Below are 71,507 nucleotides of genomic sequence, written 5' to 3'. Positions count from 1 at the left end.
GGGGCTTAGTAAATATCACAGTAATAATTAACTTTATTAACTTAATAAAATCTCTGAATATCATTTACTTGATTGTTTGAGTTGAACATACCAAAATAATTGACTATAGTTAACTAACAGTTAACAATTTACAGTTATATCTGTTTTTTTCACTAAAAAGATTTAGTATTTGACTAACCAATTATTTATTTTAAATAAACTTAATATATAATTAATGTTCTATCAAAATATTTGAGAATGAAGAATTAAACAGATCTGTTTCTAGAACCACAAAAAAGACTTAATTCAAGTCAATATTATTAAAATGTTAACACACACTTAAGAAATTGAGTAGCCTAAGTTTACTCCGCTTCCGGCTCATGGGACCTTATTTCGGAAAAAATATGTATGGTAGTCAATGGCGAGAGACAACTTATCTTTTTATTCCGTCCGAACTGTGCCCTGAACTATGATGTTTGTCAATTTAAAAGATATTTATGAAAGTCAAGAAAGTCGCAGTTTGTCATAAAACAGAAAAGTAACATTTAGTTTGATGTGAAAATCTCTCGTCTCGCACTATACGTCACCGTTGCTCGTATGTGTATGTTTTAAATTGACAAACATCATATGTGTAATTCAGGGCACAATTCAAACGAGATCAAAATATTTGTTGTCTCAGTCTCGCCATTGACTAGCCTACCATACAATATTTTTCAGAAATAAGGTCACATGGTGGTCAACCGGAAGGGGAGGGACTTAGGCTCACCCCTCCCCCACCCTCTGATGTGACGACAACTCAACGGTTGAGTGTCGGCAGGTTGTTTGAACAAGTCTCCAGAAGAACTAGTCCTCTTTTCTCCTCTGCGTTGCAGAATTTCTCATTTCCTCTGTGAAATTCAGGTTTGTGTATGTTTTATTTTTGCTATAAAATCATTATTGTGCTTTAAATAATTTTATTTAATGCAAAACAATAACATTCAGAGGTGTAATGTGACACCTAAACGAGATCGTCTTTTCGCGTGATTGAAAACGCCTTGCATGATAAAACACACGACTTTATTCCTAATGATAATGATTATAATTAATTTGGATGATAAAATGTCCTCAGAACTGTGCACTGTTTGTTTATTGGCAGGTTGTGGAGTCAGTCGTGTCGCAGCATCTTTCGGATATGAGTGAAACGACGGCGTTCTGAAGTCCGAAGTTCACCCGCAGAGGCAGTGCATCTCCGGCACGAGAACCAGCGCTGATACGGTGGATAATGAATAACAGACCAGTGATTACTCTTGAATTATGCTACCTGAAAGTTGAAATGTTTCATTTTTACTTCTAAAATGTTTGTTAAATGTAGGCAATATTGTATAGGCCTACATGTTAAAACAGTGTAAAATATGCTGTATTGCTGTAGGCTAACGTAGACTTTCCGGACACTTTGCACAGTAAAAAGTCCCATAAGATATCAATCCGCGGAAAGATAAACCTGATTGGCTCGTCTGTCTATGGGGACATACCTTCCACACGTTCCCAAATTTGATTGACACATTTTTGGACTAATCATTTTGGAGAAATCTTGAAAAACTGCCGGGAGACGCAGTTTCCGGATTACAGTGAGGACTCACGGTGTTCCGGACGGCTGAAATTTTTTACTCACTGTGTTTCGGACAGATAAGGAGGAGTCATTTCTAATATAAAATACATACATTTTAACCACTATAAGTTGGTAAAATAATGATATTAATATTTATATGTTGTATATGTATTATTTATAAGCGTCTATACACTCTTTTAATCGACGATTGCTCATGTGAAGCACATGCGTCGATAACATTATATTCTAACGTTAACGAGGTGTTTTAACGAGGGTGCAGTGATTCATGTCTGACAAAGTGCCTAATTGAACATGTATATCCCTTAAAAAAGTACAAATATTTGCAAATTGTAACTCATAATTATTTTATAAGACCATAAGAATGTTTTTTTGTGTCATTTTCTGGTGGGTGATCATGTTTTAAGAGCCGATGTATTCTCCCCTCTTCATTTTGACCTGCCGGAAAACCCTCCCCCCGACATTTTCTGAACAGTCATTGGTGTACGTTAGAAACTCACGTTGATTTCTTTGAAACGATTGGCTCTGGAAACATTGGTCGGAATCGAAAGAGGATGAGGCAAAGATGACACGGATATATATAGATGCCGTGACCTGAAAGTGTTTATTTATAGAATTTGCGGGAAAAGGTCAAGTGTCCGGAATGTCAGTGTCAACATCAGTGATGTTTGTTGTTCCTGTTCCCGAGTATTGTTGTCCTGTCTAGTTTCTAGTGTTTAAGTTAGTCTGTTAAATAAAGCGTGTGCTGCATTTGGATCCTGCCTCTTCTCTGCTTCAGCCGCACCGGCGTTACAGAGAAGAGGCAGGATCCAAATGCAGCACACGCTTTATTTAACAGACTAACTTATACACTAGAAACTAGACAGGACAACGATACTCAGGAACAACCAACATCAACATCAACGTTTACCGTTAAACATTAAACAAGAACTCACAAGGACAGGGCAGAAACACAGGTCTTACAGTTTTTTCCAACTGCTTACACACGTTTTTAAAACTATGTCTCCTTTTTTCAAAACTCTACACACAATTCCCAAAACGCCACACACAAAATGCAAATTGCCTCACATCTCCTTCAAAATGTAACACTGCATTCAAAATGCCATAAACACGCGTCAGAATGAAACATTTGCATCAAATGGCAAACACTTCTTTCATAATAGTACATTTTTGGATATATCATGCAAACACTGTTGTTCTAAATCTAAAGCTCTTTGGTCTTTCATTCTTATATCTACATTTCAATGTAACGTTCTACAGTGACAGTAATCTGCTGAGAGGGGTAACAAGTACACTGTAAACCTTATGAATTATCTACACTGGAAACACCAATGCAATGTAGAAACAGAAAATATGTATCAGGCCAAACATTACAGTTGTATACAGTAGCATACAACACAACCATAAACATATGTAAACCAAAAGTATATTCTTTAGAATACAGTAAAAACACAATTGTGTTTGTGGCGTCTCTGTTCAAAACAGGTAATCTGACCTTTGACCTATTTATAGGCCTATACTACAGTAAAGCAGTGATTGGTTAGTGATCAGCAAATACTGTAGTGTTTGCACATGTGAGGAGTGTGTGTATGGCCTGGTGAATAAGTGTAGCATTTTGATTGGTTGTGTTTGGAAAAGGAAACCAAGTCACTTCCCATTATATTTTTGTGTATTAGGTCGAGAATTGTGTGTAGTGTTTTGAAAAAAGTATTTTATGCAATTGAAAACTTAGTCAAAGGCTGAGAAATAGCTTATGGTTTTGGAGATTTGGTGTGCAGTTTTGCATTTTGAGTGAGAGGTTTCAAAAATCGTGTGACATGAAAAGATTTTGTGTGTAAGCAGTTGGAAAAAACTGTAAATAATCAGAGACAAACGAGCTAAACAGGATAACAAGGGAGCGTGGGAAATGAGAGACACCTGGGATAACTAATAGACAAGACAGGGAAACACCAAACATGACACTCATAAATATTGTTTTTTAAATGTTTAAATGTTAAATGAATTCTTCTACTCAATTTCATATGTTAATGTACCAGATGCAGTTACTCAGATTTACTCTTTTTTTTTTACTTGCATTTGCATTTACTCAATTCATACAGTCTATTTCATTGATTTCACAGGTTTAAAATTTACTTTGTGTAAAAAATTTTCACCAAAAAAATGGAGTAAATCATAGTTAAACTTTTTAGAGTGTAGCCTATACATGGGATGCTAAGCTTCCTTACCCACAGGTTTTGCAGAGAAGACAATGTTGAAATATCCTGAGGTTAGTTTCTTTTGCAGCAATATTTCTGGGAGAATGTTATCTCTACAGTCTTTCCCATTGCAGCTTTTGCATGTTGGTGTGCTGCGGTCTGTACATACAGATAAAAGATAAGAATGTGAAACTAGTTTCTAAACCCTCGGGGAATTGTAGAATGAGGGTAATTGTATTTTGTCATACCTGCTAGATTGTCGAGAAGAAGCTCACGTCTGATCAGGGGGCTGAAAGGAGCAGTGCTTCCCAGTTCCACCCAGTTACTGTGGCTATAGAAATCCTGCACACAAACAAATCAAATATTACAAATAATACTGTCCAAAGTTCTAATAGTATGTATACACTTTGTGGTTGTCAAACATAGTGGAACATGCACATACAGTTTTGCGGTGGTTAAACTAAACCTGTATTGACTTAAAAAGCTCTGTCATCATGTTTGCAGATGTTACTTGGTTTAACTTTGCTTTCTATGCAATGAAATTCAAATATTTTCATTCAAACAAGTGTCCAAAATTGTTCAAATATGCTTGGTTGAGTAAAAAAAAAGTTTTTTACATTAATTTTACCAGGAAGTCCCTTTGAGATTGATGATAGCCTACAACATATAGCCTACAACTCTGATTTAAACAGAGGTATTTTACAAGAAACAATCGCATGTCTCCTTTACTGCATTCTTTATGGTTATCTTAAATTCATAATTAGATACAAGTATGCTCAAAAATCGAATCGCTAATTGTTTTATGACCAAGGTTAAAAATAGGAAAATGCCGTTTTCCTCCAGATCAGTCAAAACCCAGGGTACATTAAAAAACAAGGAACGCAACGGGTAACTACCAGAGATAAAACAAAGAAGGTTAAAGAGGTAATAAGAGAAGAGAAAGCATCAGCACCTCACTGTAAATGGTGCTAGCAACGACATGGGTTTAATTCCCTGGGAATGCATGAACTGATAACATGAATGTAAGTCACTTTTGATATATATATTTTTGGATGTAACGCAAATATACTGTATATCTGGTATAAAGCCAGCATGACAAAAAAAAAAGAAAGATTACCTGTAGAGTATGACATACAGCCCCCAGTGTGATTCGACCAGAGATAAAGCTCCCCTTCTGCACACTGGCCTTTACTGTAGCCATGCCACTAGTGATGAGGTCCCGGCCCTCACCGAAAGCCTCATTATCTATGTGACGCGCCGCACTCAGAGCAAACACTGCATCTATGGCTGCATTGCTTAGATACATCTCTATTATCGCTGAATAAAAACTCAGTGAAGAGATGGCAGAAGATGAATCAGGAGAAGTTGCGCAGGCTTGTTGGACAGCAGATACAGTCAGTCTGTTGTTTATCTGGAGGTGAGGTGTAGAAAGAGGAGAATAATATTATTATTATTAAAAACATAAATCAAATTACCTCTGTTATTCAGTTGTCTATTCAGGTTTCAAGTCAGTGTAGCATAACTTGAGACTTAGCAACTTAGCAAAACCCAGTAGTTTCAATATTCACATTTGAGGTATGTTGTAAATCAAAATATAAAAAGTCTATTCAAGGAATGTTAATCAGAGACCCTTTTTTACTCATTAATAGTTTGCGTGACTATAAAATGCTAATATCTTCCTGGTTCTAAAAACAATTCAGTTGGTTCACTCTCATGTTCTTTTCTTACAGCCAGTGTAAAGGGTCGTCCCTGGGCAGTGGCTATGTCACGGCACACTTCTGCTGTCTTGCGGAGGATGGCGATCTGAGTGATTTCTCGATGCGTGATGGAGTCATCCTTAAAAAGAGGCTTGAATGCTGCCGCCTGGGGGGGTTGAAACAGGGTCCCCCAGAGAAGAAATATAGCCACCACAACCAGTGAAACCATTACTGTCCACAATAATAGGTGCTGTGGGAAAATTCAGTCTTCTGTCAAATCTTGATGAAACATTTCACTAAACACTATTGCAAATAAAGTTAACTTAGATATATTTACCTGGAAATGTCCTCATAAAATAGTACATATTACTCAATCAGAGAAAAATTGTAAATAAAGTTAAAATAGAGAAATACCTTGAAGTATCGCAGACTTTGTGTCACTGTGTATACTGTAACTTATGCACAACCTCTGTCAGTGTATTTATACACCTTTAAAGGATGAATGTGACCGTCACACATATTATATGACGTAAATAAGGGATTGCATAAATGAGTAAACCTTATCGCAATTGTGTGTGTGTGTTACTAAGAAAATCAGTAGGAAACAATGCTTACTTCCTTGTTAACCATTGTTGATTGTGCCTTTTTCAAATCCAATCTTACCTTGCCTCTGTTACCTTGACAATTATTAATGGCCTAAGTACATGTTACAAAATAATATTGCAAACTTATTAAACTTGAAAATGTAATTTTAAATTATTCTGCCTGATTCATTGTTATGATTAGAATGCTTTAAACTTCCCCATTTCCCCATTACGTCAAAGATCACAATCATACACATAATTGAAGAATTTATCACGCAAGTTTCTCAACGCGCTTAAATCACGCTTCACAACATGTGGACATTTACGTCAAGCGTGAATTCTTGACAGTTTTCTAGCAAATATGGTGACAGATGAATGATTCGGATAAGACATTTTTTAGCATGAGATTCCAGCCAGTCCTGTTCTCTTTATTGTACGCCAAATGAGTCAGATTACTGAGACTCGCACCCTTTGTCTTTAATGGCTCTTGGATCCCCTGTCCCACTCTCTGAACAGGATTAGGATTACGACTGGTAGCACTCTAGAGCGGATTCCTATACCTGGATACTTCATTAGCATGCTTTGTTTAAGGTCATCACCAAAATGCTTTGTCTTCACTTGTAATGACTTCAAATGTGTATAAAACTACAGTGTATAGCTTCCACAGTTAGACTTGATGACTGCAGCAACAGCTCTTGTTCTCAATTAAGAATCGTGCTGAAGATACAACCGAGTCTCCTCGTCTTCACTTCTGAGTTTCTAAGACAGTTCTCCCAAAATGTATTATAACTGATAATCACTCATGTGACAGGAGTTCATGTCTGAGGAAATGTTATTTTTAGCCTTGTGAGATCTTCATATTACAGTTTTTTCCAACTGCTTACACACATTTTCAAAACTATGTCTCCTTTTTTCAAAACTCTACACACAATTCCCAAAACTGCACACACAAAATGCAAATTGCCTCACATCTCCTTCAAAATGTAATACTGCATTCAAAATGCCATAAACACAAGTCAGAATGAAGCATTTGCATCAAATGGCAAACACTTCTTTCATAATAGTAAATTTTTGGATATATCATGCAAACACTGTTGTTGTAAATCTAAAGCTCTTTAGTCTTTCATAGGCTTATATCTACATTTCAATGTAACGTTCTACAGTGAAAGTAATCTGCTGAGAGGGGTAACAAGTACACTGTAAACCTTATGAATTATCTATACTGGAAACACCAATGCAATGTAGAAACAGAAAATATTTTACATTACTGTTGTTTACAGTAGCATACAACAAAACCATAAACATATGTAAACCAAAAAAATATTCTAGAATACAGTAAAGAACACAATTGTTGTGTGTGTGTTTGGGGGTCCCAGGAAACCATTGTTCAAAACAGGTAATCTGACCTGTGACCTACTGTATTCATAGGCCTACTGTATACTACAGTAAAGCAGTGATTGTGTGATCAGCAATTACTGTAGTGTTTGCACATGTGAGGAGTGTGTGTGTGGCCTGGTGAATAAGTGTAGCATTTTGATTAGTTGTGTTTGGAAAAGGAAAGCAAGTCACTTCCCATTATATTTTTGTGTTTTAGGTCGCGAATTGTGTGTAATGTTTTGAAAAAAGTGTTTTATGCAATTGAAAACTGAGTCAAAGGCTGAGAAATAGCTTATGGTTTTGGAGATTTGTTGTGTAGGTTTGCATTTTGAGTGAGAGGTTACAAAAATCGTGTGACATGAAAAGATTTTGTGTGTAAGCAGTTGGTAAAAACTGTAGTAATAAACTTGCTAGTGAGTATTTGATTATGATTATTCTGGTTTGATTGATTTATCTATTTTATCCTTTTGAATAAAATTATTTCTTTGTTAAATTGGACAACACGACAAAAAAAAAATATATATTTTCATTGTACCACCGAACGTGTTCTTTTTCTTGGGTTTCCTTGGGTTCGTAGTCGTTATCATCTGAATCTAATTATACAGAAAGTACCGCTCTGGTCACACATGCTTTGTTTAAGGTCGTCACCCAAGTGCTTTGTCTTCATTTGTAAGGATATATTATAACTGATAATCACTCATGTGACAGGAGTTCAGTGAAGTCCCTGAGCCAAAGGAGAGGCTGAATGAGAGTGAAAGCAAATGCAAAAAGGAAAACCAACACAATGCCATGAGCTTGAACAATACTGCTCCCCTTGATATGAACTTTGTCTTTAATAAACTTCTAAAACAAGATCAAGAGTTGAGTCTACTTTACTGTTGAAACCACAGCTTACCCACAAATCAAGTGTTCAAATAAAACACACCTGTTTACTATAGAAAGTGAGAGTGAAATTCCAATAGTAAACCTTAATTCTTAAATATTTACAAAGACTCTTTTACACCTAACAATTCAAGACAAGTAAAGAAAGCAACATACAATGTTACATGCTGTGCTAAATATTAATTAGAATCATACAAAATGGGAAACAAAAAAACAGGAGAAAGAAAGACACATGGAAAGTGCGTAAAATCCACTGAAAATAGCATTTGCTGTGGAGACAGTGAATTGCACTATGGCATAATTGAGGTCGATGGAGCCCGGAGCTTCTGCCTCAATAGTGAGTGTGAAATCCGTCCCAGATTCGGTATCGGAGGGTGCAGTCAGTGTGACGCTTCTCTGAGCACTTCCTCCTGCCACAAGGATCAGATAGCGGGGGAAAGACACGCTGAAGCCCAGGTCAGTCCGGGCTCGGATAGTGTAGTTGCCGCCTGTAGTGTTAGAGGTCACTGTGAAATTGAGACCGAATGGGACTCCAGGCTGTGCAATGTTCTGCGAGTGGGCCTGTGCAGGAAGAAATATGGTTAATGTATGTTATTTGTCTTATACAATGATGTGTTTTTTTCTACTCTTTTTTTGTTTTTTGTTTAATGATTGTTGTAAATTACAGCTATTTGTGTACAGAACATTTTTTCATAGATATTTCTTACCGTGATGGTTATTCTAGATCCTTTATATTGGGTGGGTGACTGTCTCTGGAATCGACCAGTTGACGAGGAGTCATTCAACAGTCCTTTAAGTTGGACCACAAATGCCCCCTCTGGGATTCTGTCTACGTTCACCAGGAAGTCTGTCGCTCCCACTGCTTTGATGGTTCCATTAACAACAGCAGATCCTGAAGCTTCAACTAGAAGCACGTCGGTCACTGTGACTGAAACTCCTCCGGTCACAGAGACAAACAAAGTAGCACTCCGACCTGATCAACAATTACAGAAACACACTGAAGTATCAGACATAGGCTGGATGTATGTTTTGTGACAAACAAGAAAAAATATTTCCAAACTTAAGCTGTAGTCAGAAATTGTGATTGTCCGCTGTCAATAGTGTCATGGTGTAAGCCAGATATGGACAACATTGGTACTGTTGGGCTACGGTCCTGCAGAGTTTAGCTCCAACCCTGATAAAAAAAAACTCACCTGTCTATAGTTTTCTAGTAATCCTGAAGATATGGTTCAGGCGTGTTTGATTAGGTTTGGAACTAACCCTGCAGGACAGACCAAAGTTGCCCATCTCTGATGTAAGCTCACACAAAAGTCACCTTAAAACCAAACAGGATTCTTTTGTAACAAGTAAAACCACTGAAAAACTTGAATGCAATGCAAAATATGCATGAGTAGGCTACATGTTTCGCCCCTCACACAAAATTCCAGATTGCACAGATTCCAATTGAAATCACAAGAATTTCCTGAGCAGTGGTAAATGTGACCGCACCTTAAAGCAAAATTATTTTGTGTGACATTTTCCAATCCATTCTGATGCATATACATATATATACTTCCAAGACCCTAGAGGGGACAAGTGGTTTGAAGAATGGATGGATGATGTTATACCAATAAAAGGCCGGGTGAAACTCTGTGCCCATGAGTCTCCATGACCTCCCTCAATGATCTCCACAAAGTAAACAAGGACGTCCAGAGAACTCTGACCTGTATTCACAATTAAAGGAATTCTGAATTATGGACAGGCATGTGTTTATTTTTTGCTTTGACGAACAGGATAAAGATGTTTTCTGTGATAATTGACAGGATATGAGCTTAATTAGTATTTTAAATGTACATGGCAGGAAATCAACACCAGAAAATGTCCAGTACAACTTTTTAATGAAGCTTTTCTAGAACAAATTATTGCTAAAGCTATTTTAAGTTAAATTGCAGGAGTAAAAAATCAACAACATTCAAAACCTTTTAAGGTCATACGCAGAAATGAATACTTTACCGATGACTTTCAGGGTGTAGGAGCTTGTGGAGCTGATATTAATCTTCCATTCCCCTGGCTGGTTGTTTATTTTGAATCTCTTTAGATTCCCTACAGTCAGGATGCTACCCAGAGGACCATTTGCCACTGAACCTGACTGAGACACACCTGAAAGTGGCATTCATTAAATCAGATGTTAATTGGCTTTATGCCCAGCTGCACTACTTCCTGAACTTCAGCTTCAGCTCCTCTGTTTCCTGTCTGCCATTATGGACAAACTGATTAGTCCAGGTGTGCCTGACCTCAGTAACAATAATCAAACACACCTGGAATAATCAGTTTCTCCAATAATGGCAGACAGGAAACAAAGGAGCTGGCTGAAGTTCAGGAAGTAGTGCAGCTGGGCATAAAGCCAATTGCATAATAATGATATGACATAATCACAATGTCAAAGCCCTGACATGCAATGGAGCCTTAAATAGATACTCCACCCAAAAATGTAAATTCTCTTATCATTTACTCACCCTTATAAACACAAAACACATTTTTTTTAGAAAAATAATCCATCTCTGTGATCACATAAAATGCTAGTGGGTGGGTCCCTCAAAGGTGATGCTTCAAAAACCACACAAAGCAAACACGGCAGTATTCCATACGATCACAAATGATGAATCAATGTCTTCTGAAGAGAAGACTAAAACTAAACTATTCCTTCCGGGCCAATGGTTATTTAGAGATGTATGAGAGCATCGTTAAGTTCTACATCAGCATGAAGCTCATGTGAGAAGTGATGCGGAAACACAAAAAAACATAATTTATCAAGCGAGTTTCTCAACGCGCTTACAACATGCAGACATTTACGTCAAGCGTGAATTCATAGACAATTGACCGGAAACAATGGTTTATAATTAAAAAAGTTTAAAATATTACTTTTTTCCCTACCTACAGTGCACCTAATTTAGCTTCAGACAACATTAATTCATCAACTCCGGCTGTAAATTATCGCTGTGTTTTGTCAAGTCACATTTATTTATATAGCGCTTTTTACAATACAGATTCAAAGCAGCTTTACAGAGATAACAGGAAAATAATGCAAAAAAGTTTGTTTCCAGAAGAAAATAGCGTCACAGTCCAGCTTAAGTTAGTTCAGTGATGTTTCATTTTTGTTTAAAAAAAGTTATTCGTTGAAAAAGAGATTTATGCATCAATTTATATATATACGGTAGCCGCTCTGGAGTAAACCATGATGTCATCTTCCAGCTCAGTTCAGTTCTTTTATAACAGTGTCAATGCAGGCAGATCAATATTATTGTTGAATATTAAATGTTAAATTATTTAACATTTATTTAACATAAATTTAATGTACCCAACTAAGCAAGCCAAGCTAATGGCAACAAAGGTGGAAAAAGGCCACAGTGGCAAGGAACAAAAACCTTGGGAGAATCCATGCTCAGGTAGTTTTTGAAGCGTTAACTTCATTATACGGAATCATAGAGATGGCCTATTTTTTTTAAAACTCTTTCTTTGTGTTTATCTGAAGAAGGAAAGTCACACATCTGTGACAGCATGAAGGTGAGTAAATGAAATGAGAATTATGAAACTGATTGATTAAGCACATAGGCTTCTGTAGATGACCATTCGGTTCATAGATGCACAGGCTCACCTGTAGGGCTGTAGAGGGTAAAGACTGGAGAGTCTCCGGTGACATACACAGTCACATTGGACAGAGATGGATCCAACATAAAAGAAAAAAATCCTGCAATGGCTGGACTTCTCTCTATGTAAAGAACAGTCACCTTCAAGAAACATGCATGTTTTACTGTTTTTGAGATTTAAAGAGTTACCTCTAAGAACGGCACAGCTCAAATAAAAGCATTCAGATTAGGATATGATTGGTGGTATAAAGCAAATTGCACTTTATAAAATTCATGTCTATATAATAATGATAGAAGTATCGTTAATAAAGTGATCTTGTTGTTGAAACATACCAGGCCAGTGGCGATTGCATCCATAATGACTGCAGTGGCCTGAGATAGTGTAGAGTTTGTGACCTCTATGGTCTGTCCACCAGAAATATGGGCCAGGTCTCTGTACAGCTGTATATCTGACTGAGACAATAATCTTGATAGCAAGACATTCTGCTGACTACGCGACGAGATGGAGTTTGTCAGCAGGAAAGTGACCTGAAGTGTGGGAAGGAACAAACAAGTATTAAGACATCTGATCCCAACTGAAGAAACAAATCAAGCAGTTCTGCAGATACTCACTGTTGACTTGGTGATTTGTGTCATGGCCTCAACTGCGCTTTTTAATTCTGGGTCCTTTACTGAAGCATCAGTGAAAACAAAAATGTCTGATGATGGATGAGCTTGTGTCAGTGTCAACTATAGATCCATGAAATGATGAAACAGAAAAGACAAGAACTTTTAGCATTATAATAACTGAATATAAGGCTTTCATGAGTTTGTGTTTCCATGTAATCTTAGCGTAAATGGTAAACGGATTTGGCTTGCTGTCTGCTATAGAGGGGCTCAGAGAGGATATTCTACTCAAGCTCCGATTTCTCCTATTACACAGGCAAAATATGGTACAAAAGGAGGCGTAAGGGATGCCGAAAGAACTAACGTAGAGAAGTGGTAAGAGGCTGGTTTTTATACCTTGGTATTAATTAGAAGATTAGATGGGCATACTCCTCCCGAAATTACGTTAATAACTTCACTTATTGTGGATATCAAAGCATAAAATAATTGTTTCCTCTAAATCAAAATTTTCATAACATATTATATGTGCAAACAAATATTTTATTTGTTTGAGTGTACTGGTTTTATAGTGAACTTTTCTCAGGATGAATGAAGGTTTACACTACTGTCCAAAAGACATTGAGCGCACGCACGCACGCACGCACGCACGCACACACGCACAAACACACGCACACACACACACACACACACACACACACACACACACACACACACACACACACACACACACACACACACACACACACACACACACACACACACACACACACACACACACACACACACACACACACACACACACACACACACACACACACACACACACACCTACCAGCAGTCCTGAAAGGCACATCCCTGGATTTGAACCATCAGATGCTGAAAGGGAATTGATTCGCACTTTAAATATATCTGCATTTTCAGTTTTCATCAGAGGTCCAAAACCTGTGAAAAACACAAACACCTCACTACAGGGCACTACAATAACAAAATACACAGGGCATTTTAAACAAACTGTGACTGCATTTTAGCATAAGACTGAAACACAACAAAATGTGAAAAAATAAGGGTCTGATGACTTTCTGAATCCAATGTGTATATACAGTAGGGCTATCAGATAAACAAGTTAAGCAAGTAGAAGCTGGTATATTTACACACTTTATCTTAAAAGGTTAGTTCACCCAAAAATGAAAATAATGTCATTAATGACTGAGAGAATACAATGCTGAATAAAGTCTTATTTTGTGTTATTTTTGGACCAAAAAGTATTTTCGATGCTTCAAAAACTTCTAACTAACCCACTGATGTCACATGGACTACTTTGATGATGTTTTTATTACCTTTCTGGACATGGACAGTATACCGTATATACATTTTCAATGGAGGGACAGAAAGCTCTCGGACTAAATCTAAAATATCTTAAACTGTGTTCCGAAGATGAACGGAGGTCTTACGGGGTTAGAACGACATGAGGGTGAGTCATTAATGACATTATTTTCATTTTTGGGTGAACTAACCCTTTAAGTATCTTTAACAATGCACTTATTGTGTACATATTTGTTTTTACACCGTAATTACAGATGTAATTACACTGTTGACCCTTCTCTTACACCTTTGCACCCCTATACCCACCCATACCAACAAACCTGTCCTTACCCTTACCCGTATCCCATCTCAATAGCACCAAAAACTAATACAATAAGTACATTGTACCTAATGATTTCTTTGACATAAGTGCATAGTAGTTACCCTGGTCATTAAATGGGACTAGAATATATTCTGAAGGTTCCTCTGGTGTTCCTCTCCTGCTGTCTATGATACTGAAGGTCACTCTCTTGGCCTCTGCGATGTAATTAGACATACTGCCCGTGGTGTCAAACACAAAAGCCAGAACTGAGGTCTGACTCAGGCCCATCAATCTGAGAGAGAGAGAGAGAGAGAGAGAGAGCGAGAGAGAGAGAGAGAGAGAGAGAGAGAGAGAGAGAGAGAGAGAGAGAGAGAGAGAGAGAGAGAGAGAGAGAGAGAGAGAGAGAGAGCAGATGAAATGCAATAATTTGCCCAATGGTGACCTAATGTGTGCACCACCAGTTCACAGTGATGTAATTTTCCACCTGTTCCTCATAAAACTATTGCATAGCTTCAGAAAACGTGGACTATAGTGCAAAAATATGAACCACTTATGGAACTATTGTAGCACAAAAGTACCATAAGTCAATAATCTCATACCGAAAAAAGGCTACATTGCCTGTTGCTACTCGGATGTCTTCCAGCAGTTCAATAGTAGCGTTGATGGCCATTTCAGCAGCACGCTGATGAAGGAAGCCGTGACTTGAGCTGATGCCATCCTTGTTGATACCTCCGGTGGGGTCTCTATAACTGGTGCTATCTAAAAGGCCGCCATGGCTACACTTGCCTGAGAGAGAGTTAAATTCACTTTTATATAAACCAAGTATTTCTGAGTGTACAGCATTTAAATTAAATCTTGAACTCTGCAATAAAGCTCAGACAGTAATTGATAGAGTTAATTTAAGGAACTTGTTGGAATATGATGTCTGATGATCTTCCTAAACCCCAATAATTGTGACTGCATACAGTTACCTCTTTTTATCTATACCATTCTTGTAGTAGCTTGACAGTGCAGTATACTAAAATGAAAACTGAGAAAATGTAAAAAGTATAAACATTTACTCAAGCCAAACAAGTCTGAAACAAAGTCTGTAAAAAAAGGGCACAAAGTCATGTGTGTCACGGTGGCTGTAATGATGTGCACGACGAAGAAGTAGAGAAACAGAATTTATTCTTTATTAAACCAACAATGAAACACTTAGGAGATCGCATGCAGGAGATAATCATAAATACATAGAGTAAACACACAATAATAATTAAAATACAAAGAGAAGGTAATTCAAATAAATAGAACAGGTGAATTAAATCAGTAAGAGGGAGGGAGGGAGGGTGCTTTAGAGGAGAACGAGGAGCTGAAGAAGGGCAGGACACCAGAGGATATGACAGAGGGAGGGTGGTGTTGGACTAAAAAATTATAAAATGTTAAAACTAGGTTCCAATACAATAGTATATAAACTGAGAAAGTTCTGTACATTGCATTTTACATTTTGAGGTGTAAATGATGAGATTCAAAGAAGATTAAGTCAAGCAACCCAGGTGTCTGACATTAACCTTTTGTCTTTTTGCACCTCCTGACCAGCGTCAGCGTCCCAAGTTAAGCAAGGCACAGCTGTGCCTTTGTCTCTATGATAATGTGAAGGTATGGGCGATACTGTCAGGCTGATTGGATTAGCATCCAGGCATTTGAATGACACTGTTATGCTGATGAGATCAGGCCTGGGGAAATTCCGGTAACGGGCTGACTCCGGTACTTCATTTGCATGCTTTGTTCAGAGTGTCTCCACCTCTATGTAATCCCTCCCCCTTGAAAGGTATAAACTCTACTGTGATGAGCTATTTTTTAGAGTTGGATTACTACAGCGATGCACAGCGAGTTCTCAATAAAGAGTAACTCCTGCTTGAAAGATATCCCAACGTCTTGGACGAAGGAAAAATTTACAACAGTGGTGATAACGGAGGAAGGAGCCAGAAGCAGAAGTAGCCAGATGAGAACCCAAAGCACAGCTAGGACAATGGACCACGACGGAGTCGAGGGAGGGAGGAGCCATCGTGAATACTTGGCTGACGACACCAGGGGGAGGACTGACAGAGACGAAGAGTAGTTGGATGGTGGGTGGGTACATTTGTGAAGGGGAGAGAAAAAAAAGAAAGAAAAGCTCTGCAAAATAAATCTACTCTAGGTCTTATATTCTATTACGGTGGCTGTAATGATGCGCATAGCGAAGAAATAGAGAAACAAAATATTTATTCTTTAAACCAACAATGGAACACTCAATCACAGGAGCTAATCATAAACACGACCACAAAACATAGTGTCACAGTCACCAGCTCAGTCACCAGTCACCAACTCTGTAACCTGCCAGAACTACACTTCCCAGCATCCCTCCTGGTCCCCACCTGCACTCAGTCAGCCATCACCACACCTGCTGCAGATCATCACCAATCACCTGAGTACTGTCTCGCTGCACCTGCACTCCCTCATCAGCACACCCTTTATATGCCCCGTTCTCCCTTCACTCTGGGTCTGGACTCGTCAATGTTACTATGACAAACAGACTCCTTACCTGAACACTCACCTGAGATCGTCATCCGTATCCTGTCTCCCGTCTGTCTTCAACCCGTCTTTAAGATCCAGTTCCCCTGTCTTCATCACCTTACCAACTGTCTATTCCCTTCTGTTTTGTGACAGAGACCAGACCTTAAAAATTTTAAGCTTGGAAATCGCTTCTATAAATGTTGTCCCTTTGAATAGCAGAAGGATGGTGGAAGGAATAACCGTTTTTATTTTCCAGAATGGCAGAAGCCTGGAGGAATATGTCGCGGAGTTCGTCACCATCAGTCACTGTGCAACTTGCAGTGACCTCACCCTTATGGAGGGATTTTGGTGCGGGCTGGATGATGAGATCCGCCTTGTGATGCCGCGAGGAGACCCAGTATGGACGCTTGAAAGATATATCAACTTTGCGATCTGGATAGATGGATCCTCGTTCATCATTGGCAGAGCGGAGGAAGACACCATCGCCATTGTCCAGTCCCACCTCACACCGGTATGGAAACCAAGCTCCCCGACAGGGTTCAGCCATGAGCCTCGTCCCGTCATGGCCACTGCCATTCCAGAGCCTCGTCCCCAGACAGTCACCGCCGTTCCAGAGCCCGATCCCAAGATGGCCATTACAAAGCCCTCATCCAAGATGGCCACTGAACCACCCAAGTCTCCAGTGAATCTTGCGTCTGAACCACCCAGGCCTCCAGTGAAGCCTGCCGGCGAACCGCCCAAGTCTCCAGTCCCTGTCTTCATCCAGTGTCGAGAGAGGTCTGAAATCCCTGTCCTGTGTCCAGAGAGGCATTCAGTCCCCAAGTTTGCTCCAGAGCCCATAGCCCTCAGTAACAGTCACCAACTCTGTAACCTGCCAGCACTACACTTCCCAGCATCCCTCCTGGTCCCCACCTGCACTCAGTCAGCCATCACCACACCTGCTGCAGATCATCACCAATCACCTGAGTACTGTCTCGCTGCACCTGCACTCCCTCATCAGCACACCCTTTATATGCCCCATTCTCCCTTCACTCTGGGTCTGGACTCGTCAATGTTACTATGACAAACAGACTCCTTACCTGAACACTCACCTGAGATCGTCATCCGTATCCTGTCTCCCGTCTGTCTTCAACCCGTCTTTAAGATCCAGTTCCCCTGTCTTCATCACCTTACCAACTTACCAACATCACCAGAGACCAGACCTTAAAAATTTGAAGCTTGGAAATCGCTTCTATAAATGTTGGCCCTTTGAATAGCAGAAGGATGGTGGAAGGAACAACAGTTTTTATTTTCCAGAATGGCAGAAGCCTGGAGGAATATGTCGCGGAGTTCGTCACCATCAGTCACTGAGCAACTTGCAGTGACCTCACCCTTATGGAGGGATTTTGGTGCAGGCTGGATGATGAGATCCGCTTTGTGATACCACGAGAAGACACAGTATGGACGCTTGAAAGATATATCAACTTTGCGATCTGGATAGATGGATCCTCGTTCATCATTGGCAGAGCGGAGGAAGACACCATCGCCATTGTCCAGTCCTACCTCACACCGGTATGGAAACCAAGCTCCCCGACAGGGTTCAGCCATGAGCCTCGTCCCGTCATGGCCACTGCCATTCCAGAGCCTCGTCCCCAGACAGCCGCCGCCGTTCCAGAGTCTGGTCCCAAGATGGCCACTGCCATTACATAGCCCTCATCCAAGATGGCCACTGAACCACCCAGGCCTCCAGTGAAGCCTGCCAGCGAACCGCCCAAGTCTCCAGTCCCTGTCTTCATCCAGTGTCGAAAGAGGTCTGAAATCCCTGTCCTGTGTTCAGAGAGGCATTCAGTCCCCAAGTTTGCTCCAGAGCCCATAGCTCCATACAGTCACCAACTCTGTAACCTGCCCGAACTACACTTCCCAGCATCCCTCCTGGTCCCCACCTGCACTCAGTCAGCCATCACCACACCTGCTGCAGATCATCACCAATCACCTGAGTACTGTCTCGCTGCACCTGCACTCCCTCATCAGCACACCCTTTATATGCCCCGTTCTCCCTTCACTCTGGGTCTGGACTCGTCAATGTTACTATGACAAACAGACTCCTTACCTGAACACTCACCTGAGATCGTCATCCGTATCCTGTCTCCCGTCTGTCTTCAACCCGTCATTAAGATCCGGTCCCCCTGTCTTAACTCATCTTCATCACCTGCACTGAAACCCACTTTAGTCACCATCCAGCTAAGTCACCATCTGCATCGTTCAGTCACCATTCACTGGTTCTCGCTACTGCTTCACCACTCTGCTTCAATAGAAACTGTTTTACACTTACCACCTATCTGTTCCCTTCTCTGTGTGTGTGTGACACATAGATGATACCGGACAATGAACAGATAGAACTCAGGGTTTAAATACACAGGGAGAGTAATCAAAATAAGTAAGAATGGGTGAATTAAATCATGAACTAATTAGGGCATAAAGAACAGGCAAACCAAGAACCGGAAAAACAGTGAAAACAATACTAAAACAGAACATGCATGTTACAATGTGCTAATATTAATACATTTACTGTATTATGATTGAATTATCCATTACATTGTGTTTTATAATGATAAGAAAATGACCAGTACCTTTTCAAAATTTCCACACACAAAAAAAATTTATTACAGAGATGTAGTAGATCATACAAACAGTGCTTTTGATCACTAGTGTTACAATTTACAGCTTCATCCTATCCCAGGAAATTCAGCTGAAGTAATAGGGCCTACATGTTCTAGTTCGGGAACTGTCTGACTTTGGTCTAAAAAGAGTCTAATAAGCACTTATAACCTATGCTATGAGATGTTAGGCTTCCCTACCTCCAGGTTTGGTTGGGAGTAAAATGCTGAAATATCCTGAAGTTAAGATCTTCTGCTGCAGAACCTCTTGGAGAATGTTGTCACTGCAGTCTTTTCCAACACAGCTTTTGCATGTTTTTGTATTGCGACCTATACATCCAGAAAGATAAGTGTAGGGAATGATATATATGATATATAAACTGGTTAATTGACATGGGTGGACAAATAAAAAATATTTTTGAGATAAATGCGAAGAAAGTACTTCAGGAACAACTATACACAAATCCACCATTCACCATTACTGCGTGCCTTGCTGCTAAGGAAGTAGCGGAAGTAGCGTGTTGATCCCGTAGGCGGCTGTAGCAGATGTTAGCTGTTACTGTACGAAATGTTTTTTTAGTTTTGTTTTTTTAGTACGTATGCTGACCAGTGATGCCGTGAAGAGCATGTTGTGTGGTTGGCTGTTTTAACAACAGCACAAAACTACAGGCCTGGAATAAAACCATTCACGAACCTTTGTTGCACATTGACTGCCCATGTTTACGGCCATACGGATTACACAGAGTCCCTGGTCGTGAAACATATGATTTGTCTACAGCCAGGGCTCAGCAGAAGACAGAGAATGCCGGTCCAGCGCTGATTGAGGAATTAAAGGTTGTATCAGCGATTTCAGGCCTCACATTCATCTAATCTTTCCTAACGATCCGCTAGCTGCCCGCCTCATAAGCAGGCCGTCAAAAAAAAAGGCTTCTCTGTAGGCAGCCTAGGCTCTGAGATCTGCACACAAAAACAAATGGTTTCACCAACCACTCAAAACCAAAATAAAGGATTATTTCCTTTATTTTAATCATTTTACATAATTATAATTTCCTAATTTCATTTATTTCACGGCTCCGGCTTCGCGTGCAGCCTTGCACGAGCGCAAAACCTCACAACACCCAGCCCCTGTCGGTGATTGGTTGGAACACTGTTTATTTTGGTTTTGAGTGGTTGGTGAAACCATTTGTTTTTGTGTGCAGATCTCAGAGCCTAGGCTGCCTACAGAGATGTGTTTTTTTGACAGCCTGCTTATGGGGCGGACAGCTTCCATCGTTAGGAAAGATTAGATGAATGTGATCATTTATTTTTGGGCCTGAAATATAAGACAGTTTGACATCTTTTTTTCTCGCATCTGTGAATTTATTTTTAAATAATTTGCTCTGAGATGAAGCAAATATATTTGTGCGGGAATTTCTCGCACTATAAAAGCTAACCTTGGAGGAATATGTGCGGGAATGGTTTAAATTATGCGTAATCCCCGCATTCCTGCACCGAAATTCAAGCCCTGCATTACATTTGGCTGACGCATTTTTACATTAATACATTATGTTGTCAATAAATTACCTTTATCGGTAAGTTTTGGCCACTGCCTGACATCATCAACCCAATTTCTTTCATGAGCAGGATCCGCTTTCATTGAAATGTCATTAGAGGGTATTCTTCGAAACACTCCGCTGGCACGCAGTAATGGCGGCAGGCAAGATGGCGGCGCCCATAGAGTTTGCGGCGGATTTGTGTATATAGTACAGTACCTGCTAGATTGTTGAGGGGAAGTTCAGGTCTGATCAGGGGGCTGAAAGGAGCAGTGCTTCCCATTTCCACCCAGTTACTGTGGCTATAGAAATCCTGCACACAAAAACGCATTAATTTGCTTAATTGCAAATTTATATACTCAATGTAATCCTATTTTAGCTTATTATATAAACCACAGAACAAAGTACTGTTAACCAAATATTTTCAAAAACGATAGTTTACTTCAAATTCCTTACTAATAATAGTGAGCAGTTTTGTTGTACATATTTTGTTTTTGGTCACGTTTTAGATTATGGTCCAATTCTCACTATTAACTATTAACTATGATTATTGCCTCAATAAACTCTTTATTACTGCTTATTAATAGTTAGCGATGTAGTTGTTAAGTTTAGGAATTGGGCTATGGACTAGCATACCTGTAAAGTATGACATGCAGCCCCCAGACTGGAGCGGGCAGACAAATATCTGCCCTTTTTCATGCTGACTTTCACTGCAGCAATGCCCTGAGTGATGAGGTCCCGTCCATTTTTGAAATCTTCATTATCAAAATGATGAGCAGTGCTGAACTGCTTTCTATCCACAGCTGCATTGCTGATGGAAGTCTGAGAAATTGCCAGACTGAAAGTGGATATTTTTAATAAGGAGGAATATGAATTTGAGCAGGCTCTCTGCACGTCAGTTGCTTTCAATTTGTTGTTGATCTGGAGGTGAGGTGGAAATATGTTAGATTAGACCCACACTGTAAAAAAAAAAAGTTGCTACCTTACATTTACAATCAACTTGGATGTTTAAGTAATTTAAACTAAAATTAGCCTATATGTATAGTAAATATTTATGATAAGAAAAAAAATATTTTAATGAATAAATCTGGTCTTGCACAGAAAATGATTACAAGACATCTCGATTAAAGACCCTTATCACTGAATATCATGATGATAATCAGGTCATCAGTTTAACTGCTTAAAACTGGACTTGTTTCTCTTTGTATGACTACCTGTAAATACTTTTTTTTTTTCAAAATTAAATTTTCCATAATTATACTATTATTTCATTAACATTTTATTAAAACACCATCGTGTCTCTCTGTTTTAAAATAGATGTGCATGCATTCTCTTTTTACTTTCGTTCTATGATATTATAGTGTGATAAGTTTGCAGACATGTTCCAGACTCAATAACATTGTGATTTGGTGTAGATTTTTTTTTAAAGTAGACTCGTGCCACGGTTTGTGTAAAGAAACATGCAATCACATGGATATCCTTGAATGAATGCAAATTGACAAATTCAGAAAAATATGAAATAGGCTGTTCATACAAAGATAAGTCCAGTTGTACATTAAAAAACAACCTACAATATTCTAGAAATATTTCAGCGATTAAAACCACCGGTAAACAGCAGTTTTAGTTCTCAAATTATTTCGCGCTCATAAATTTTCATCTTACAGGTAGTGTAAATTCCCGCCCACGGTCAGCGGCTACGTCACGACACACTTCTGCCATCTTGCGGAGGAAAGCTGCCTCAGTGATTTGTTGATGTGTGAGGGATCCATCAGCAGGAAGGACTTTGAATGCTGCAGCCTGCGGGGGATGAAAGAGAGCCCCCTGGAGGAGAAATACAGCCGCTACAACCAGTGAAGCCATGGCTGTTCACAATCACAACTGTGGGAAAATTCATCAAATTACAAAAATGATACATTTTTATAAAATATGCAAACTTTTTATACTTCCTGACTCTTTAACAATAACCTGGTGAGTGGAATAATGTCTCAAACATGCAGATTAAGTCATCTTCAATCAAGATAAATTAGCATTAAACACCTGTGCTAACTAAACAGTGCATCTGCTTCTGTGTCCGTGGTGGTCGATTCTGTGCACTTATATGCAACAAATTGCCTCTTGAAGATATTAAAGATTGAAAGTAAAAGTAGTGGCGCCTTCAACGCAGTTGAATCTCATCATGTACACCTATTTCAAGGCTGCGTCCGAAAACGTATAGGCAGCTGACTGAGCAAGCGATTAAGAAATTAATCAGTGTAGCCTATGTCTAATTAAATCCCCATGCTTTTGCCAATTATATGTCTTCATATAGCCTACACATTTGTGAATAAAATCACATCATTGCCCTCTTTATTCTATTCACAAATGACCTTAGTTCAATTAGGACATTTATAGCTTTTATAAATGTGCCTTAGAAAAAACAGTAGGCTACTGGTCTGCATCTTGAGACAAAACAATGGCGCGGACATATTTTTAAGATATGTGTCAGTGCAAGTTGCTTTCAAATAAAAGAGCTCAAACATGCATTTTAGTCTGGGATTATCTTAATTAAGCCTTGTCTGTGAAACCGGTGGAGTCAAAGCTCTAAATAACTAGTTTATTGTGGTAAATTTTGATTAACTTGTTGCAGAATTTATAATAGAGAATCTGTTATGGGAATAGATTTTCCACCATATTTATTTTACAAAATGTTGTAGATGTAGTTTCTAGACTTTTATATTTCAAAACAAATGCTATTGATTAATTAAAAAATATTTGCCTTAACAGGGTACTGAGTAGCCATGGTTTGACCTGTAATTATTGCTTTATTGTTACAAGAATGTTATATTCATAAGGGCAAGTACAAGTTAGAATTAGAAGAGCCATGAGTAAAATGTATTCTAATGATGACTGATAGGAAAAAACTGGCCATCAGATATTCCAAGAGATGGTAAATCATTAAGACACTGATGAACTGTAGGAAATAAACAATTAGTAGGAATTCAGAAAAATAAACTTATACAAATTTTTATATAAGAGAGTAGGAAATAGGAAATAAACAATTTCAATATAGAAAATGTTAAGTAAAGTTAGTTTGACTTCCCAGGACATTTTGAATTACAACATTCTGTCTGATAAGGTTCCAGGTGCTTAAAAATAAATGAAATACATCATATATCATATGTAAGAAATTGTAAGGCTATTATTTTATTGCAGTAATGTACCAACTTTGCATGTGTCGATGATACCACAACATATTTTTTTTTGCAAAAATAAATAAATAAACAAACAAACAAACAAATAAATAAACCTTAATAGGGAACATGCCACGGACCCCACTAAAATGGTTCACACTTCAACCCAAACTATGCCCTACTACACAATGAGCAATGTCCTCAGTCAATTTAAAATGACACAATAACAAAAAACAAAAACTAAAAAAATAATATTTTCTTTACCTTGTAGTCGTTTTTTCTTGAGAAGAACGTATTTTCAGGTTCCGTCTTTACAGTATATTTATACCCTTTTACATGTGACGTCAACATCAATGTGCAAAAGAAATCTTGTAAAGCCAGGCAGATAAGTGAAAGGTGATTGTATAAATGATCAACAACAATGAAGACAACCTGTTTCCATTTTAACCATAATTAAAAAGGAAATCACCCATTTAAGTACCATATAAAATATACTAATAATTAAAAAAATAATACACTTGGACTGTTTATTATATTGGCCTACAGAAACCCCTAAATAATTAAGAGGTATGAAGGAGAAGGGAAGCAAAAAAGAAAGTAACCTGTTTAATCAGGTCTGCTTTGTTCATGGTTAAGCCTTTTGCAAACGAAAAGAGTTTGGGCTGGAATGAAGACAGACTTCATTCCCCCACACCCTGATGGTCTTAAAAAGAATCTGGTTCTTGTTGGTTGTGGAACAATATTTAAAACAACCAATCAGTTAAGGGATAATGTCAGAGTTAGGGTTAGGACTGCATGCGTATAGGGAATTGTATCATTGTTATTGACCTATAATTTTCCTCCAGTTTAAGGATTAGATTGTGGTTAGGGTTTGTGGTAGATTTTTCCCTAAACCTAACTACGTACCTGAAATCTAATTACCTGGGGCGTCTCCAATCGACACCAGAGTGTCTACAGTCGACACTTAATAAATATATCTGGGTCTCGTCTACAATCGACGTCCCCTAACGTCTACAGTCGACGTTTAGTAGGCCTATATCTCCAGCGAGTCTACAGTCGACTTCAGCTGAGTTTCCTAACTCTAACTTCCCCTAGTTAGAGTTCCCCTATACTAATGCGCTGCGCAGCATCAATGACGGACAGACTTCAGCAAATGTCCTCTAAATGCTTTAATCATGGCCGGGAGAGTTTCCTGAGCAGTTCTCAGAGAATCTCCCCCAAGAAGAAGCACGGCTGGAGAATCTCAGACAAATTTCAGAGAGACTCCCCTCAGTGAGATTCCCCCAGCAAACACGAATACAACAGTTTTTATAGAATAAGGGGTATGGCAAAAATGACATGAAACATTACATACTGTAATTTCCCCACAATTTGATTGGTTATTCATAGACAAGACCTCTTGTTACTAGGTAACCACAAGGTTTCAAGTTTAGACATCTGTCTAGTTTCATTTCCCATATTTGTTATTTTTACACTCACACAAACAAAGTTTGTCAGAATGTTAGACCTAGAAGGGGACCAGTCAGATTTGGAGTTTTAGCCAAAGGAGAAACATACATTTCAAATTCAAAAGCATATGAATGTTGTTCCTGCCAGAAAAACAAATAAAAAAATCCATCACATTCCTCTCTCTGGTCGTAATAATCACGACCACCACCCGGATTTTCTATTCTTCAAATTAATACTCAGTCCTGCAGTATAGTTTCATTGAACCAAATAAAACCTCAATAAACATCACACAAATTGATTTGTATGCTAAGATTCTACATGCTACCATTAGGAGATATCATTAGGAAACATGGAATTAGCTTTCACTGTTATGCCGATGATACTCAGCTGTATATTTCTTCAAAACCTAATGAAACCTACCAATTCACAAAAACACGTAATAACCTAGAATACTGTCTAATGGCTGCTCTGTTAAGTCTTCGTCATCGGTTAGGAACCTGGGTGTGCTCTTTGATACCAATCTTTTATTTGAAAGTCACGTGTCTAGTATCTGTAAAACCGCATTTTTCCATCTTAAAAATATATCTAAATTACGCCATTGCTCTCATTGAAAAATGCGGAACAATTAGTTAATGCGTTCATGACCTCAAGGCTAGATTATTGTAATGCTCTACTGGGTGGTTGCCCTGCACGCTTAACAAACAAACTACAGCTAGTTCAAAACGCAGCAGCTCGAGTTCTTACCAGAACCAGGAAGTATGACCATATTAGCCCCGTTCTGTCAACACTGCATTGGCTGCCTATTAAACATCGTATAAATTGTAAAATATTGCTGATTACTTACAAAGCACTAAATGGTTTAGCTCCGAAGTACTTGAGCGAGCTCTTAACGCATTATAGTCCTTTACGTCTACTGCGATCTCACAATTCCGGCCAGTTGATAATACCTAGAATATCAAAATCGACTGCTGGCGGTAGATCCTTTTCCTATTTAGCACCAAAACTTTGGAACAGTCTTCCTAACATTGTCCGGGAAGCAGACACTCTCTGTCAGTTCAAAGCTAGATTAAAGACACATCTCTTTAACCTAGCATTCACATAATACATTATAGACTTCTATAATTCAATTTTAGGCTGCATAGATTAGGTCAGCCAGAACTGGGAACACTTCCCATAAATCCTGATGTACTCGTTACATCATAAGAAGAATGGCATCTACGCTAATTTTAGTTCGTCGAGGCCAGCTCTGTATTGACCCAAGTTGAGGAAACAGTCGTCGGTGAAATGTTTGCCGCAGACATGCAAAACTTTGGGGAGTTGTGTCGGCGCATTTCCAGAGAAAATGAAATTAATCCACTGGTTCTTCTGGGGCTTGGATGAAGGAACTAAAAAAACTCTTCGGTTTTCATTTGTACATCCAATTATTGAGCAATTATTCGCTTCGCTCGCTCAAAAGCCATGATATCTCTCGTGGACAAACTAAAATCGCGCCCACGCGTTCCTACTTCCTAGCTCATTTTCTCATGGAAGGGAAAAATTCTCTGGGCGGGCAAAGCAGAGAAAGGGGAGGTAACATTGCTCCTTATGACGTCATAAGGAGGAGATTCAAGATCAGCCCGATTGAGCTTCCACTTTCTCAAAGGCAGAGAAAGATAGCAAAAGCTTGATTTACATCGATTGAAATTTCTAGAAACTTCGGAATGATATACAGGCTAGGGGAACTCATATTAATGTAAAAAAACCTCAGAAAGTGAAATTTTCATGTCATGGGACCTTTTTTTTGTTGGTGACAACATGAATTAACTCATCTGCTCGTCTCGCCGGTCCTCCTTTTTTGGCGGGACCTGTAAAATTCCATGTTGAACAGTAACAAGACAATATTGTATACATTTGGAACAGAATAAGTTCTGTTCGATGGGATCCATGACATCCTGATAAGGAAAATGTTAAGTAGGGGGTGGACAGGGCAAGCTTGCTTGCTCTCTGTTTTCCCAAAGTTATGCGCTTGCGCAGGAGTGGCACTGTTTCTTTCTTCCTTCCACAACAAATAACCCATGCCAGGATAGTTAGCCAAATTCATCCATGGCCGTTATTTTATTGGGCATTGTAGCAAGGTTAGATGTTATGGGAAGAAGGAGGCGGGAACCGGCGAACATTCCAAAGACTTTTAGCCTGGCAAGCCAGACTTACATCAAGATGTTTGGTCTGGCAACTCTCCATAGATCCGGTCCAGCAAAACTCTGAACACTTCTTCCTTTTTTAAGAATGACTTAAGTGCCGTTCTTTGCTCTTTTCTTAAAGAAAAACTTAACTCCAAGTCCTCCAGAGTCGCGGCCAAAGCCGATTCGAAAGACCGCTGTTCTCCATCCGCAGCCACCATTCTTTGTTTTCAAGTGGCAGCCGTCGCAACTCTGTCGTCATATGTTAAGCCCGCCCCTGCCTACTCTATACACGACGTGATTGGCCTGACTCAATTTATGTTTTTGCAGCTAGAAGGTCTATGGAGAGTTGCTAGACTGCCCTGGCTGCAAAATACATTTGGCTGCCGCTAGGGTGCGTCTAGATTTCTAGGCTAAAAGACTTTAATACCAAAATAAAATAAATACAAAAACTAAAGTATAAGCCAGCAGCCCCTCACGGACGACTGCTGGCCACATAAAACGGAAACAACACATCAAATAAATCCAGGCCTGGCCTCTCTCGATCTTCCCAATCGTCGCTCCTCCTTTTATGCTTCCGCTCCTCAGTGAGAGATGCGAGACCGGTACGTCTCACAGGTGTCGTTCATCATTAATCACGCCACCAGCCTTGCGCCATTCTCTCATGTCCCTCAACCTCGTCCTGCTCGCCACAGGCATATTTTACCCTGTGGGCCCACTTTATAAATTTAGATACAGCTGTCTTGATTGACAAAATGTATTTGTCTTGGTTTCTCTCAGACCACCATCTTTCACTCATTCACTTTCACACACTTTCACACACCCCTCTCTGGCCAGAGAATCATACCCTTTTTGTCTTCCTCAGCAGTTTATGAACTGAATGGGGAACATATATATTTGTTAGGGGTGGAATACCACCAAATCTGGACGGTAACAACTTTCCGACGACAGAAGCTACTGAACGTAGACCCACTGTGGCATTCCCTTTGCGACAGTGTCTAAACGTTAGGATATCTATTTTCAATTGTCCGATGCAGTCGCCGTCAAGAATACTGTATAGTGTATATTGTAAACGAAAAGAATTCTGTCTTTTCTCTTTTACAAGAAACCAAAATAAAATGACTGTAATATGTCTGTTATGTACCTGTTCAAATCACAATTTCTATTTCAAATGGTCACCCAATCTCATTCTCATACAATGCACAATGCATACAAATTATCTTATTTAAATATAAACCAAAATCTTAGAATCTTAGAATTTTACTTAACAGCATAGCCAATTTTCAATTAAACCTTTTAATTAATTTAGAAGCATTTTTAAAGGAAAAAGTCTGAAATCTGTCATCCTACCTTAACCTCAAGTTATTTTAGCCCGTCTGGAATGGTCGCTCTGTTGAACAGGGTTCTGCAGTCTGGCAGAATGAAGACAACGTGGTTCCTCGTCTCCGTCCACCCGACAGGTTTACTAGAGGTTATGCCGAGATTCGGAGGACTACTGGAATGGCCTGCCAAATTGTGGTAGATTTTTTTACCTGGTGTGTCTCCAATCGACACCCGAGCGTCTACAGCCGACACTTAATAAATCTATCTGGGTCTCGTCTACAATCGACGTCCCCTGGGTCTCGTCTACAATCGACGTCCCCTAACGTCTACAGTCGACGTTTAGTATATCTCCAGCGAGTCTACAGTCGACTCACTCTACAGTCGTTCCCTAACTCTAACTTGTTCCCCTATACTAACGTGCTGCACGAGCATCAATGACAGACAGACTTCAGCAAATGTCCTCTAAATGCTTTAATCATGGCCGGGAGAGTTTCCCGAGCAGTTCTCAGAGAATCTCCCCCAAGAAGAAGCACGGCTGGAGAATCTCAGACAAATTTCAGAGAGACTCCCCTCAGTCAGAATCCCCCAGCAAACACGAATACAACAGTTTTTATAGAACAAGGGGTATGGCAAAAATGACATGAAACATTACATACTGTAATTTCCCCACAATTTGATTGGTTCTTCATAGACAAGACCTCTTGTTAGTTACTAGGTAACCACAAGGTTTCAAGTTTAGACATCTGTCTAGTTTCATTTCCCATATTTGTTATCTGTACACTCACACAACCAAAGTTTGTCAGAATGTTAGACCTAGAAGGGGACCAGTCAGATTTGGAGTTTTAGCCAAAGGGGAAACATACATTTCAATGTGTGGTATCCTGATATTTATGTTATAGTTACTGGCAGTTCCACTCCACACCACAAGAGGTGCAGTTGACCTTCAGGATCATGGGGGGTTTTGGGGAGAATGTAAACATATACGAGGAAGTGATACCCTGTTGTATGAAGGCTCTGTTACGCTAGTAAAAAGCAATCAAATACTAAGTACGGACACAGTGTGTTATTCAGTCCTTATATTACTGAAGTTACCACACAATGTCAACGTTTAAATGTCAGATAAGATAAAAGAATGCAGCTTGGCCTGGAAAGAAGTTTGACTTCATTCCCCATAACCTGCTGGTCTTGGGTTCTGTATGATTCTTACAAATCACACAGACCATAATAAAACAGCTTTATTGCCAGATGAGATAAAGAAAATAAGAATGAAGGTTGACATTCCTACACAGTATTTGACACCACGGCATATGCCTGAAACCAAATATTCCTTTTTAATGACAGTTGAGGTGTAAACAGTCAAGCCTACATAACATAGAAAACATTTTAATGTTATAGCATATTAGAAAGGAAATGAAGATTAATATGAATATGCTTTTGAGATGATGGAATTAAAAATGTCTTTTTTTTTCATGCCTCAGAAACTGTGGTCAACTTATGAAGAAAATGTTTGATAAATATACTTCAGCTTTAAATGTGTTAAATGAGACAAGATCATGCAATGTAATTAGATGACATAAACCCAGTTGTCACAGGACAAATCAAGTAATACCCAGTTTTGGAAAATAACTCAATCCTGACTAAATGTTTAGTTAATGCATTTTGCATTTTCATCTTTTTTTAATGACAGATCTTAAAGTGATTGTCATGTACAGAGAGGTTTCAGTTTGCATTGAAATTTTAGATCTAATGTAGGACCAAAACTCCCATTATCTGTGACACTGTTTAATGTGATGCTTAAATTTGCACTTCAGCTTTAAGATTATTATGAAAAGCACAAAAATCTAAATTCTCCATACTATAATTTTTCTTAAATTGTATTTATTTATCTTTAAAAAAGACATTTAATGTTATGTGTGAACACACAGGATGACAGATTTTCTAAGGCAGATTTGACCTGCTAAAACTGTTGTAAAAGAGCTTGTTTTAATATATTGTTTTTAATTAAGTGGAATGTCACAAATCAGTTTATTCATTGAATCCTCTCAAACTGTCTAAAGCCAACTAACTTATAGTCATTCATGTGGCAGGAGTTTAGTGAAGCCCATGAGCCAAGGAGAGGCTTATACAACACTGCTGTCCCTGATATGAACTTTGTCTTTAATAAACTTCTAAAACAAGATCAAGAGAAGAGTATACACTACTGTTGAAACCACAACTTACCCACAAATCAAGTCTCAAACACACCTGTTCACTTACAGAGAGTGAGAGTGAAATTTCAATAGTAAACCTTAACCTTAATTCTTAAATATTTACAAAGACTCTTTTAAAACTGACAAGTAAATATGGTGTAAGGGTGGATTTCCTACAGGGGTTCAGGCTGCAGGACCGCCGAATAACCAAAGAAAAAGCTTGTGAGTTCACACTTACATACAATTAGAGGGGGTAAAGTTTAATGCGTATTTGGCGTGCTGTCCGGGGGGAGGGCTCCGAGCTCGGAGTTCGGCCCGAACCCAGAGTACTCCCCACGTATGTAAGTGGTTAGGACTAGAAGTCTGAAGGGGTGGTAGAGGAATGCTGCTAAACTGTCAATGGATTGAGGTGAGACTGCTGAATATATACCTCTTATCATCGATTGCTGAGTGCTCTCCACTTGTGTTAATTATCTGAACGTGCTCCTCCCGAACTTTGTTAACAAAACATAATTTCACGAGTTCACACTTACATACAATTAGAGGGGGTAAAGTTGAATGCGTATTTGGCGTGCTGTCCGGGGGGAGGGCTCCAAGCTCGGAGCTCGGCCCGAACCCAGAGTACTCCCCCTAAAAGGCTAAAGAGCAGAGGACAGCCGCCGGACTAAAGACCCCCCCAAACAAGTGCCGAGTTTGGCGCAGGACTGCGCCGGTTATTCCGCAGCGCCGGACTGACAGCCATTGCCAGCCCACGAACGGGGAGCAGTTGTAGGAACCACCAATCGAGAGATTTTGCGCCTTTCTTGAAGGGAGCAGTTCGGGATCACGGACGGCAGACCGAGAGGCCCGTCTAGCTACGACGGCGGTGGCTCGTGGTCGTCGGGCCCTACCCGCCGACGGTTGAGTGACAATTCCGATCTATGCTTACTGGAAGGTTCTTGTTGCGTCTAGGCATGTGCCGGTATCACTTTTTCATGCTGCGATTAATTGAGAGAGCATTTATCACGGTATACGGTATTATCACGATATTGTAATTTTACAAGAGAAACAGGATAAAAAAAGAAACAAACTTCAGTTTTGTCCTTTTAGTAACTTTAATAACTTTTTAATGAACTAAAAGTAACTCAAACATTTAAATACAAATAAATATAAATAAAACATGCTGTTCAGACAGAGAATACAAGCAAAGTACATTTTCGTTTTTTATTTGTTAGATTAAAAATAATCCAAATTCCAACTTTTAACTACATGCTTCTGTCATTCAATACTAGATTTTAGTAATGGAAAACACGAGTTTAAGCTTGTACTCTCTTGTAAACATCTATAAACATCATTTACTCACACAGTCACACTGTGTGGAAATGTATGATTGTGTTTATTTTTTTATTATTATTATTATTCTGCCTAACTTCCATTATTAATTACATAACTTTTAGCTGAATATTGCATTTTTGTTGATAAAATACGAGACGCGAACTTAAGTGTTACAAGTGGAGTTCATGCTAACTCTTAACTCTTCTTCTAAAACTGTCTTCGATCAGCAATCCCTCTGCATTTTTTTGGAACCCAAAATATTTCCAAACATCTGACTTTACCCTTTTTGAAGGGGGATAAATTGTCGGCAGCGTTCCTCCTTCCGCCATTCTTCTTCTTCATGTGAGAATTTGAATGCGGCGTCAGTGGCCGTGGCGCGCACTGCGTGCAGTGTGATTCTCATAGGTGATTCTCATAGGTGATTCTACATGTGACGTGAACACTGTTTACATCCGGGTGCGCTCACGTGTTCTGCGCAGCATATACGCAGTGTTTGTTCAAGCGGTTGATGGAAAATAAGCTATAATGCACGTTCTAAAAATAAAAATTCGGATCTATTATTTTTTACGGTATTTTGAAGTGCCCACGATAACAATATCGTGTATATTCATTATCGTGATTTATCGAATTACCGAAAATCGGCACATGTCTAGTTGCGTCCGCTGTGAGACCAGTGTTTGCTGAGCAGAAAGAAAAAACATGAAAGAGTAAGATGAGTACTTGACCAGGAGATTTCCTCACTGCGTCCACTGTGAGACCAATGCTCGCTGGACGGAAGAGAAAACTTAAATGCTCTACAGGGAAGTTCTCGCTGCGTCCGCTGTGAGACCAATGCTCGCTGGACGGTAGAGAAAACTTAAATGCTCTACAGGGAAGTTCTCGCTGCATCCGCTGTGAGACCAATGCTCGCTGGACAGAAAGATAAAACCGAAAAATAGTAACATGGGTGCTCGACCGAGGGATTTTGTCATTGCATCCGCTGGACGAAAAAAAAGGTGGTTTTAATCAATGAGGGTTTGGTGGGCTTTTTTGATGTGGAACCGGTTGGTCCTGATATAGCTTTGGAATGCATCTGAGGACCATCTCCCGAGAGCTTGGATCTGCTGTTGGGAGAGGCCTTTTTGGGCTGCTGAAGTTGCTGCCCCGATACGGAAAGAGTGACTTGAAAAAATCTTTGCTGGAATGCCTGACTGTTGGAGAACAGATTTGAGGTGTTTCTGGAACCAAAAGCGTGTCACGGGTTTATTGGATTCGTCTATGAACAGGGGCTCCAGAGGAGATTTAACCTGAGAGCTTCTCCATTGCAGATATGCCAGAATTGACTGGTATGGTTGGATTGGCGATGAGAGGATTAAAATATAGATGAAATTACCTTTTTTGGTTTGGTCAGTCTTACTTTGCTTAATCAAATATGAGATTGTTTCACCATCTAGTAATACGGTTGGGTGGATTTTTGGGTCGAATTTGGCAGTTATAGCGAGATCCGAGCATCTAAGAATACCAAAAAAGGCTAGGATAAACATAGCGTCGAGTGTGCGGGCGGCATTGAGGGGCTGGTAGCCTGTGCGGAGGGCGTAGATGCATTTGGTGAGAATGTCTAGCGTTATGGATTGTCTGGCGTCGGGTCGGGTGGGCTGGGATCTTTGAATCCCTTTGATCAGCAGGGAGGTTTGTGAATTGTTTATTTCAGGGGACGGAGCGCCGTACATCAATTTATGAAAAAACTGTATGCCGCTCAAGTAACCTAAGGAGGCCCTTAATGCTATAAAGGTAAGAAAGGAATGAGGTGACTTAAAAAAGAGAAAAATCAGGAAATGGCATGTTATAGGAGACATGGAATGCTTTGAAACTTCTCCAAGCAGTCAGGTAGGATTGAAGGGTCCCGGGAGAAACTGCTTGGAGGATAGTGTCGAGCGATGCGTCGAGGAGGGGTTTTAACGGTTGGGTTACGGGAATATCAGTTCCGAATAGCGAGGTACTGGAGTTCGGAAATTATCCGCCTCTGGAGCCAGCATCCTGAATTTCTGAAAAAGAAAACGAGACAGGGAGTCAGCCATTTGGTTTTCTGACCCAGGGACGTGTTTAGCAATTATGATGAATTGGTCGCAGGCTGAAATCCAGGTGAGACGCCTCCTGTGCAATGGGAACTCCGAGCTCGGAAAAAACTTTTATGACTGTGAGGATGTGCGCGGCTGGGATGGCATTGGGAGGCGAGATTATTAATAAATCGTCTAGCAGGTGAATGAGGTGAGGAATGGCGCAGTTGTTCGACAAAATCCAGAAAACGGCTTCTGATAGCATGTCGAAAATTTTAGGGCTGCTTTGTATCCGAAGGTTAAACGCACTGCGAAATAATATTTCCCTTGCCAGCGAACTCCGAATAGGTGCCATGAATCTGGATGAATAGGCATTACTTTGAAGGCAGATGTAATGTCAATTTTGGCAAGCCAAGCGCCCCGACCTGCGATTTTGATCTTGTCGATTGCCTGATCTGATTCTTGTAGCCACTCCAATGGGGCTAATACGAAATAGATTAAATGGAGGATTATCGAATGGGCCGACCATGAAGCCTGACTCGACTTCTTTTTTGATCAGATTTTCTACGACTTCAGGTTCTATAAGGGCGGATTGAAGATTATTACATGTGATATTTTGGGAGAGCGGGCATTCTAGGCCGGGTTTAAAGACGTTTTTTAGGCCAGGCAGCAAATAATGAGTCAGTTCAGCATCCGGGTGGTGAGCTAGTTTGAAGTGCATCCGCAAAATATTTACGGGATTCGGCAAATAATTTTTTTCTTTTTTATTCACAGATTTGTACACAGGACATACAATGCGGGCATGAGCACCACCACAAAAGCTACAGATGAGCATGAACCGGCAGCGTGATCTGGTACATTTATCCGAGTTAAAATTGTTACAGGGCTGTCTGCTTTCGTCGAAAGAGTCCTGGCTTGCGCTGGTGGTTGCTGCGCGAGGCACGTAGCTGGTGGATTTAGCAGTGCTTGTTCCCGAGCCAGGAAGAGAAGAGGGGTTAACCTGCGGGCACGATGCAGTTGAGTGCGCCACTGATCTGCAGACCGCGCAAGAAATATTTGTGCAGATTAAAAACACCCTGTGCAGATCTGGGTCGAGTGCACCCCAGTATGTGCACTGGATCCACTGTGCGACTCGCACGGCACTTTTGGCTGAAAAAAGTTTATGGTACGTGTAGAAGTGACCTCCCCCATAGGACACCGCGAGCTCGGCTATGATTGCCAGATGGTTATTCAGTTCGCACCGCCTGTGGGGGAAAGCTGAACAGATAATTTCAGTGAAACGGGAAAAAGCTATTGAAAATTTGGAAAATGAAAGAGCGCGGCATGAGTGTGTGCTTGTGTTTTTCAGGGTAACGGAAAAATCCCCACAATCGTTTTGGCGGTCTGGTTCGGCTGCGGGGAGCAGAGAGAGAAGAGAAGAAATGTCTACATCTGCACCTGTGTTAAGTGTGCTTGTTGCTCCGTGCGCGCTGATGCGCTCATCCTGTTGACATTTCCGAACGGCTTCCTACAGTTGCTTAATAAAAGTGGGCTTTCCACACAAACAAACGTACATGTGTCATTAGTATGAGAAAAAATGGGATTTTAACTGTCAGACTTGGGTCGGGCTCGGACATAAATATCTTTATGCCTGTCGGGCTCGGGTCGGGTTTGGTTACAGCTCTGTCGGACTCAGACAGAAAAAATCGGCCCGATCCGCACTCTAAGCTGCAGAAGTAGGCGGGGTTGTAACCTGTTGGGTAAAACTGTTGAAATGGTTGGGCCTGTGCTGCTAGCGGCGATAGCCTCGCGCTAGTGTCTGCGATGGGAGCTGGAGGTCACTGAAATGGAAAAGGGTTATAAACAGCGGGAGTATGGAACTGGGAGGCCGCTGGGCCTGGCTGCATAAGGCGCTGCAGCCGCAGAAGCCGTGGTGGAGGGCTGGGCCTCATCGAGAGGTGGGAGTGGACCTGTAACAGCGGAATCTGGGGCGCGGCCCAGGCTCGCTGAAGGCCTGTTGCTGCGGCTCGATGGGCGAAGCAAGCGGATCTTGTGCGGGAGGACGACGGTGGTGTCTGGGAAGGCGACTTTTGGGCCCTGCAGGCTTTGCTCTGCCTGTGAGGCGTCCAGGGAGTTGGTGCAGACTTTGGAGAGAGGTTGGCTGACTGCAGGGTAACGTACAGATCATACAGCTCCGCTTTATTCATTTTTCGCGAAGCCTGTACGTCCGAGTTACCCAGCGCTTGCCTCAATCCTGCTACGGTCCACTTCCCGATAGGTGGGATGGTCGAGGCGGCCGAGCGTTAGGAGGAGGCCGGGGAGGAAGATGAAAGTCTTGCCCGAACTTTGTTAATAAAACATCATTATGTGAGAGTGTTGCATGACAATATTGTATTGCATTGGTAGCACTTCAAAGCCAATACCAAATCAAAACTAGTTTGTACATTATTTGTAATTGAAAGGGTTTTATGGCAATATGGTTACACTTAAAATAGTTACAAATGTATGAGATGATAAAAACTTATACCATTAATACCCAGCATATAAAATGTTACCTGAGAGAGAGAGAGAGAGAGAGAGAGAGAGAGAGAGAGAGAGAGAGAGAGAGAGAGAAGAGAGTAAGTGACAAAGAACAGAGGAGCCAAAGAAAGAGTGCCCCAAGAAAGAGAGCCAGAGAATAAAAGGAGACAGAGCAACTGATACAATCTTCTTTTATCCCTTAATTGTTCATTTTAAAATATCTTTGATTATTTTCAATCCTACAATGGCAATATACAATGTTACATAGAATCATACAAAATGGGATACAAAAAAACAGGAGAAAGAAAGACACATGGAAAGTGCATAAAATCCACTGAAAATAGCATTTGCTGTGGAGACAGTGAATTGCACTATGGCATAATTGAGGTCGATGGAGCCCGGAGCTTCTGCCTCAATAGTGAGTGTGAAATCCGTCCCTGATTCGGTATCGGAGGGTGCAGTCAGTGTGACGCTTCCCTGAGCACTTCCTCCTGCCACAAGGATCAGATAGCGGGGGAAAGACACGCTGAAGCCCAGGTCAGTCCGGGCTCGGATAGTGTAGTTGCCGCCTGTAGTGTTAGAGGTCACTGTGAAATTGAGACCGAATGGGACTCCAGGCTGTGCAATGTTCTGCGGGTGGGCCTGAGGAAGAGATATGGTTAATATATGTTATTTGTCTCATACAATGATGTGGGTTTTGCTACTCTTTTTTTTTTTACCAAACTGTGTTCATAGATATTTCTTACCGTGATGGTTATTCTAGAAGATCCTTTATATTGGGTGGGTGACTGTCACTGGAATTGACCAGTTGACGAGGAGTCATTCAACAGTCCTTTAAGTTGGACCACAAATGCCCCCTCTGGGATTCTGTCTACGTTCACCAGGAAGTCTGTCGCTCCCACTGCTTTGATGGTTCCATTAACAACATCAGATCCTGAAACTTTAACTAGAAGTACGTCAGTCACTGTGACTGAATCTCCTCCGGTCACAGAGACAAACAAAGTAGCTTTCTGACCGGATCAAAAATTAGAGAAACATTTTAAAGTCTTCAACCCTGCTCCTGCGGACACACTGTCCAGCTAAGGGCCCATTTAAACAACACCATTTTCAACTAATAACTGTTAATTTATTTAACAACAGAGTTTTGGGGGCCAGAAAATGCAACAGGTGTCCTATTTTAACGATCTGAAACGCAAGTTCCATGGCGGATTGCTATTATAATGGCGGATTTGCCAGGTGCACGCCAGGAGCGGTTCACAGCCGAGGAGACCGACGTTCTCATCAGGGCCGTAAAAGACAGAGAAGTTACATTGTATGGGGATGGGGACATTTTCCTGGTCTGTGGCGGAATTGTTTTCTGAAACTGCAAAATAGCACCAGGGAACGTTTGCGCCGGAACACGCCTCCTCTTTTCGCTGAACCGCCCCCAGGAACGCAAGTTCATTCCCTAATTTACCGATGTGCGTCTGTGGAGGGAAAAGTCTGCTGTGCGTCGGGTGCAAAATAGGAATGATACATGCGTCGGTGTACAAAGTCAATTGCGCTGGGTGTAAGATAGGGCCCATAGTGTTTCTTTACAAAGTGACATGGCCTGGTATGCATACTACAGTGTTTTTAGTCGTTTTCGCAGGTCCGTGTGAATGGAAGGATAAACCTTTCTACTTTTAGTACATTGTTGTCATGTAAACATAAGTTTATTTCCAACCTGCTTCAGCACACATTCATGTGATTTTCAAGTGATACTGAAGAGCTTAATTAGCTGGTTCAGGCGTGTTTGATTAGGGTTGGAGCTGAAGGAAGAGGGTTGAAGTCTTCGGCTTTGAATTATTAAAACCAATGCATGGGGGGAAAAAACATTTTACTTCTGAAACTAAATAGCACTTTTAATTTTGGTGACTGAAAAAAAAAATCAAGCTATTTGAAGAAGATTTCAATACTGCACCAATAAAAGGACGTGTGAAACTCTGTCCCCATGAGCCTCCGTGACCTCCCTCAATTATCTCCACAAAGAAAAAGAGGACATCCACTGTACTCTGACCTGTATTCACAATTAAAGCAATTAAGACATGAATATATGCATTTACTTTGCTTTGGAAAGAATAATTTGCGATTATATTAAAAATAAGCTTGTATTAAAAAAGCTTATATTTAAACCAAGCATAGCTTTTATTAAATATATAAGCTATAATAAAAATATATTATATAAAAATGTATACAATTTATATTAAAAGCTTATATTAAAAAATAATAAAAAATATCTTAATTTGTGTTTTGAAAATAATTCAAAGTCTACCGGTAATAGGTTTGGAACAACATGAGTAAATGATGAAAATTTTCATTTTTGGGTGAACTACAAATCGCTAATCAGAAGCTGGTTAAAAAAACATGATAGCAAGTAAGGGTTGAACGACTTCAGATTTTTGTGATCAAAGTCAAGTTGACGTCGACTACTCACCGATGACGTTATTAATGAACAAATAAGCCTGAAACTCGATCTAAAACTCAAACTCGAGTTGCCTTGTGCACAGCTGACATATGACACAGCACTGCCTTCCACAGGCTATTGCTCAACAGCTCAATTTAAAAAACAGCTCGTAATTTCTTTGAACTAGTCGATGTCAAGCTTAAAGCGCCATGGCAGAGCATTAAAGTCGGTTAGTCGACTAGTCTGTGCAACCTCTAATAACAAGTCATATGGAGAAATAAAAACTTTACCTATGACTTTCAGGGTGTAGGAGGTTGTGGAGCTGATACAAATTTTCCATTCCCCTGTCTGGTAGTCAGAGTTTAGTTTTATTTTCCTTAAATTCCCAACCATCAGGATGCTACCCAGAGGATCATCTGCCACTGAACCTGACTGAGACACACCTGACAGGCAGAGGAGAAAACATTGCAACTGAATCTCTAGAATCTGTTGTTTATTTGTTACACACGTATGAGCTACCAGAAGCATTAAGCATGACAAACTGGTTTATTAAGCACAAGATGAGCATTCTGTTCATAGATGCACAGGCTCACCTATAGGGCTGTATAAGGTAAAGACTGGAGAGTCTCCAGTGACATACACAGTCACATTGGACAGAGATAGATCTAAGACAAAAGAAAAGTTTTCTGCCTTGGCTGAATTTCTCTCTAGAAGTCACCTTCAAGAAATGCATTCGAGAAACATAGGATATAGGATAAGATTGTCTGCATGATGCTAATTTATTCTTACAGTACATTAAAAAAAGATATCGCTTTATAATAGTGATGATAGGAGTTAATATATTGAGATTTTTTTAGGTCAGCATTTATTACATCAGTAATGATGACTTGAGACAATCTAGTGTCTGTGACCTCTATGGTCTGTCCACCAGAAATATGGGCCAGGTCTCTATACAGCTGTATGTCTGACTGAGAAAATAATCTTGACGCCGAGATATCCTTTCCACCACACGATGAAGAGCTTGTCAGCAGGAAATTGACCTGGATGGTTGGAAGAAAGGGAGAAGACAATAGTAAAAATAGTAACATTCACAAAAAGGTTTAATTTGTTAACATTTGTCAATGCATTAAGTGAAGGTAGGGTAGGGTATAGGCAATTTGTTTCATTAACACTTCTTGTTGTTCTGGTTGAAACTCTCTTCACTTCCTGATAGCAATCAATAATAGAAGTGGTCTATATTTTACAAAAATGTACATATATCTTCTGTGGAATTCTCTGGGCCAAAAATGTTTGTCCAATCATTGCAGGATGTCCTACCCCAGTCAACATATAATTTTCCATACTGCTGGCGCAGACATTACACGTCATCAACGTTTTCCGTAAGGATATGCAGAGTTGTAGACAGACAGTCACAGAGCACCGCAAACAAACAGAAGCCACCTTTTACAGTTCCTCCTGAACTAAAGCAACACGCCATGTCATAACCGCAATTATAATATGGCAACCTGTGATGTTGGATGTTAAGATGTTAAGCCTTTTCTCCTCCATTTGAAGCTGTATAAGGTCCATCTCATGTCACTTTTTCTGATTTGCTTTTGAAGGTGGACCTTATACAGCTTTTTGGCAGGCAACTAGAAAGACATAATAATTAAACATGACTGATAAAGTCTGCAATACAAACACAGACCAAATATTTAAATGAAAAAGGAGAACAACAGTGAAAATAACAGTGAAAATAAGGAAGGATACTTGGTCTAGCAAGGTGAAACCTAAAGACAATAATCACTTACAACTGTGACAGAGTGTGGTGTTGCAGGAGGATCCAATAATACAATGTGGCCATCAGCAACTGCAAGATAATTCAACCATTTATTTCCTATTTATTTTAGGTCAGACTGTAATAACAATAAAGAAAAAATAGAAAAATAAACAACTCTCAAACATTCGACAACATTCAATAACTGAATTGAACTGAAGGCAACAGGTTTTATCGTAGTTAATCGTAGGATTGTTCCAGTGCACCTATGCAGCCATTGTGGAGGTGGGGGGGTGCTACCACAGAAACCAAAAATTCTCGGGCCAGCAGCATGTATCCAAATTTCAATCCTAACCGTTCTATTTCATCAGAAAAGATCCGAAAACAGGGCTTTAAGTGTAAAATACCGAACTTGTCCTTTAAATTGAAAATGTCTTTATGTACTCGCCGTGCGCGCGCATTAACTCTGGGTTACCAATAGGAGGTTGATTAAACTAACTCCTCACAGGTGTTTTGGAACCGACATACCCAAAGTAAGCAAGTTTGGGGTTAACCAACCAAGAGATCAAGGTTTATCTGACGGTAAGTTATCCTTGCTTTCTGGAATACCCCCCTGCTTGCAAGAGATGCATTCATTGCCAAACAACAACCTAAGCGGGCTGGCACGTTGCTGCATACCCTCAGGATGCAGGCGGCCAAAGCAGATGATGCTGATTTCTGTGAATTTAAAATGAAAATTAATGTAGCGTATATCGCTAAAGAAGAACTTTCTTTCACAATGTTTAAACCGTTGATTTTGCTCTGCAAAAAGACTGGAGTGGACATAACACCATCTTATGATAAGTGATATCCACGTACGATGTAGAGAGATGATTTCTCTGATAGTTGATGAAATGAAATCCGATCTGGCAGAGAAAATGAGAGGAAGCCGCTTCCTTTCTGTGATGATCGACGGGGACACAGATGTGTCTGTGTCCCCGTCGCACTCTTCCATTTTTGCACTCTTCCATTTTTAGCAAATAAATAAAAAGTTTGTCTAAAATCAATTTTTGTGATGGTTTGTATTTTTTGTGATGTCAGACGTTGGTCTTTGTGTCCTTAATGTTGCTTCTCTAGAGCCAGGGTTGTAACAGACTGGTAGACACAGAACACAAAGAATCCAGAGAACAAAGAACCATGAGGAAGATACAACACAACCAACCATACCAAAACAGGCCAAAACAATGACTGACAAAGAACACGAGAAACATAAGGGCTATATATACACATGAGGCTAACAATGAAACAAGGGGAACACAAATACCTGTGGAAACAATCAAGGTGAAAAACTACAAAACTACAACTATGACATGAGACAGGAAGGGAAACAAAAGTCCATAGACAAACACAGAAATCATGACAGAGCCCCCCACATAAAGGGGCGGATTCCAGATGCTCCAAAAACAAACAAAAGTCCAGGAGGGTGGTGGAGTTGAGGCTGATCAGGGGGAGGAAGGAGGATTAGGTCCATGGAGAGGAAGCAGGACTGGACACTGGGGGGGATCGGGAAGCCAGGGCAGAGCAGGCGGAGCTAAAGACCACCACAGCAGATCAGGTGGAACTGGAGAATACCACATCTGAGCTAAAACAGACAGAAAGAGGTTAAAAACGCCCTCCGTGGCCGTAACAGGAAGCATAGAGGGTTCACAAACGGCCTCTGTGACCATGTCAGAGCAGACAGAGAGTTCATAGACAGCCTCTGTGCTGTGTCAATGCAGACATAGGATTCAGAGGCGACCTCCGTGGTCATGTCAGGACAGATCTAGGGTTCATGGATGACTTCCTTGGCCATAACAGGGCAGGCAGAGGGTTTAGGAGCGGTCGGCACTTCAGGAGGTGCTGTAGCGGACACCACCGACTCGGGAAGAGCAGTAGCACATGCCGGCTCTGGGGGAGCTGAAGAAGTGTGTGTGACTGTGACCCGAATACACAAGATGGTGGCAGCCATTACGGGAAGCACAGCCGAAGGTGGTAGGACCTCGGGGGGCCACAGGATTCAGGACCACAGAACATGGGAGTACTGGGACCACGATACTTGGATGTGCTCATACCAGACTCAGGACCACCGGACTTGGATAAGCTGAGACCACCAGACTTAGGACCACTGGATTAGGATGCATTGAGACCCTTGGACTGGGAAGCACTGAGAGCACTGGACTTGATACCACCAGACTTGAAAGTGCAGAGAGCGTTGGACTTGGGACCACTGGACTAGTAAGCACTGAGAGTATCGGACTTGAGACTACTAGACTCTGAAGTGCTGGAATCCGTGGTGGGCCACTGAAGCTTGAGGCACATAGCCAACCCCCAAAAAAGTGTTTTTGGGAAGGGTCCTCCTCCACTTCCCCACTTAACTGGAGGGCGTATTCCAGGAATTCAACCAGCGGCCCTCGAGTACCATCACAGAGAAGTATTGGTTAGAAATTATTGAGTGCATAGCAATAAGTCAATGAGGGTGAAGTCTGGGAAGTCCGTAAGATATGCAATGTCCAGAAAGTCTCTGGTCTGGTCCTCGAGGGAATGGCTGCCTTGACGGAACCGAATTAAACGGATTGCTGTATCCATCGACAGGTAATTTAATAAACAAACAAAATGAAAAGAAAGGACTGGGAGACACAGAACATAAATAATTCAGAGAACTAAGAACCATAAGAGAGATACAACAATACTACAACCATGGCACATGAGACAGGAGGTGAAACAAAAGTCCAAAGACACAAAGTTCATAACAATTTTTTTGAAAAATAAATATCATACAGATTTTGAAAGGTCATACCGAAGAAAGGATTGGTTTCCTGTTGCCACCCGGATGTCTTCCATAGTTATATGGAAGTTCCATAATTCCATAGTAGCGTTGATGGCCATTTCAGCACCACGCTGATGAAGGAAGCCATGACTTGAGCTTGTGTCATCCTTATTGATGCTTCCAGTTGGTTCTCTCGAACTCGTCCTGTCAAAAAACCCGCCATGGCTACATTTGCCTGACAGGCACATATTTTCAAGAAAATGTTGTTGAGGAAAAACATTTGTTCTAGCCAGATAAGTATAAGAGCAACTCTCTGTGTCAGCAGTATGAAACCAGCAAGCCAACCAAAATATTGGTTAATAGGCTAAATTAAGCCTAATCAATATCAAACTAAATGTCTATTTAGAAGACAAGAACATCAGCAAATTTATAATAAAAATGAATAAAATAAAAAATCCTTCAGGAAGTTCGGGAACTGTCTGACTAAGGCATAAAAACCAAAACACCTATTGTACCAGTTCTAAGGCATTAAAAGCCTACCTACCTGCAGGCAGGGCCGGATTAAGAGTTCAGAGGCCCCTGGGCACAATGACTTGTAGGACGAGTCCCCCCCCCCCCCCCCCCCCCCTTAACTTAATATACAAATGAAATAAACAGTGCTTTATTTTTTCAGCTACAGTATGTGTATTTAACAGCATGGAAGAAAGTCATTAAATTATATGAAATATGAAAATAAAACACAACATAGACTTCACTGTATAAATTGTACATTGATTCTTATTAAAGCTATTAAAGTTCTCAGTCAAGAGTGAGGGATTTACTCTTTGTATTTTGTTGTTTTATTAACAGGGACATTTTTAATTGTCATCATTTAGCCTACTCTCTCAAGCTGTTTCAAACCCAAATAAGTCTCCCTCTTCTGTTGAAAATAAAAGTTATTTGGAAGAATGTGGGTAACCAAACAGTTGATGTACCCCAGTGACTTCCATAATAGTTTTTTCCTACTATGGTATAGTCAATGGGGACCAGCAACCGCCCGGTTAGCCACACTCCTCAAAATATCTTCTTTTGTGTTCAGCACAAGAAAGAAATTAATACAGGTATGGAACAACATTAGAGTGAGTGAGTAAATAATGACATCATTTTTATTTTTGGGTAACTATCCCTTTAAGGACAAGCGGCTGCATGTTTACTATTAGGGCTACTGTCTCTTTAAGATCTGCCCGCGACGAGTCTAATATACACGCATTTGACAAGCAGATTTGTTTCTTATTTTTTTCTACTGTTCTTTCACTTTAGACATAACCAACTTTGTTTATGTAAACCTTGTGTGTATTTGACAGTATTAGAGCAATAAGACTCGAAAGATAACTTAGTCCAGTAACAGACGCTGTTAGACAGGCTTTTAGTGCATGTGCGCGTCGGCGGGTGTAACGTTAATGCGCTCAGAAAAGCGCCCGTTAGAACAGCGCATCAGCAGCGAATGACATGTGTAACCGGCAAGGCTTTAAAGCACATGCAAATAATTCATTTTTATAAACTACAGTGTCCCGTTCCTCTGCATTTCATGTGAATATACGTCGCGCTGTAAAGTATGTTGAGACGGAGGCGCCAGAACTGCAAACTGATAGAATGCACGTGCACGATCCTACGATATTTCTTCAAAAGCAGATCGTGGAGACATTTTAATCATAATATTTGACATAATATTTGACGGTGCCCAGGGCCCCTTAGATGTCCTGGGCCCCTGGGCAATTGCCCAATTGCCCTAATGGTTAATCCGGCCCTGCCTGCAGGTTTGTTTGAGAAAAACAAGTGGAAATATCCGGAAGTTAAGATATTCTGCTGCAGAATCTCTGGGAGAATGTTGTCACTGCAGCCTTCTCAAACACAGCTTTTGCATGGTTTTGTATTTGGGACCTATAGAAACGCGTGTGTGTGTGTGTGTGTGTGTGTGTGTGTGTGTGTGTGTGTGTGTGTGTGTGTGTGTGTGTGTGTTTAATAAATTTGTTATTTGGCATTGGTGGACAATTGTAAAGGTGGCTTATTGTCATATGATACTACTGACTGGGGAATTTAATTTTGAGATGAATACAAATAAACTACTTCAGGAACAACTACAGTACAGTACCTGCTAACTTCTTGAGGGGAAGTTCAGGTCAGATCAGGGGGCTGAAAGGAGCAGTGCTTCCCAGTTCCACCCAGTTACTGTGGCTATAGAAATCCTGCACACAAAACCGCATTCATTTGTTATGGTCTTAACAGTGTTTTGGGGGAAAAATCTACTCAATTCTGTTATTAGTCTAGTTAGTACTACAGACTAGTATTTTTTTTAGGACATCCCTGTAAAGTATGACATGCATACTTCAGACAAATATCTGCCCTGTTTCATGCTGACTTTCACTGCAGCAATGCCCTGAGTGATGAGGTCCCGTCCATTTTTGAAATCTTCGTTATCAAAATGATGAGCAGTGCTGAACTGCTTTATATCAACAGCTGCATTGCTAAGGGAAATCTGGGCAATAGCCAGACTGAAAGTGGATATTTTTAACAAGGAGGAATATGAATTTGAGCAGGCTCTCTGGACATCAGTTGCTGTCAATTTGTTGTTGATCTGGAGGTGAGGAGTGGGAAGTAAAGAAAAAAATTAACATGGGCCCAGTAATTTTTCCAGATCATTTGTATAACCTTGTAATTGCCACTGAATGCATTCATTATAGGAGCCATTTATACATTCACCTTTTCTGGATAGGTTAATATTGCTATTACTTATTCTAGCCACAAAGGTGTGGATGGCGAGGAACACACGGTTCTTACCGTAGCCGTGAGCACTTGACTTAACCAACAGCTCGACAGCACTTTATTACTTAGCACTGGGTGAAGTACCATTAAAATAAAATAAAATATTTTATGTAAATGATCCCTTTTACCTTTATAATAAATGGGAACACCACCCAAAGAGAGCTAATGTTTGGACTCTTTTGGATTTTCTGCTATACGCGTTGAGAACACCATGCCATCTATGCCGAGGCTTATAGGATAGCCTCGACAAAGTAAGAACCGATTCCTTTCTGTTTTGGATAAGCTTTTGAACTGGACAGGGAGTGCCCTGATCGTTTGGATATTGAAAGGATTGCCCATCCTATTGGATTGCTTACCTTTCGCGGAGCTTAGAAGTCATAATTGAAAAACCTGTAAGTCCTCACGCAGACCGCAGTCACTGAAAGCTGGTGGGTAGGCCTACACTTTCATATATTTCTGCTGATGGAATTGGAAATTGGTGGACACTCGAAATTGAAATGAAAGACTGTTTCAGTGTTGTTGCTTCTTAAAATTGAAAGTACTGTGTTGTGCGAGCTGTTGGTTGCCTCTGCATTAGTAAAGTTCATTGAGCGCTTTGAACTTGACGCGCTTAATGCATAAAGATGAGTGCAGAGGAAGAAACCTTGCTCTATAGAGCCAAAATTCCTTCTGTGGCTACAGACGAAAAAATTATATTTCTGATAAGTGTAGTGCTGCTGTTGATGATTCGGGGAAAACAATGTTGTTCGAAAATCTGCAAAAAAAAAAACGGAAATCCCAATTTATGAAAGCTAATAAAATTAAGCAGAGGATTAATGAGGTTCTTTCTGGGAAAACAACATCTCAAACTGTGGTTGATGTGAAGAAATGTCTAAACAAATTGTAGTATCCTGGAATAACCACTAGGTGTCCTTGTATAACAAGTGTTGTGTTTTATCCTGGAAAAGTCAGTTGAAGAAGATGTGCCATGCGGGAGGCATGGAGTGTTTATGTCTGTTGCTGTAACTGTTGCAAACAGAAAGTAAAGTATTAACTTCAACTCAATGAATGTAGTAGTCTGATTTATATGGAAGATAGATACTACACAAATATACCACGTTGTGCAATGCGGCTTTAAAAACTCAAACTACTTTGCTGGAAATGCCAATGCCTGATCCTGAACATGACAAACAATAACATTGGCTTGAACAGAAAACAGAGGAAATTAATACATTTGAGAATGATGTGAAGGAATGGTTGGCCGATGCTGCTGCAAAAAATTATGACAAGAATCTTGATGTGCTGTTTATAACAAATTCTGACATAAGGCCTGAAGATAGTATATCCCAGGCCCGGCTCCACAGGGGGGCCAGCTCCTAGCCCACTCAATCAGAAGCTTGGCCCACCTTGGCCCCGCACCACATAACAGCCAATCACAATTTTGACACCATGAAAAAGCAATAACACATGAACTGAACATGGATGAGTTTGTAACAGAATTCTCTAAAATGAGTAGAAAGCTAATGCTGTAAATAGTGAGAAAATATTGTGATAAGGAGATCTTTCTCAAAACCTGCCCTGTTTTCCTCAAATCTAAAGTTACTAAACTGATACAAGATCTGTTGTGAGGTAAAAAATAAAATATTACAAATGTTTTAAAAAAAAACTGAAAAAAAAGAAAAAGATTCTAAATATAGGCCTACATAAGAATGTAAAAACAAAAATGTAAAAAATAACAATGGCCAAAAATCTATAATGTTATATATTAACAGTTACAGACGTGAGAATAATTCTTAAGAAAAACAGCATTTCAGATAAAATTACCATTTTTAGTTTGTAAGAGCTAAACAAAAAGCTGATGTTGTAAATAGTGATGTAAATAGGTATTTTAAAAGACCTGCACCTTTTTATCAAATCTAAAGTAACTTAACACGATATGTTAATGGGTAAAAAAAAGATATTACAAATGTAAAAAGAGAGAATGTAAAAAACATGTTAATAACTTAACATTATTAACTAAAAATATTAACAATTAAATATTATGAAAATGAAAAAAAACACAAACAAACAATAACAAACAAACAACCCAAAAAATTGCCTTAAATTTATGTTATTAAAACTATATCAATAGGCATGCGAGACCACACCACCCCCTCTCAAATCCGCCCGGCCCACCTGGAATATCACTTGGCCCACCTTTCATCTAATATCTGGAGCCGGGCCTGGTATATCCAATGTTTCAAGTAAAGGGTCAAAACATAAAGATCACTCCTCTGTCAATTCAAAGGCTTCCAATATTATTTCTGTTTGTTTAAAGGCAAAGGCTGAAAGGGCTGCACTTTTACAGTCTGCAGCCGCTTTGAAAAAATGCATGACATTGACGCTGAAGAAGAAGCCCTTCAAAAGGAAAAGGCAAAGCTGAAAAGGAAAAAGGAACAGCTAGAGATTGAGGCCAAGTTGGCTGCTGCTACGGCTAGATTGTCTGTTTGAAAATGTGCGTGGAGCTGAAGATGTGGACGAGTATGAAGAAGATAATGGAGAGGATGCCATGAATGGCATGAAGATTTCAGATGCCCCAACATGTCGTCCCCTTGGAATTATAAGGTTCTATCTGACATTTTTGTACAAATTTAGTTATTCACATATTCTTATTCTGTGACCACTTCTTTACATTATGTGATGTTGTTTTTTAAGTTGTGTACATTTTGGAACTTTTTATTTAGAAAATAAAAAGGTTCTTTCTACACAGTCGAATGGAATGCAAAAACTTTACAGCTCAATATCTCAAAACCAGTCAGAATGCAGATAGAACCTTATAATTCCAAGGTGGCGATGTGTAAAGAGATGGCTCCTACACTTGCAAGGGCTTCAGATGACTCCAACTCTGAATCCACATACACCACTGGTAAATTTTATATATGTTCTACATGCTCACAACTTATAATAATTGCTTTCATGAGCTCACTGTTTTCTGTCTACTTGAATGATGTTGGCTACTGCATTACTTTGACACAGCCACCTCTGCTAACATATCACTCTAAATTGCAACATGCATTTTCTGTAAAGCTGCTTTCAAATTATATGCTTTGTAAAAAGCACTATACAAATAAATGTGAGATGAAATATTGATTTACTTTAATCTTTTTATGTATTATGATCTAATTTTTAAAATGTTTTTAATTGCAATCACTCTGCAACCAGTTTTCTTCCTTCAGCATTCATGGAGGATATTTAGGCTACTCGTTCATGTCATCATTACTAAATGAATCCACCAATACTATCACAATTAAGTAAACTGACAAATGTTACTGGGGGACCAAGGAGATACTAATTTAGAGAGAGAACAAATAAAAAGTAATAGTACATGCTCTAAGCTTGCACAATGATGCCGGCCTCTTTTTAATAACCCTAAAACCAGATGAAGAATACAAAATGGTCTGGTATGAAATAAAGCAAAAGTGTGACTGCTAAATGACAGGTAGGGCAAACTGTTGACTTGATGCTACAACATAATCTATGGAAAGCTATTGATAAACAATATTTTGCAACAGACTCATAAAGCAACAAAATAATGGAGCGAACTACTCATCCAATGTTTGAGAAGAGATCAAGGTTGATTCAAGTTAGATTACGGTCAAGGTTGATGCAAGTTAGAGATTACAGTCAAGATTGTTTTAAGTTACGCGCACACACCCACCTTCTGTATTGCCGGTTTATCAGGATGAAAGGGTGCCAATGCTTGGTTTATAAGATCTCCTTGGCGATGACAGAGATGAACTGCTATGGATCGCATTAATTATAATCACCATGCAGACACGACAAAACTAAGAGCTGATGTTGTAAGCAGGCCACTAGCAATTTATGCAGCTACAAAAATGACTTTGGACAAAGATGTTAGAGAAACCTTTAACAATACAAGGCATGAATAGAATAAGCAAACAACAGGCATCCATCACATCAGGGCCTGCGACAATAAACTAGCTAGTGGTGCAGAAATACACTTCAGCGGCAAGATTCATTTGAAAACTTCTGAAGAACATAAACAACATTGTTTTTATTTATTTAATAATTGCGTTTATTGATTTTGAAAAAAAGAAAGACGACATTTAATTCGAGTTATGTGTGAACACATACACAGAGGTAATCATTCATTATGGAAATGGTTGACAGATTTTGTAAGGCAGATTCTGCTAAAATCGTAAAACGATTAGAAAATTAAACTCCCTTGATGAATAACAAAACAAGTGAGTAGTTATTGTACGTGAAATTTGAGCTTGGGCTGCACAGGAAACATTTATGAATGTCAAATCAGGCTTAGTTTTTTAATTGGTTCACCATCTCTTCCAGTTTAGCCTGGTTGGACCCCGAGAAATCGTCCAGCTACAACAGAAAACAAGGGATTAAATCATCCAAACAATAACTGGGAATAAATGAAACACTACATGCATATTCATATAGATATATATGTAACTGACTGCCATACTGATATATGATATACTGACATGATATACGTGCGGTTGATATGCAACTAAAATGAGTTCAATTAAAAGCTTTATGCAGCACTCAGGAAAGACAACAGAACTAACCTTCTTCCCGTTCTTGTAGAAGTGGAATGTTGGCATACATTTGATCTCACAAGACTGGGCAACATCCTGAAAAACACAGAATGTAACTTTTATATTGCTTAAGACTTTTTATTGCTCTCATTCTACTGATTTGAGCTAATGAGACTTGCAGGGCACATTCAGAGCAAGGAATGAAAGCAAAAACATAAGTGTGAATGAAATGTAACCACACCATTTCATGCTTTATTCTAATTCTGCTACCCTCTAGTGGTGTATTTCATGCGTTAAAACAGCTAAATACATAGATGTGCAATCTTTTTCTGCCGATGTGACTTTTTGTTACAGTTACTTCCCTATACAGACATTTCACATTGTATTGCACATACAATACCTGTGACTACACAGCAAGTATTTGCCCAACTATGTTACAAAAAAAAAAAAAAAAAAAAAAGGTTAGGTGACGAGAGCATTTCTTTGATCCAAAGGGATTTGGGCCTAAACACTGAGCAACTATGGTTGCAGTAGAATAAACAGTGAGATTCATGAAAGAAAAGGATATACAGGGAATTTTGACTGGTTTTAAACAAAAAAAAAACACACGTTATATGACTGAGTTCCCAAACAGCAGGCCTCCACCTCTGAACAAAAGATAACATCACTGCGTTCAAATGTTTTATAAGATATTCCGATTTTGGTCAAATTTGCAACTTTGGATAGAAACATCTATTTTAGGCCTACTCTACCTCACGTCGTTCCAAACTCAAAAGACTTTTGTTAGGAACACAAAGAAGATATTTTTTATGAAATCTGAAAGATTTCTGTCTCTCTATTGACTATTCACTCGAAACTGACACTTCAAAACGTTCATAGAGATCTGAAAATAAATCCACATGAATCAAGCACTTTAATCCAAGTTTTCTGAAGAGACACTATTGCTTTATATATATTGAACAGATTTAATTTAGCCTTTCACTCACAAATAAACATTGATCCGCAAACATACATAGGGAACTCTCAAATAAGGTCAAGGAAAGCTCAAACATTATTGACAACAGAAGACTTGGATTAAACCGCACGATACATATGGATTTATGTTACTTTTATTTTGTATGAATGTTTTGAAGCATCAGGGCTTTGGGTGAATAGACTTTCCATAGAAGGACAGAAATCTCAAAGATTTTATTAAAAATATCTTAATTTGTGTTTCAAATAGGGATGCACCGAAATTTAAATTCTGGACAGAAACCGAAAATTCTGGATGCACTTGGCCAAAAACCGAAACTGATTTAAAAAAATGTAATTCCTTATTTTAACATTTTTGTTTGTATAATTGTATTATTAAAAGACTTCTTTAATTGAATACAATACTTTAATAATCTGATATTTAAAGAATAACCACACTTTTATTTAAAGTAACAAATAGTAGACAGAAAATAATATTAAAAACCAATATGTTATTCTTCATTCAGTTCTATGCAACAATCCGATTTAACTGATTTATTTTTTTAACTTATCAAAATAAAGTAGTCCTACTATGTTTGAAGATGCATTATACAGTTTTGTATTGGTGCAGCAAATTATGTGACATGAGTTGGCATTCATTAATTTATAACACTACAGCTCTCTAACAAACAAAACTTCAATAGAAAACTCACCTGTGCATCATCCACGTCCACTTTGAGGAAGACCACATTAGAATAGGAAGGATTTTCAGACAGACCCTACAAGAGAGTTAAATAAGTTGATTCCAACAACCCAATGAACATAGTGATTCAGATGTGAAAAACCAAAGGTTACTTACTTTGTAAAAAGGTGCAATGCTCTGACAAGGCCCACACCACGTGGCTGTAAAGTCGACCACTATAAGCTTATCACCTGCCTCAGCCAGGGCTTTGTCAAAGCCATCCTGTGAACACAAGTCAATGCTGGATTTCAAATTCTGTCACCAATACCATAAAGAGTTATTTTTTTAAAACAAGACAATGTCACTGTGGACCCTTATTTCTATACAGGCAACAACATGTTGGTAATAAATGACAAAGACATGATTACATGAACCTTGTTATCTGCCTTTACATCGTTCCAAACTGTGGAGTAAAAGCAGCCACTCCACCCACATGCTGTCCCAGACCAGCTTTTATTAGTGTGTATTGTATTAGTGTGGGAGCATTGCTAGATGATGCACAAAGATTGATGCTTTGTCTGCTTTTAGAACAATTTTCATTAGTGGAGAAGAGATAAACTAAATGGCTACATTGTCAATAATTAACTATTTGCTTGTTTATAAAACTTGTTTATAGTTGCTTATTTAAAAGGAATATAGTTAATAATGCTTAACTGAATTATATAAATTATTGTTCAGTTAAATGCGTATTTTGTGCACCTCATTTGCTATAATTAAATTGTTATATGTACATACCATAGACTGTAAAAAAATAGGTATACTGACCACATATACCCTCTAGTTACAACACAAAAACCACAATGGTAGACCACTTGTCAATATTTTGTAACGTTAAAATTGGCCTATTTATCAGTTCGGAATCAAACAACACGGTGCCTTTGCATAAATTCAAACAAATAGTAAGAGAAAGTAAACATGATGACAGTTAATGATGTCCTGTCCTGGTGGTATACACCGTCTTGCCTCTTTCACTGCGGAAAATTGTCACACACAAAAAAAACTCGGAAGACTCCAACCCACGTGATTTGATGGCGCGCTTCGTCTCATCAGGCCGCGATCACAGAAATAAACAAAATAATACAGGAGTCAGAGTGTGATATTTTAGTTATTAAAGTAAAAACCGTATATGAGAACACGTTTTTTTTTAACGGTAGAATGAGACGACATTGCGTGGTCTTAAGCAGGAAGTTGTGTAACATGTAGCGGCTTCCCAGCTGCCGCAAAACTATGTCACGTTATTTCACGTGCATTGGTTCATAATTTTACAACAAAACTGTTGGAGTGCGAATAACGTGATATGAGAGTGGCATTTTAGGGAGCTTTAATCATTTTTAGCTTCCGGCAGTTGTTGTGGCTAAGGTAACGTTACCGTTAGACATAACGTTAGCTGGTGTAAAGAACTGGTTAGCAGATAGGCTAACTAACGTTAACTATTTTTCAGAATCTGAACTAGCATATTTAATTTGATAATTTGCGAATTCTTACACAGGACGGTTACATTTTCGACTAACTTAATTGAAATCGATTTGATGGGCAGCTAAAGGCTCTTGTGCAGTTAGTCAGCAAAACGTGTCCTCCCTATTCATACCGCGTGAATTTGCTTATTTTTTGGTGGAATTCATTTTTAAATGAAGCTCTGTTGAATCAAGCTATCGCTCTTACCTGATCTTCGATGATGATGATCATTTTATCGATTTCCTGCTGCCTCGAGCTCAGAGAACAAACCTCAACACGCTCGCCCAGAAATGGACCGTCCGTCTGCCTGCATGAATCAAGCGTGTACGTGTAGTTTACATCATCGATTCGTTCAAAAAGCCCTGCCCATAAACGCGTTCTCGCGGGCGGACTGAGGCTAGAAATGCACCATTATATGGGACTCTGTAATGTGGGAGTATACTGGACATTCTTTCTAAAATAAGCTTCTGTAAATAATCCCCCCTCCCCAACATGTTTTAGATATTTTACAGAAGTTGTTAAATCCACGTGTCGTGTTAAATTTGACAGACATCTCAAGCAGTTAAACTGTCAAACAAAGCAGTCAACCCTGATTTTATATTGATATTATAATTTCTAGCTTTGCATGATCATATAGTTGATGGCATTCCATTCTTTGCATGTCGCATTGTTTTTTCCTCGTCTGTTATCAGAACAGACACTTTTAAATTTGCATAACATTTTTTTTTTTTACATGTGATCTACAATTCACTTATGTTAACTTTACAGTGATTGTACATTTATATTAAAACACTTTGTAAGCCAGTGTCAACTGGCCATTTTTTTAGCATTGCAATATAACTTGTTGAATTCATTTTGTTTCTGATTATCACAGTGCAGATATTTTATCAAATAAACGTGTCCTTTTTTTGGGCCTTTTGCACCTTAAAATAAGGTGTGAAAGATAACAGCAAATATGTTCATAGAACATTCATGCTGAAAATCATGAATATTTTTATTTACACTCATGCAAGCTCTACCACAGGTGATGAATGACGTGTGCTAAAAACAGCCCATTAAATATCAAAATGAATGGTAAAGCAATGAGTAAATGAAAAAATAATGCATGTATATTTAAATGTGTTTTCATGAAAAAATGTTACCAGTGGTCACACAAATTGCCCACATAAGTAATTCTCATGTCTAGTGCCATGTGCTGTTCCTTTTTTCTGCTCTTTAGAACTTCACTCAGCCTGTTCTGTGATGTCTCGTTCCATCCCATCCAATCACATGTTAATCATTTTCTTTGAACACTGATGAAAAATGCATGAGATGATGGTGATGAGTGTGTTGTAATAGGATCTGGAATAATTGCTCTTTGAAGTCTTTGAGTTGTTGTCATGTTGCCACAGATACGAAACACTGCCTCTAGCAGCTATTCACCGATTCCAGGTGTCCTATGTCTCCATCATTTGGAAAGGAAGCCTTATAGCCGCTTTAAGGTCATGTGAGTGTGGTTGTATAGCCCTAAACGTTTGACTGAGGCATGAACATCACGTTTTAGTTTAATAATGAGATCTTAGGCGGTCTGAGAAGGTTTTCATTGTGGAGGAACTTATTTATAAACATCTGGTTTAAACTTTGGGGTAAATGATGCTAAATATGTTAGAATACTATTACAACTGATTAAACCAATAGATAATCAGAAAAAATGACTTCAATAAAAGTCCATTTGCTTACAAATGAACTATCACACATTTTACAAGTAGGCTACCTGGATAAATGCAAACCCTCACAAATCGATTGTCATTATTGAATGCCATAAAAAAAAAAACTTCAGGAACAAAAAAGAACAGAAAAGTCATTTTGTGGACTGCCGAAGCATCAAGTGCCGATAACATGGTCTACAGTCCATATCTCAGATCTGATTTAAAAGCCAACAGTTTTACAGAGACTATTGTTAGCATGTTAATGACAGCTCTCATGTCTGCAGCTGTAGAGCGGTGATTGTAAAGTGGACGTGTCTCGCTCATTCCATTTCCTAGGTGTTTTGATCTCAGCCATAGAGTGTTGACAGATAACAAGTGAAACAATAGATTGAAAACATGGAAATAGGCCCCAATATAAATAGGGGACAAACTGGAGGCAAAAGAGTGTCAACTGATCACTCCCTAACATAAGAGTAAAGGGAACATGTGCATTTTTGGCTGAATTTAGCTTTTAATATTAATAATGTACCCAAACCAAATTGTTACTTAAAACTGAATACAAATTTCACATTTCTTTTTAATTTTCTGAAATAGTGTACACTCTAGAGTAGACATGCCATACTGTGTAATACTGTCATCTTGTGGTCACATGGTGCTATGATCAAAATGATGCATGACCTTGGACTGACCATCACAAAATATAGAGAACATTTTCATTTAAAATATTAAAAGCCATTTCTACTCTGCAAAAAATTATAAATGATATATAACTTAAAATGTGCTTGCATTTAAATGAAATGATTTTGTTATAATTGTAGGTTACACCAAGGATCATATCATGAATAAATATCTTAAATATATATATATATTTACATTAAAAATACTTTCTACAATCCCAGTTTAATGTGTAGACTTAAGTACGCCATTTGTAGCTTCTTGAAATGATTAGAAATTGTGGTGGTTTCAAGTTCAACATGTTTTGCAACAAAGCTTGTTTTATTGGCACAATCTAATGGGTGAATTTGAGTCATTTTTAATATTGTGATATACTTATCTTTGATTGGAGAGAGAAAGAAAAAATAAAGTCTTCAGTTATGTGAAATATCCTTATATCCAACAGATTTTGACCCTTATGTCTTTATTCATGATCCCTTAAGAATTACACAATAAATAAAATAAATGCATGTCATGTCGTTCATTTTTTTCTTTTGAAATTATGTTTTATGTTGATGTCCCGTTTGACATATCTGAGAATTTATGTTAAACACATCATCAACATTCACATACCCCCAAAGCCATATTTATAAATATATTATCCAAGAAGACAGATATAACACTCAATATTTGGGAAAAATCTAATTAAAAGAGTCATTTTTATTTAGTCTTACTGCTTTAGGTAATTTATTTAATACATCAGCAATGTTTGAACAGATTTTTCAGAGAAGCCACAACAAAATATGAGTAATAAAGGCTAAGAAAACAAAGGTGCACCAATGCCCAACATTTAAAATTCTCCAGTGTGTTTACATCATTGAGTGCAACAAAACTTCTTCCTTCTAAAACACTAAAGCCTGCTTATGGCATATTCTAATCATAAAACAGATTTGTCAGAAGAAAGAGCCTGCTCTTGAAAAGCTTGTTAAGAGGACACAATGAACAGCACAAATGCTTGTTCAAACATCATTGTTTTCAGTGCATGAAAGTAAAAAAAAAAAGTACTGTTATGAATTGCAGTATTTCTCACATAGTTATAAAGTTATTAAATGTCTCATGTAATCATCCAGTTTATTATGAATAAAATAAAGTTTTCATATATCAAGGTAAACACAAACGCAGCCCTCTGAAACATGTCAGTTAATGTAAAATGCATTCTGCACTTAAAAAACAGAACAAACGTAACTAAGCTTTGGATAGTGACATGCTGTAAATGTGGTACAGTACGTGTGGTTGGTTATGTGGTCCAGTTGTTGCAGATACAGATGCATGAGATGGATTAAGGCTTGGCAGTCGTCTTGCCTGGTTCCTTCCAGCCACCAAAAGCTTTCTCCAGGTAGAGGGCAGTGGCCAAAGAGAGACGGTCCTGTAATTTACCTGTCACAATCTGTACGCCCAGGGGCAAACCCTCCACGCTCAGCCCTAATGGACACTGGGTCACTGGCAGACCCAGGATATTAAAGATACCTGCAGAGAATAGAACCGCTTAGAGCATAGACCCCTCTGGGAAAGTGGCCCATTAATACCACGACACACCAAGCCGACGATCGGCTGAGCATCTCTCAGCTCAGTTTTTGCAGTATGTCAACACTGTTGGCAGCTTTTTTAGTCTACTAAATATAATTAACTGAATAACAGGCTAGTATAGGTAAAAGTCACATTTTATACTAAAATAAATGTTCCTAAGTAGCAACTAGTTTCTTTTCCTTTATTAGAGAAAAATTAGAGAGTTTTTACCAGATTCAGTGGATCTTGAACTTGTTTGTTTTTGTTGTCCAGGCTGGTGTAGCTATTTAATGACTTTTGATGAGGTTCCTTTGCTTCATCCACACAGTTGTCATCAGCAGAAAAATCCTTCTCTACGAATGCGTTGGTTAGTTATTTTCCCGCTCTTGCTACAACATGGCAGCTACGCAAATGGATTTTTAAACTGCAATCGCAGTTTACTATTATATTTCTAATTTTGGTGTTGTAATTTAAAGGGCACCTATTATGGAATTTTGAAATGTACCTTTCATGTAGTGTGTAACATAGATCTAAGTGAACAAAAACATCCGGCAAAGTTTGAAATATGAAAGTGCACCGTATATAAAGTTATTGTCTTTCAAAAGTAAGAGTCGACTCGGAGTCATTTTTATGAATCGTTAGAAGACCGAAGCTTTTTCTCTGACTAGATGACGTCAACTTGTCAAGTTATTTGAATACGATACGCCCACTTATTGCGCTCCAAGGCCAGGGAAAACTTGAAAACATCATGGCGACGAGACGCTGTGTTCTGAAGTGCGACTCAAGACAACTTTTTTCCTCTGCCCAAGGAGGAGCATTTGAAGACTAAGTGGCTACAATTCATATATACAACTATACCACAGAAGTGGTAGTTCTGCGCCATTTTGAGGACGATTGCTTTAAATGCACTCAAACTTGGATCCGCGAGCCGGCTGATATTGAAGGAAGGTTCAGTTCCAAGTGTCCAGCATCAGCTTCCTCCTCCGTATCACAACCTGTAAGTGTTATTAATAATTGTTGCTTTTATGTTTTATGTAGCATGCTTAATAATTATGTTGTTTGTTGAGTAAGCACCGTTTAGCTTCTAGGTCTTCAATGACAATTGTATTGAGATATGTGAAGTGTTTGTCGTTGTTTTCGGAGTTGTCTTAAAGAATAGAATAATACCTCGTAGTAACGTAACTGCATTTTTTTTTTTTTTGTAAAAACATTATGTTTATGCATCGGGCTAATGCAAACAAAGACTGATTGTGCTTTTACAATATGAACTCTGGGCTATATGCTCGCTAACATAACATTAAATTCTTTATCTTATTTTAATTTTTTTTACTACAAACTACAAAGCAGTGGACTATAATCATTATAATAACACAATTTAATTGATAAAAGCATCATTGTACTCCGTGTTAAACAATAAGTATTATCTCTGTAAACACTGCTGGGTCATCTGACCAATCAACGCAGATTAGCGTCGCGCAAAGGAGGGGTTTGGAAAAATGAGTCGTTGAACGAATCATTTGGGAGTCGGTGAGCAAATCAGGTCAAAATAAATGCATATTATACGACAACAAAAGTGTTTTTTGTCATTGCATGCATGTAAAACTGTTGTTGGGGACTCCCAAAACAACATTAGGAACATTTTAAATGTCATAATAGGTGCCCTTTAAGGGAAGAAATAAAATAATACAGACATAATTGAAATGCGGGACACTGATTACGTATTGCTGGATGCGGGACAAATCTCCCAATTTCGGCTGTTCTAATTTTACATCATCTGACCAGAGAATTCAAATATGCATATATTTTCATAACGACATGGCTGCCTGAATGAAGAAAGTGATCATCATTACTCATATTCAAAATAGTAAGAAAGTGCTGCTTTGTTCACGGTTTGTATATCCACCGCTATAGTTAAGGTTTCTCATTTTGAATTTTGAAAATAGACACCTGTCACCTCACCTACTGATATATAGTGTAATTTCCTCTCACGCAGGTGTAGAACGTTCCTACTAGTTGGCCAAGCACAGCTTTAAACCTGGACGCATGTGAGGTGATGCCACAGTCAGCTTTCGTTGACGCTAGTTCTTTGATGTTGGTTTGGTGTGTCGCGGTCTTAAAAAATGGATTAAAACCAACAACACTTACCAGTGTATGAGAAGTTAAAGGGCGTGAAAACGGGGTGGTGGTGTTTTGGGGCAATCTGTGGATGAGAGGGGTACAGCAGCACTCCATCTGTTCCTAGTAACTTCTCCAACTCCTGCTGCAGACTCTCCTTCTGCTGTATAATGAATGAAGATGGATGGGAACTCTGGAATAGCTCAACTAGAGCCAGACCTGAGAAAGAAAGACAGAAAGGGACACTATTATCATATGCATTTATCTTCAGATACACTGAATAGTCTCAGAAACACACTTTGGATAATTTTGGGAACACTCATCACAAGAAGACTTGCTAGCACTGATTTGCATCAGAATTTGTGAGACATGGAGCGAAAGAGGAATTCAAAGTTAAACGTGCACAAGCTTATTTGCTGTATCACACACCTATTGCTGCTATAGTGTGAGAAGAAAACCCCAGAAACCACTTGAACAGCTCCCAGACTGGCCAGACCTTCTTCCCGCCTTTACTCATTAGCTCCGAAAATGAGGTGGGAGGCTGAGATGGAAAGAAATGACAAAACCATCTGATAAAAACTACACTGACAACTAGAACATCATTCATGTTATGCAGCACCCCAAATACAGTATACAAATGAATATGGTTGTATTGTAAGAAAGCATGTGAGTGATTCTACAATTGCAGGTACATTTGGTGTCCAAAGTCATTGTTTTTTTATTTTTTCTTTATTTTTTTTATTATTCTAATCATTTGTTACTCATTGTCATGGGTCACAAGCTAAAAATCACGATTTATTGTCGTCTGAATTCGTTTATTTTCATCATGTATCATTGTGTAATCAAAACATTTTATTTTACTTTTCTTTTTGATAATATTTCATTTATAAACGCCCTAAATTTTCCTAATTCTACAACATTAAAGGAACACTCCGACTTTTTGGGACTTTAGCCTATTCAACTTATCCCCCAGAGTTAGATAAGTCCATACATACCTTTTTCATCTCCTTGCGTGCTAAAAGTCTGTTTGACGCACCCACCGCTAGCCTAGCTTAGCACAAAGACTGGATGTAAATGGTTGCAGCTAGCATACTAATCCAAATAAGTGACAAAATAACGCAAACATTTTCCTATTTACATGTTGTGATTTGTATAGTCACAGAGTGTACAAAAAACAAAGTCACATGAGACACAGACATATTTTAACTGTATAAATACTGGGAACTATATTCCCTCATTTCCCTGAAGGCGAAGCACTGCTACTTGGGCGGAGTGATAACCGCAGCACCTGAGACGCGCTCTGAACGAACTCTCTGCTCCTCACCACGGCTCGTCTCAGGTGCTGCGGTTATCACTCCGCCCAAGTAGCAGTGCTTCGCCTTCAGAGAATATAGTTCCCAGTATTTATACAGTTAAAATATGTCTGTGTCTCATGTGACTTTGTTTTTTGTACACTCTGTGACTATACAAATCACAACATGTAAATAGGAAAATGTTTGTGTTATTTTGTCACTTATTTGGATTAGTATGCTAGCTGCAACCATTTACATCCAGTCTTTGTGCTAAGCTAGGCTAGCGGTTGGTGCGTCAAACAGACTTTTAGCACGCACGGAGATGAAAAAGGTATGTATGGACTTATCTAACTCTGGGGGATAAGTTGAATAGGCTAAAGTCCCAAAAAGTCGGAGTGTTCCTTTAAATTGTTTAATAACTTTTATCTTATAAAAAAGCGTGTCCATAAATCTTGCATCAATTCTGTTACTGTACTATACTTTAAATTGGTGGAATTATCTCCCACAACTGTGAGATACAGGAATGATGTCACTTTCCTTCACTGATAAAGGTCTGAAGCACTGAAAGGTATGTTTGCTCTCTCTGAGAAAATATTTTAATCTACAAAGTTCTTACAGCAAGAGTTATTTTGTAAAACGTCAAAACAATATCAAAAGGAAACCAGAATTGATCACTGATGGGTTGTTTAGTTGCATTTATGCTAGCAAGTGAAGTTTTTGGCTAAAAAGTTTAAAATGGTCAATTCTGTTACCGTCAAACTCTGTTACCAAGGTAGAGTAACAATGTTGACAGAATGTAACAGAATTGACAGTAACAGAGTTGACAAACAACGCACTAAAGAATTCTTTTTTTCTTTTTTTTCGTTATAAGTAAAAAAAAAAAAAAGGAAGTAACTTGTGTTTGGCAAGCAATGAATTATTAAAACTGAATATGTTTTCAATAAGATACTGGAATTAATTTCTGTAAGAGAACAGTTCTTAACCTTTTGCAATGCAAAATGTATCTCCAATTGTAGAATCACTCATGTATATAAAAAGTGTAAGGTCTCTGCTCTAGTTAAGCTCTGACACCAAAACTTAATTAGAACTTCATTATTTACACAATAGCAAAAATATCAAGAGGACGCTTAACTGAATGAAAATAAAGAGCTAAACTTAGCCTTTGCTCAGTGAGAGATTGAAAGTTATCTTATGGTAGTCAACAATCTTCTGAAATTGAGTTTAATATTTTATCCAATATATTCATTTAATCCATGTTATGTACAATAAAGCCATGGAAATTGTATGTACATAAAAATTGTTATGCCCAAAAATACACACCTTTCCATCCATGCCAGGTGAAGCCATCATAGTTCCCCAGATCTGAAAGGAGTATTTGAGCTGTGGGATGAACAGCTCTTGAACCTTAACCCCAAGGTCTGCCTCTAAGCGTTTGACCACCTAAAAAATAAAGCTCATTTTAAGATAAATATTAATTGACTGAAACTCATACACACATGCACTTACCATCTTCTGTGCATGAAGCAGCTGTGCGTCCACTGGAGAGACTAAATGAGAGCCCCCATTGTGGGGAACAGAGAAGAATCTCAGCTTTTTCAAATCTACTTCATCAGAGAGAGACAGTCTAAAGAGAGTGAAATAGACAGAGATACGTTTTCATTTGGGATGCATTCGTAGTAATAGGGGTTGATTTAAACCATTAATAATAATCAAGACGAAACAGTAAGATGAAGGCCACACAGTGAATATACTTCAAGGAAAAAACAATGAAACTATAATGCTACCGTTACACTACCATTCAAAAGTTTGGAGTCAGTAGGAAAAATTAAAGGTACACAATGTAACGTTTGGCCCTCTGAAGTCGTTATTGTAGATAACCATTAAAGGGATGGTTCGGAGTAATTTCAACCTTGGGTCCTTTGCACCATGACCTCGAGCCAAACCCCAAAAGTTAGAGCTTATTTAGAGATATCAGCCGAATGGCTTAGTGCAGGCGCTAATGGATCCAAGGTCGTATCTCGAGAATACTGCAAATTTTTTCAAGATTTTGACAGCTTATGTTATCTACTGGCGGGTTTTTTTATCATTCAAATTTGGCTGGCTGGCTGATCTCGTAAATTACCCCACTAATAATGCCCGGAATGGTTACGGACTTCTTCAGTAGTACAAATAGGTTCTGTACTCATAGAATGAGGTATTGGAAAGTTTGTAAGTACAGTACATCAGGAGTTTATTTAAATAACACTTGCGTGATCTCTTATGTTACCACTAAACCGGACGTCGAGGTCCCTTCCGAGGTCGTGATGCAAAGGACCCTAGGTTGAAATTACTCCAAACCATCCCTTTAATGAGCAAAAACTGTTTTCAACATTGACAATAAGAAGCAATCAGCACCTTAGAATGATTTCTGAAGGATTAGGTGACACTTAAAACTGGAGTAATGGCTGCCTTGCCATCACAGTAATAATTACATTTTAAAATGTATTAAACAGAAAATGGTTATTTTAAATTGTAATAGTATTTTTCATTACTGTGTATTTTTATCAAATAAATGCAGCCTTGGTGAGCATATGAAACTTCTTTTAAAAAATCGTACAAACCCCAAACTTTCGAATCATAATGAAAATGCTATGCAATTATTTCTGTCATGTTGCACTTATGTAAAAAGTTCATATTTGCTTACAGTGTTGCTGTGAAGACCATATCTATCTAATTATTTTGTAAATATCATATTATATTACTTGTTTGCATTGGGTCCTCCCATGATGCTTAGCATGGGAATCAGGTCTTCTGCATAGCGGCACATAGGTCCTGTACACAGAAATCCCATCTGCAGTCCCGAGGTGGGAGGATACTGTCCATCATTGCTTACGATACCTTTATGTACAGAGAAAACCAAATGTAGTTTGCGTTTCCGTATGTCCTTAACCAACATTATTACAATTACAACGTTAAGTATATACACACAGTAGAAACCACAAACTCCCTCTGTAGACTGTCACCATATTCTACTAACCAACACACGCACACAACTGCACCCATTCTTCTTACCTAATGATGGCTTGTGTCCGAAGATACCATTGAAAAAGCAGGGAATACGGATACTACCCCCGATATCTGACCCAACTCCAATCACAGAGGCACCACCACCCAATATACTGCCCTCACCTCCTGCAAGTGACAGAATTAACTACAATTAATTTTCATAAATGTGGCCCTGGCAGTCATATTGGACATATAGTGACACCTAGTGGAGAGGATTAAACACACACACACACACACACATATATATATATATACAAATTAATTATACTGCATTAGACTAACTGGGAAGGGTCCCAGCACTTGCACATTGTTGTCCTAATGTTAGTTTAATTGCTTCTATTGCTCTCCTCATTTGTAAGTCACTTTGGATAAAAGCGTCTGCAAAATTATTAAATGTAAATGTAAAGTGATCGTGTCTCTTTAGAAAATGTATGGATTAGTTTTAAAATCTCTTTATGAACTTTTTGAAGTATCAAAGAGTCCGTTGTGTAGCGGTCTATGGAGAATACAGAAAGCTCTTTGATTTGATCAAAAAAATCAAATTTGTATTTCGAAGATGAACGAAAGTCTTACGGGTTTGGAACAACATTAAGGTGAGCAATTAAAGAATTTTCATTATTGGGCTAATTCACCTTTGGCTAAGCCCCGCCCCCCTTAGTTACTGTTGCTACGTCCATCAACTTCATATGGGCTCTGGTTTGGTATCAACATGGCTTATGCTGTGACAGCTCTTCCTGCTGAAATTTTATCAAACTTTTATAAAGCAGCAAATAAAGTGTCCGATAGAAATAGGCAAAAGGGGCTGCAATATGCGTTTGAAGGCTATATTCAAGACATACAGGTGAAACGCAAGCAACAACAAGGCATCCAAATAGAGGCAAAAGCATAATGGTCACAGTCAAAAAATGAACCACCGCATATCCTAATCGAGACGGAGGCTGGGACTAACAATATCAAGGAGCAACACTGTTCATGCAAAGCTGGGTCGGTCTCTATTCACTTCTATAATCTTTATTACAAAGCAAACGGACTACGCGAGTATAAGTTGTATTTATTAGCAGCGTGTGCTAGCGTATCAACAAATAGGATAGAGAACCGAAATCATAACCTAAACCAGCATAAAACTGTCTAACTAGTATAACTTCACAGTAAGGTTAAAAGCAAAATTTATCTTAGAGCACACAAAAGTGTGCTTGTTGATCCTTGAGGGGTTTCGCTGACTGAGGACGTCCACACAGTTTAATCCAAAAACGACACTTGTCAGGATTTGACTTCAGTTTTGGGAAGGGACAAAAACGGACCCCCCCCCCTGTGTTACAGGTGGGGGGGGGTCCGTTTTTGTCCGTTTTTGTAATCTGTGTTACAAATACCCCAGGCACAACGTTTAACCATATTTTTTATAAAACTACGACGGTAATAGCCTGCCGAGACCAAAAATATGAGACGCCTGCGTTATGGAGCGCTGTGAAAAAGTGTCGGACCTCTGTGGGAGTTCTTGGCTGCGCTGTGATTGGTCAATCTACATTCTAGGGTGTGGCTTAGCCAAAGGCGAATTATAATACGAGTAGATTCTTTATCTTGTGTGAGTTTTTATTGACTTGTGCATACATTTATTGAAACAATAATTTTCTGTAAAGCTGCTTTGAAACAATATGTATTGCAGTGAAAAGAGCTAGACAAAAATAGTTTTTTAGTCAAAATTTTTTTTTTATAATTAAATAACTACATTTAAATTACCAAAAATCTTTAACAGTAAAAGAAATGTATGCAAAACTCCTAAAAGTGCATAAAAATGAACAACCATGTCTACAATTGTATAATGATTATGAAATAAGAGTGAGCGCATGTTGGATTTTTCTGGCAGTTTTACTATGGTTAAAGTGTCAGGATGTGTATAAAAATGACCTGAGCTGCCGCCTGCAATTCTCTCAAAGTCATAGGGGTTGTTAGTGATGCCATAGAGGTGGTTGTGGGACTCTAGCCACATACAGAGCTCACTGCAGTTAGTTACACCCAGTGGAATCGCTCCCGCCCTCTTCAACAGTGCAACAGATGGGGCATCTGCCCCTGAAACCAGATCCCGTCTGCTCAACAGTCCTGTCGAGTTAGGCATGCCTGTTAGGAAGAAGAAGAAAAAAGTGTCACCCTACAGACATATACCATTCTGGAATGAAGAGTTAAACAATATACCTTGCAGAGCAAAGGCCTCTTTAACAGTGATGGGTACCCCAAGTAGAGGTAGCCTGTCCTCCAACACATCCTCTCCTCCCGTCTCCTCCTCTATTAGTTTGTCTACCTGTGCGGCTTCCTGAAGCGCTGCAGAAAACCTGAACAAATGAAGAATGTGTGTTCAGAGTCAGAATGAAATGTAGGATGATTTTGCCCTTGACCTCCCTCACCTGTCCTTCACCATGGCATTGATAAGTGGGTTGACTTCCTGAATGCGGTCAATGTAGGCCTGTACCACTTCAACACTTGTTACCTAGAGATATTTGAAGGAAATCAATAAGTGTTTGGAATGCATAATGCAGTAAAAGTCACTACAGCTCACAAATGTATACAAAAATGAGTGTGGGTACCGAACTGGAAGACAATACACAGATTCAAAACTTAGGTCAGATCTATTGTGAATATAATTCATGTAGCTAAATGCATAGATAAATGTGCACTATATCTGTCTGTTCTCCAATAAAGAAATATAATTGTAAATAAATGATAAATATATATCAATAATACATTTAAGTAATATAACAGTCTGGGGTTATTGGGTGCTTTTTTGATTACTTGAAATCTCAAAAAATGAAACTTCAAAATATTTTTCATCAAAGCATTTCCTGGAATAAAAAAAATTAAATCATATCCTTTGATAGTATGATGGGTAGGCTTTTTATATATATTGTATGCAAATATGATGTGTTATAGTAATAACATTTGTCACTTTTGGAGAAAAAGTTTGACAAGTGTTGAAAAATAACTTTGTACTAACGTTATATGTTTTTTTTAATATATGAGTCACAAACTTATATTTTAAAACTTCTATATTATACTATCATCATTTGACACTATATTATCAAGCAGTTCCTTTTAAAAGGGGGGAACTGAAAATAAATTAGATTTTCAGACAAAATAACTGGCTTCATACACAGACCCGACCTTAATTGCATACTTAAGACCTTAACAATATAGGATGGTTTCATAAGTACTGCTGACCTTTGAACAGCCTTGAAAACTCGTGAAATCCTCTACCAATGTGTAAATACGTTCCCACTCTGATTACCTACATTATTAGCTGAACTATTTTTAGAAAACAAACTGTGATGTTATGTTAATAAACTACGCTGTGTGTGGTAAAAAAAAAAGAAAAGTGAAATACAAATAAAACTGTACGTTTTTAAGAAACTACTACAACTCCCAGCATTCATTGCAATTCACCTCGTCGCATCTCTTCCTGATTGGTGTGACTGTGAAATAATGATCTTTACCGTAGCGTCATTCAAAGTGTAACCAACATGTCATTACGGTCATGCTGTTAATTATAATGATCAACATATAGAGCCTATGGAGTTTTTATTTACATCTTACTTCCTTCCGACGAATCTTTCGTGCAAGCTGCATGGCTGAGAGCAGCAGAAGTGGGTTAGTGATGGGTGGGAGTCGCGAAACTCCATGCCGTTGCTGAGGTGCAAATAACTTAAAAGCGGCGAATAACATCCACATCACAGCTCGAAGCAGTCGGCTTAAAAACCGCTCGAACCGGGTTAAAGCCATCGTCAATGAGCAGCGATGACACCACCGTACTGGTGACTACGTACGCAGCTTGGTTTGAAAGTGAAAACAGAATTGACTCTTTACTGCCCTCTGCATGCAGAGTGCTGTTACTGAATCATTGCACTTGGATACATGGAGACTAATGTTACAAAGGCCATACATTACCAGTCAGAAGATTGGACACACTTAACAGATTTTATGGTTATGTCTTTTATTTTGATTTGTTATATTATGTTTATTCTAGCTGAGCATATACTGTAGGCTATTTTCATTTATTTAAAATAAATGTACAGGAAAATATTATGGAATTAATTTAGTAAATGATTAACACATGTACACATGTATACACATGTACACATATGCATGAACTTGATACATGTTGCAGATATGTTTTACTATCCACAGCCAAATGCCTTTCAACTTGTGTGTGCAAAATTCAGAAATAATTGAAAGTGCAGCCAGTAGTACAAATAGAGACATTTTTGTGAATACAAATGTTTTCTTTTTTGTCAAATAGATATGTTGTTCTGCACACACTATTCCTTGGTTGTGTGTGTGTGTGTGTGTGTGTGTGTGTGTGTGTGTGTGTGTGTGTGTGTGTGTGTGTGTGTGTGTGTGTGTGTGTGTGTGTGTGTGTGTGTGTGTGTGTGTGTGTGTGTGTGTGTGTGTGTGTGTGTGTGTGTGTGTGTGTGTGTGTGTGTGTGTGTGAGTGAAATGCTTGAAAACCACGAAAAGAAAGTCTCAAAATCCAAATAAAATCAAATAAGATGGATTCAGAAAAGACGTCAATGAATGCACGTGTGTCACCTGATCCACAAATGCACATCTTTGTTACATGCGCAATGATACACTGATACAAAAAGAAAAGTTAGGATTTTCATACACAAAAATGGTTTTAAGTCAGTTATTTATATCTTTACTGTAGTGTTTCAGTAGGAAATCTGCGGCAGCGTCTACAAAACACTTGAAGAAACTTGCAAAGCTACTGTTAAAAGTTTTAGGCACTTGTGTAACAGTTCTTCTGGGTTTAGACGGTATCAGGTTTTTTTTCTGTTTCTTCATGTAATCACAGATGGACATGATGATGGTTGGTGAGATCAGAACTCCGTGTGGAGAGTTATTGTAGTTGTATTGTGGTCACCAAATAAGCAAGTAATACCGCCAAACACAAATATTTCCAGGGCTTGGGAGCCTTGCAAGTCAGCCTGCCAGACACTAAGCCTCTGTGGTAATCATTAGAGAAACTTAGGACCATTTTGAGACTGTCCCTAAGCAAGTAATACCACCAGACACTAAGCTGTCTGAAGAAAGAACAGGGAAACTTTGTGGCTTAAACCACGAATGCAGAAAGATTTCCTCCAAACCAAGAAAGGAGGTCGGATTATGACTTTGAACTTCCCTGCTGAAAATTCCAGCATAAACCTGCATGAGTTCCATGTTGGTCCAGGCTGGTTGAAGCTGGTATAGTGCTGGTCTAGCTGATGATCCAGCATAGTCATCCTGTTTTCAAGCTAAACTGGTCCACCAGCCCTCCTCCTGCTTGTCCCAGCATGCAAACATATATTGTGCTAGTGACCATGCTTTGCTAGATTTCCCCCACTGTCTTTGTAATAAGCTATAAGATTTGACAGTTCCAAACAGTAAGGTCAGAAATACCGGGAAAATTCCAGCATTATCCTCAGTTAACTTTTATGAAGCCACTTCCCTTCCCTTGCTTGAGAACAGTATGACTAGATCAGCACTAACCAGCCTTGAACTAACATGGAATTCATGATGGTTTATCCTGGATTTTTCAGCAGGATTGGCTCAGTGTTATTTTTCCCGCCTTGTTTCTTTGTTCCATTTATATGATTTAGAATTACAACAGTCTTTTTGTTGTGATGAACAAAAATCCATGTCGCACTCAGGGTGGAAGTACACTAACTAGCCTGCAGGAAAGAGATCGCGTAATTCCCATAAGGTTATGAAAACATTTCTGAAAGTTCTTGGAATGGTCAAAAGTTTTTTTTTTTTTTGGGCTATGCAAACATTAAGGGAACAACGAATTAAGGTGTGTGTGTGTGTGTGTGTGTGTGTGTGTGTGTGTGTGTGTGTGTGTGTGTGTGTGTGTGTGTGTGTGTGTGTGTGTGTGTGTGTGTGTGTGTGTGTGTGTGTTTTGTACCATTCCACATTCCAATGAAGTAAAAAAAAAAAAATTACAAATGCAAAATGCTAAATTAATTGGTCTAAAATGACTGAACAATACCAGGGGAGTTAAATATTACCATTAAAAAAAATGTTTTCAAAAATCTTTTCCATACTTATCTGGGTATCAACTGAGGCTTTACACATTATGGTATAGCCTATAGCACACAGAATATATTTATGAGTAAAATTTTGTCTTAAAATACTTCTGTAAAATATATTGAACCTATTTTCCAAATCTCTTACAAACGTATCAAATAAACTAAAGCCCGTGTAGAGCAAAAGGTCAATAGCTCCAAGACCAATCATTTTTTAATTGAACTTTCAAAATGGCAGAATTCAAAAAGGTAAGTTCTTGACACATTTTCACATTTTGTAAGTATAAATTGAAACACAACAATTATATATATATAAGAACTTAATTAAAGGGCAGAAAGTGAAGTCTACATTTATCTCTGCTGCCTCCTATTGATGAACCATGGCAGATTCAGGCTTTTGGTCATCTTTTTCATCTGAAAGTGAAAGGTTATGCAAGTAAAATTAAAAAGCCATATTTTATTTCAAAACATTAATAATAATGTTGTTTTGGTGTAGTTTTGTTTTAATATAATCGCTTATTGATGACGTTTTGTTAATTTCTAACGAAAAACTTGAGTAGCTTAAATTTACGCTTATAGGGCCTAGCAAGCCTATAAGAAAACACTTCAACTATGCTATAGGCCTATA

General features: G+C 38.9%; 4 protein-coding genes and 1 pseudogene across 9 annotated transcripts in view; all 5 read right to left on the bottom strand.

The window, feature by feature from the left end:
- The window catches only part of vwa10.2 (von Willebrand factor A domain containing 10, tandem duplicate 2), a 14,712-nt gene extending 8,778 nt beyond the window's left edge, over positions 1-5,934 (bottom strand). For 2 of the 4 annotated variants that reach the window (XM_079616520.1, XM_079616518.1), the window contains exons 1-5: positions 5,892-5,927; positions 5,509-5,727; positions 4,898-5,191; positions 4,029-4,122; positions 3,811-3,939 (exon numbers count right to left, since the gene is read on the bottom strand). In XM_079616520.1, coding sequence (XP_079472646.1) covers positions 3,811-3,939; positions 4,029-4,122; positions 4,898-5,191; positions 5,509-5,706 — 715 coding nt within the window. In that variant the 5' untranslated portion in view covers positions 5,707-5,727; positions 5,892-5,927. Of the gene's footprint in view, positions 1-3,810; positions 3,940-4,028; positions 4,123-4,897; positions 5,192-5,508; positions 5,728-5,814 lie in introns of all 4 variants that reach the window. The other 2 variants (XM_079616521.1, XM_079616519.1) reach the window with 2 other exon arrangements.
- Positions 5,935-7,823: 1,889 nt separating this feature from the next.
- Positions 7,824-24,692, bottom strand: LOC307000733 (von Willebrand factor A domain-containing protein 7-like). Its single transcript, XM_079616522.1, has 15 exons — positions 24,314-24,692; positions 22,542-22,757; positions 21,516-21,800; positions 21,099-21,192; positions 19,549-19,677; positions 14,776-14,962; positions 14,299-14,468; positions 13,385-13,494; positions 12,559-12,675; positions 12,280-12,474; positions 11,955-12,087; positions 10,313-10,459; positions 9,928-10,023; positions 9,028-9,293; positions 7,824-8,881 (listed from the first exon to the last, which is right to left on the bottom strand). Exons 2-15 carry the CDS (start codon positions 22,737-22,739, stop codon positions 8,510-8,512), a joined length of 2,499 nt encoding a protein of 832 aa, XP_079472648.1. The 5' UTR covers positions 22,740-22,757; positions 24,314-24,692; the 3' UTR covers positions 7,824-8,509.
- A 12,284-nt stretch (positions 24,693-36,976) lies between these two features.
- Positions 36,977-47,165, bottom strand: LOC307000526 (von Willebrand factor A domain-containing protein 7-like; annotated as a pseudogene). The gene is made up of 12 exons (XR_013800690.1): positions 47,143-47,165; positions 46,383-46,515; positions 46,116-46,209; positions 44,015-44,219; positions 43,290-43,410; positions 43,019-43,216; positions 40,238-40,483; positions 40,037-40,148; positions 39,734-39,886; positions 38,916-39,056; positions 37,765-38,039; positions 36,977-37,660 (listed from the first exon to the last, which is right to left on the bottom strand). The product of XR_013800690.1 is annotated as a von Willebrand factor A domain-containing protein 7-like (transcript).
- A 3,394-nt stretch (positions 47,166-50,559) lies between these two features.
- On the bottom strand, positions 50,560-54,940 carry txna (thioredoxin a). The gene is made up of 5 exons (XM_079616450.1): positions 54,677-54,940; positions 53,132-53,236; positions 52,986-53,051; positions 51,352-51,417; positions 50,560-51,145 (listed from the first exon to the last, which is right to left on the bottom strand). The coding sequence occupies exons 1-5, from the start codon at positions 54,698-54,700 to the stop codon at positions 51,080-51,082; spliced, it is 327 nt and encodes a 108-aa protein (XP_079472576.1). The 5' UTR covers positions 54,701-54,940; the 3' UTR covers positions 50,560-51,079.
- Positions 54,941-57,121: 2,181 nt separating this feature from the next.
- On the bottom strand, positions 57,122-68,768 carry faah2a (fatty acid amide hydrolase 2a). 2 transcript variants are annotated; one of them, XM_079616438.1, is made up of 11 exons: positions 68,412-68,768; positions 67,229-67,311; positions 67,020-67,156; positions 66,735-66,944; positions 64,836-64,955; positions 64,526-64,661; positions 63,291-63,408; positions 63,105-63,224; positions 60,922-61,033; positions 60,523-60,711; positions 57,122-58,338 (listed from the first exon to the last, which is right to left on the bottom strand). In XM_079616438.1, the coding sequence occupies exons 1-11, from the start codon at positions 68,595-68,597 to the stop codon at positions 58,151-58,153; spliced, it is 1,599 nt and encodes a 532-aa protein (XP_079472564.1). In that variant the 5' UTR covers positions 68,598-68,768; the 3' UTR covers positions 57,122-58,150. The 2 variants fall into 2 exon arrangements, with proteins under 2 accessions (XP_079472564.1, XP_079472565.1); XM_079616439.1 differs by having other exon boundaries at positions 68,405-68,659.
- Positions 68,769-71,507: the final 2,739 nt, after the last annotated feature.

Source organism: Phoxinus phoxinus (assembly GCF_949152265.1).
Source record: "Phoxinus phoxinus genome assembly, chromosome: 6".
Lineage (NCBI taxonomy): Eukaryota > Metazoa > Chordata > Actinopteri > Cypriniformes > Leuciscidae > Phoxinus > Phoxinus phoxinus.
The sequence above is the reverse complement of the archived record's forward strand: the minus strand, read 5'-3'. Positions and strand labels throughout refer to the sequence as shown.

Excerpts from the sequence above, each read along its gene's own strand:
- faah2a (XM_079616438.1), bottom strand. The coding sequence starts at position 68,597 with ATGGCTTTAACCCGGTTCGAGCGGTTTTTAAGCCGACTGCTTCGAGCT. Across the intron at positions 67,312-68,411 it reads GAAAGATTCGTCGGAAGGAA|GTAACAAGTGTTGAAGTGGT; the intron begins GTAAGATGTAAA and ends AAATATCTCTAG. Across the intron at positions 64,662-64,835 it reads CGGACACAAGCCATCATTAG|GTATCGTAAGCAATGATGGA; the intron begins GTAAGAAGAATG and ends CTGTACATAAAG.
- txna (XM_079616450.1), bottom strand. The coding sequence starts at position 54,700 with ATGATCATCATCATCGAAGATCAG. Across the intron at positions 53,237-54,676 it reads TCATCATCATCGAAGATCAG|GATGGCTTTGACAAAGCCCT; the intron begins GTAAGAGCGATA and ends TTGTGTTCACAG. Across the intron at positions 53,052-53,131 it reads GCATTGCACCTTTTTACAAA|GGTCTGTCTGAAAATCCTTC; the intron begins GTAAGTAACCTT and ends ACTCTCTTGTAG.
- LOC307000733 (XM_079616522.1), bottom strand. The coding sequence starts at position 22,739 with ATGGCTTCACTGGTTGTAGCGGCTGTATTTCTCCTCCAGGGGGCTCTC. Across the intron at positions 14,963-19,548 it reads ACTCCCAACCAAACCTGGAG|GCAAGTGTAGCCATGGCGGC; the intron begins GTAGGGAAGCCT and ends ACTCTCTCTCAG. Across the intron at positions 10,024-10,312 it reads CTACACCCTGAAAGTCATCG|GTCAGAGTTCTCTGGACGTC; the intron begins GTAAAGTATTCA and ends TTGTGAATACAG.